The 64,377-nt window shown below is 47.2% G+C and overlaps 20 protein-coding genes and 1 non-coding gene across 21 annotated transcripts in view; 15 read left to right on the forward strand and 6 right to left on the reverse strand.

Moving 5' to 3' along the window:
- Window positions 1-1,640: 1,640 nt before the first annotated feature.
- On the forward strand, window positions 1,641-4,922 carry F4812DRAFT_462006 (uncharacterized protein; the record flags this gene model as incomplete). Its single annotated transcript, XM_047937961.1, has 3 exons — window positions 1,641-2,701; window positions 2,752-4,499; window positions 4,564-4,922. 3 exons carry the CDS (start codon window positions 1,641-1,643, stop codon window positions 4,920-4,922), a joined length of 3,168 nt encoding a protein of 1,055 aa, XP_047787476.1.
- A 1,544-nt stretch (window positions 4,923-6,466) lies between these two features.
- Window positions 6,467-9,129, forward strand: F4812DRAFT_439858 (uncharacterized protein). The gene is made up of 4 exons (XM_047935102.1): window positions 6,467-7,437; window positions 7,634-7,743; window positions 7,892-8,105; window positions 8,170-9,129. Exons 1-4 carry the CDS (start codon window positions 7,177-7,179, stop codon window positions 8,566-8,568), a joined length of 984 nt encoding a protein of 327 aa, XP_047787477.1. The 5' UTR covers window positions 6,467-7,176; the 3' UTR covers window positions 8,569-9,129.
- Window positions 9,130-9,335: 206 nt separating this feature from the next.
- On the forward strand, window positions 9,336-9,425 carry F4812DRAFT_t127. Its single transcript has one exon. It is a non-coding gene; the product is annotated as a tRNA-Phe (tRNA).
- F4812DRAFT_439865 (FAD-binding domain-containing protein) lies at window positions 9,403-11,910 on the reverse strand. Its single transcript, XM_047935103.1, has 3 exons — window positions 10,224-11,910; window positions 9,650-10,107; window positions 9,403-9,595 (listed from the first exon to the last, which is right to left on the reverse strand). The coding sequence occupies exons 1-2, from the start codon at window positions 11,499-11,501 to the stop codon at window positions 9,898-9,900; spliced, it is 1,488 nt and encodes a 495-aa protein (XP_047787478.1). The 5' UTR covers window positions 11,502-11,910; the 3' UTR covers window positions 9,403-9,595; window positions 9,650-9,897.
- Window positions 11,911-14,229: 2,319 nt separating this feature from the next.
- On the forward strand, window positions 14,230-16,098 carry F4812DRAFT_439870 (tryptophan permease). Its single transcript, XM_047935104.1, has 2 exons — window positions 14,230-14,605; window positions 14,713-16,098. The coding sequence occupies exons 1-2, from the start codon at window positions 14,323-14,325 to the stop codon at window positions 16,005-16,007; spliced, it is 1,578 nt and encodes a 525-aa protein (XP_047787479.1). The 5' UTR covers window positions 14,230-14,322; the 3' UTR covers window positions 16,008-16,098.
- Window positions 16,099-16,334: 236 nt separating this feature from the next.
- Window positions 16,335-17,979, forward strand: F4812DRAFT_462010 (uncharacterized protein; the record flags this gene model as incomplete). Its single annotated transcript, XM_047937962.1, has 6 exons — window positions 16,335-16,598; window positions 16,696-16,909; window positions 16,974-17,065; window positions 17,137-17,522; window positions 17,586-17,685; window positions 17,764-17,979. The coding sequence occupies 6 exons, from the start codon at window positions 16,335-16,337 to the stop codon at window positions 17,977-17,979; spliced, it is 1,272 nt and encodes a 423-aa protein (XP_047787480.1).
- A 415-nt stretch (window positions 17,980-18,394) lies between these two features.
- Window positions 18,395-21,050, forward strand: F4812DRAFT_135076 (glycoside hydrolase family 13 protein). The gene is made up of 4 exons (XM_047929571.1): window positions 18,395-18,882; window positions 19,015-19,052; window positions 19,124-19,652; window positions 19,705-21,050. The coding sequence occupies exons 1-4, from the start codon at window positions 18,831-18,833 to the stop codon at window positions 20,868-20,870; spliced, it is 1,785 nt and encodes a 594-aa protein (XP_047787481.1). The 5' UTR covers window positions 18,395-18,830; the 3' UTR covers window positions 20,871-21,050.
- Window positions 21,051-21,077: 27 nt separating this feature from the next.
- On the reverse strand, window positions 21,078-22,257 carry F4812DRAFT_462012 (putative aldehyde reductase; the record flags this gene model as incomplete). Its single annotated transcript, XM_047937963.1, has 4 exons — window positions 21,078-21,544; window positions 21,658-21,983; window positions 22,092-22,102; window positions 22,183-22,257. The coding sequence occupies 4 exons, from the start codon at window positions 22,255-22,257 to the stop codon at window positions 21,078-21,080; spliced, it is 879 nt and encodes a 292-aa protein (XP_047787482.1).
- Window positions 22,258-23,062: 805 nt separating this feature from the next.
- Window positions 23,063-24,943, forward strand: F4812DRAFT_439909 (uncharacterized protein). Its single transcript, XM_047935105.1, has 3 exons — window positions 23,063-23,226; window positions 23,302-23,515; window positions 23,565-24,943. The coding sequence occupies exons 2-3, from the start codon at window positions 23,426-23,428 to the stop codon at window positions 24,678-24,680; spliced, it is 1,206 nt and encodes a 401-aa protein (XP_047787483.1). The 5' UTR covers window positions 23,063-23,226; window positions 23,302-23,425; the 3' UTR covers window positions 24,681-24,943.
- A 251-nt stretch (window positions 24,944-25,194) lies between these two features.
- F4812DRAFT_439911 (WD40 repeat-like protein) lies at window positions 25,195-29,464 on the forward strand. Its single transcript, XM_047935106.1, has 4 exons — window positions 25,195-25,874; window positions 25,934-26,100; window positions 26,154-26,311; window positions 26,374-29,464. Exons 1-4 carry the CDS (start codon window positions 25,730-25,732, stop codon window positions 28,877-28,879), a joined length of 2,976 nt encoding a protein of 991 aa, XP_047787484.1. The 5' UTR covers window positions 25,195-25,729; the 3' UTR covers window positions 28,880-29,464.
- F4812DRAFT_439913 (WD40 repeat-like protein) lies at window positions 29,465-31,596 on the reverse strand. Its single transcript, XM_047935107.1, has one exon. It carries the CDS (start codon window positions 31,419-31,421, stop codon window positions 29,922-29,924), a length of 1,500 nt encoding a protein of 499 aa, XP_047787485.1. The 5' UTR covers window positions 31,422-31,596; the 3' UTR covers window positions 29,465-29,921.
- Window positions 31,597-31,781: 185 nt separating this feature from the next.
- On the reverse strand, window positions 31,782-34,928 carry F4812DRAFT_439918 (dihydroxy-acid dehydratase). Its single transcript, XM_047935108.1, has 5 exons — window positions 34,124-34,928; window positions 33,980-34,072; window positions 33,658-33,769; window positions 33,441-33,604; window positions 31,782-33,326 (listed from the first exon to the last, which is right to left on the reverse strand). The coding sequence occupies exons 1-5, from the start codon at window positions 34,280-34,282 to the stop codon at window positions 32,022-32,024; spliced, it is 1,833 nt and encodes a 610-aa protein (XP_047787486.1). The 5' UTR covers window positions 34,283-34,928; the 3' UTR covers window positions 31,782-32,021.
- Window positions 34,929-35,669: 741 nt separating this feature from the next.
- On the reverse strand, window positions 35,670-36,716 carry F4812DRAFT_462017 (uncharacterized protein; the record flags this gene model as incomplete). The annotated part of the gene is made up of 2 exons (XM_047937964.1): window positions 35,670-36,509; window positions 36,570-36,716. 2 exons carry the CDS (start codon window positions 36,714-36,716, stop codon window positions 35,670-35,672), a joined length of 987 nt encoding a protein of 328 aa, XP_047787487.1.
- Window positions 36,717-41,916: 5,200 nt separating this feature from the next.
- On the reverse strand, window positions 41,917-42,575 carry F4812DRAFT_439924 (uncharacterized protein). The gene is made up of 2 exons (XM_047935109.1): window positions 42,224-42,575; window positions 41,917-42,142 (listed from the first exon to the last, which is right to left on the reverse strand). The coding sequence occupies exons 1-2, from the start codon at window positions 42,433-42,435 to the stop codon at window positions 42,094-42,096; spliced, it is 261 nt and encodes an 86-aa protein (XP_047787488.1). The 5' UTR covers window positions 42,436-42,575; the 3' UTR covers window positions 41,917-42,093.
- Window positions 42,576-47,111: 4,536 nt separating this feature from the next.
- On the forward strand, window positions 47,112-48,604 carry F4812DRAFT_439935 (uncharacterized protein). The gene is made up of 4 exons (XM_047935110.1): window positions 47,112-47,470; window positions 47,526-47,573; window positions 47,631-47,747; window positions 47,817-48,604. Exons 1-4 carry the CDS (start codon window positions 47,294-47,296, stop codon window positions 47,877-47,879), a joined length of 405 nt encoding a protein of 134 aa, XP_047787489.1. The 5' UTR covers window positions 47,112-47,293; the 3' UTR covers window positions 47,880-48,604.
- A 1,040-nt stretch (window positions 48,605-49,644) lies between these two features.
- F4812DRAFT_135449 (uncharacterized protein) lies at window positions 49,645-51,041 on the forward strand. Its single transcript, XM_047929572.1, has one exon. The coding sequence runs from the start codon at window positions 49,794-49,796 to the stop codon at window positions 50,814-50,816; it is 1,023 nt and encodes a 340-aa protein (XP_047787490.1). The 5' UTR covers window positions 49,645-49,793; the 3' UTR covers window positions 50,817-51,041.
- Window positions 51,042-52,547: 1,506 nt separating this feature from the next.
- Window positions 52,548-54,669, forward strand: F4812DRAFT_135506 (carbohydrate-binding module family 18). The gene is made up of 3 exons (XM_047929574.1): window positions 52,548-52,954; window positions 53,019-53,456; window positions 53,521-54,669. The coding sequence occupies exons 1-3, from the start codon at window positions 52,831-52,833 to the stop codon at window positions 54,297-54,299; spliced, it is 1,341 nt and encodes a 446-aa protein (XP_047787491.1). The 5' UTR covers window positions 52,548-52,830; the 3' UTR covers window positions 54,300-54,669.
- Window positions 54,670-55,087: 418 nt separating this feature from the next.
- F4812DRAFT_135475 (NAD(P)-binding protein) lies at window positions 55,088-56,758 on the forward strand. The gene has a single exon (XM_047929573.1). It carries the CDS (start codon window positions 55,814-55,816, stop codon window positions 56,594-56,596), a length of 783 nt encoding a protein of 260 aa, XP_047787492.1. The 5' UTR covers window positions 55,088-55,813; the 3' UTR covers window positions 56,597-56,758.
- An 820-nt stretch (window positions 56,759-57,578) lies between these two features.
- Window positions 57,579-59,570, forward strand: F4812DRAFT_439941 (putative isomerase YbhE). The gene is made up of 2 exons (XM_047935111.1): window positions 57,579-57,708; window positions 57,786-59,570. Exon 2 carries the CDS (start codon window positions 58,185-58,187, stop codon window positions 59,358-59,360), a length of 1,176 nt encoding a protein of 391 aa, XP_047787493.1. The 5' UTR covers window positions 57,579-57,708; window positions 57,786-58,184; the 3' UTR covers window positions 59,361-59,570.
- Window positions 59,571-59,842: 272 nt separating this feature from the next.
- On the forward strand, window positions 59,843-60,664 carry F4812DRAFT_439944 (uncharacterized protein). The gene is made up of 2 exons (XM_047935112.1): window positions 59,843-60,066; window positions 60,137-60,664. The coding sequence occupies exons 1-2, from the start codon at window positions 60,026-60,028 to the stop codon at window positions 60,402-60,404; spliced, it is 309 nt and encodes a 102-aa protein (XP_047787494.1). The 5' UTR covers window positions 59,843-60,025; the 3' UTR covers window positions 60,405-60,664.
- A 734-nt stretch (window positions 60,665-61,398) lies between these two features.
- The window catches only part of F4812DRAFT_135521 (uncharacterized protein), a 3,238-nt gene continuing 259 nt past the window's right edge, over window positions 61,399-64,377 (forward strand). Inside the window, exons 1-5 of the mRNA XM_047929575.1 lie at window positions 61,399-61,941; window positions 62,017-62,344; window positions 62,403-62,848; window positions 62,904-63,071; window positions 63,122-64,377. The exon at window positions 63,122-64,377 is cut by the window's right edge and continues 259 nt beyond it. Of these exons, the coding sequence (XP_047787495.1) occupies window positions 61,831-61,941; window positions 62,017-62,344; window positions 62,403-62,848; window positions 62,904-63,071; window positions 63,122-64,377 (2,309 nt within the window). The 5' untranslated portion in view covers window positions 61,399-61,830. The remainder of the gene's footprint in view (window positions 61,942-62,016; window positions 62,345-62,402; window positions 62,849-62,903; window positions 63,072-63,121) is intronic.

Consider the following 64,377-nt stretch of genomic DNA (forward strand, 5'->3'; position numbering starts at 1 on the left):
GAAAGTCGGGCATAAGCGTTATTGGTCCTTCGACGACGACAACTAGCTACTTTACGTAGTTCGGGTAAGTAATATACACCAAATTGACTTGATAGGCGGGTACGTGTAGGCATTAATATAACCTCTTCACCGACTTACTGGTAAATTCGAATCTCGTCTGCGTTGCTCAGTCTCAGTACTGTGTACGTAGGTAGTCGTACGAGATTATTTTCACAATGCCTCACCTGCCTAAATAGCACTACGTAATGAAGCCCGTTAGATACACTGTTGGAACTTAGCACAAACTTTAGGTGTACAGGTATGCATGTACATGGGTAACTGCATCGTACTAGGTATGTACCTAGGCAGCTAGGGGAAAGATTAGGTACTAGTACATAGTACCTAACTAGAATGGAAGTGCTTCTAGGTACATTAGGTTAGGTACCTCTCACCTAGCAGCCTGGGGACACCCGATCTCTCTTGCTCTTGGCTTTTCCCTTGCCGACTTGCTATACTATGTAGACTAAACTAAACAGTACCTAACAGTACCAAGTTTAGCTAGTGTAGGGAGTGGCTTCTACTGGCCTAAATTGATATATCGTAATCGGTGAAAATTTATGGAAAGAGAGAGAGAGAAACAAGCACGAGGAGAAGGAAAAAAAAAAAAAAAAAAAGTTGTCCTATGCATACCTACCTCTATCTCAACTCTCTCAATTTCTCATTTCTCATCACAATCATACAATACAATACATACATACATACATACAAATCTCACCTTATCCCACCCCAATTTTTACACTTTCTAGTAAATCATTGGCAAACGTGCAATCCCGGATTCCGGCCACTTATCAATCGCTCCAATCGTAGCGCCAATAATACCATTACAATCCTCACAATCTCCAAAAATCTCCATCGTCTTTTTTATCTTTTTATTTAATTCCTTGTCCCGATTACAAACTAAAATAGGCCACCCACACAGCTGCGGCTTATCAAACGTCAAGTCCGAGATAGACAGAGACAAATCTAAGACGAGAGAGAACGGGAAGATCGAATCAAAGTCTCAATTCAAACCCCGAATTTAACTTTGCCATCTTTATGCCATCCCATATTTGTGGTTCCCCGTCTCTCGCCCCGTCGACTTTGTACCTTAGACAGACAAACAGACAGACAGCTTAGACGTATCGATTCTGAACCCTAGCTTAGGTACTTTACCAAACCTTTTACTAGCCTCTAGGCCATCTGGTCCTCGCGTAGGACTTTGTACGTACTGTATACTAAAGAAGTAGCATACTGTACGATCCTCAATCGGACCCTCAAGGACTCAAGCTGTTCTCGGCCTCCCAACCCCGCAAGTCCGAGGTAGACCATTTCACTCGTCTACCAATCTTTCCAAAGTAGGGATCAGAAATAATTATAGACTTCTCCCAATTAACAGAACTGGGTTCGTCCCACTTAGCTGGGAGTGTTTTCTTGCTTTCTGCCGCGCCCTTGTTATATAAATCCTCGAAATCCCGTCGTAAGCCGAGCAGCAGTCGGCGCACGCCGGGTCTCCCTGCGTCGTGTTTGATGCGTGAGCTGGCAGTCAGGGCTCAGAGTTGGCGCTGGAGCTTTACCTAGAGCCGAAACCGACCAGATCGATAGCACCACCACTGGATCAGACCATGTCTCAATATGAGAATGCCGCCGCACCCGCTGCTAATATGACATCTACCCTTCAGCAATCGCGCCAATCTGTCCCCGCAAACACGGCGCATCCTCACGCGCACGCGCACGCGCCCTCGCCCGTGCAGCTTCAGCATCAGCCTCAGCCCCAGCCTCAGCCCCAGCAGCAGTCTCAAACTCCCCAGCATAAACGCGTATACCAAGCCTGTATCCCTTGCCGGAGGAGAAAGGTGAGATGTGACTTGGGTAGTGTAGACGATCCCCACGATCCCCCCTGTGTCCGTTGCCGCCGCGAGAGCAAAGAATGTTTCTTTAGCGCTACGAGACGTAAGCGTAAGAACGAGGACGATGCGGACGAACAAGAAGACGACTATATTATTCGCAACGCACGGAAACGGGCCCATGCCGAAGGCACACCTCCATTCGTCGATAAGAAATCTTATAGTAACGTACCCTTAACTCCCGGCGGTTCAAACGGCCGAACGCAGCCCTTAAAGCGACCCAATGCAGATCACGAAGACGGGAAGAACGGCAGAGGAGGAAGTTATACGGACATCGGTGAGGATTCGAACGCTCAGTTGGAAAACCTCGAAGCGCAGAGCGTTATGAGAAAGGAAGTCTACGGGCCTCACGATGCCCTTGACCTGCTGTACAAGGCTGCTACCGACAGGTCCGTCTTTATATCACATCCGTCTAGCCTGCTCCCAAACGAGCGAGTCGCTGATTATTCCAAAAGTCCGCATGATATAAACAGGCGCCACGAAAGCATCGCCTCTGTCGTCCAGCCCTCGCCCGTATCTGTTCCTGGCCGTAAAACGCCGCGGGATCATAGTTCCGGTTATAATGGTCGTTCGGCTGGTCGCACGACTTCGAAATCTGCAGACTTGATTGATCCACTCCTGCAGTCATCAACTAAGAACGATGAGGCGGCTGATATGGAACGTCGGTTGAACGTTGAGAATGAAGCTGGATATCAAGAAGCGCTTGAGGCTTGGTCTAGGTTCAGATTTGTCAGAGCCGGATGGTTCACAAAAGAGGAGGCCATTAGGTATATCGTATAGTAAGTCAATAGCAGCGGCTGTCTTCGCACCTTGCTAACTTATTGTGAAGCTATTACGAGTACCTATCTCCCATGACGCCTATATCGCCGCCAACCTTCCGAAGCCCGGCTTCTCATAGCACCTTATTAACCGAGGAGCCCATACTTACTGTCACCCTACTAACTATCGCATCAAGATACTACCGTATAAGAGCCACAGGTGGGCATTGTAGATCTCACGCCATCCATGAGGAGCTATGGAGATATCTTCGAAGGATGATTGAAAGGTGTCTCTGGGGGCAGGAGGCCTTTGGTGGTGGCTTCTGCGGGTCTGGTGCCGACGAGTCTCAAACATCTAGCACTGCGCCGTGGCGAGGTCTTAGGAAAGGGAGTCTGCGTACGTTAGGAACAATCGAGTCGTTAATGATATTGACTGAGTGGCATCCTCGCGCGCTCCATTTCCCTCCCGACGAGGCAATTGACGAGCTGATGCTTCCCTCTCGCAGCGTATCTCAGCTCGATGATGAAGGGGATCAACGCCCCGGCGGTAACGTTGGGGGCCGTAGAATCGAGAGCTGGCTTGAGCCTGCATGGAGGAGTGACCGTATGTGCTGGATGCTTCTTAGCAATGCGCTAGGACTCGCTTACGAATTGGGAGTTTTCGATGACATCGATGAGCTTCTGGAGACCAATGCCATCACGCGGCCCGAGTACGAGGATGAAGCGTATCGTCTCCGCGCGACGCGGATTAAGCGACTGCTGCTAGTCTACTTAACACAGCTGGCTGGCCGTCTGGGCTGGACGAACATGGTTCCTGATAGCATCCGGAAAACTGACCCTGCCCTATCCGGAAGGCGCCCGATATCAAACGAGGGAAACACGCCGGGCACAACTCAATCGGTCATGTCTAGCAGCTTCAGTTATGTACCCAACGTCGAGCTAGATGATCAAATCATACACTGCTGGGTAGGTGTAAGCGATGCCATGCAACTGGGTAACGAAAGATTGTTTCGATCACGGAAACACACCACAGAGATCATCCAAAGCGGGAACTACACAAAGGCGCTCAAAGAATTCCAGCCGATTCTCAGGAACTGGTGGAGAGAATTCCAGCGTTTCGATATGCCCGAGAACATCCGTCATATACTAACAATCGAGTATGAATATGTACGGATATACGTCAACTCATTGGCATTGCAAGCAGTTGTTGAGCGTTGCACAACAAATGCTGGGGCCTCTAGCAATACCGGACACGGAAATAATACCGCCTCAGGGAATCCACAACTATCACCTCAAACGCAAAACTATCTAGGCAACCTCCCTCTTGGTCACCTAGGGGGCTTCGGCCATGAAGACCAAGAGTACGTAAAGGAAGTGGTGGATGGGTGTAGGAATCTTCTACGAACTGTTGTTGAAGGTTTGTTGAAAGAAGGATACCTCAAGCACGCCCCCGTGCGAACTTACTTCCGCATCATCAGTGGAGCTATGTTCTTGCTGAAGACCTTCGCCCTGGGTGCTCCCAAGTCCGATGTAGAAGTGAGCATCAGTCTCTTGGATCGCACGGTCGACGCGTTACGGAACTGTGTTGTGGATGATATACATTTAGGCACCAGGTTCGGTGATCTACTCGAGTCTCTAACAACGCGACTCCGAGATCGTTTCAAGTACGCACCGGCGACAGGTTCTGGCGAAGGCAAGAGCCCTCGTCAAAATGGCGAGGTGAGCAGAGTCATGGCTACGAACGGAAATCTGCAGGCTAACGGTGTCGAGAATGGCTACCTGAACCAGACTAAATTCAGAGAGGGCCTCAATGTTCCTGGTAAGTATATCACAGCCAATGTCATCTCAGATCCTTGGCATAGGACTAATAGCGAGTCTTGTAGAGCGCTCATCTACTCCTTCGGGCAATGTGTCGGCCACGCCTTTCGACCTCACTACGGGCAGTTTCCCTTACCCAGCCGGGTCAGCTTCGGTGTTCGGACCAGCCACACCGGCACATAGTGGTAACGTTCTAGAATCATCTCACATGGGTGATAATGTATTTGAACCAGGCGCCGACTGGGCTGCTGACGACCAGATGTGGTACCTCCCTCCGGGCCCCGGCCTGTTCCAGAACATGGGAGAGAATTCCAATGTGACGATGACGGATCAGGGAGTTAACGTAGGAGGTATTGACTTGCTTGAGTTCATGGCCATGGACCCACCTTCATTCAATGGTCCTATGGACGGCCACGGATACTAGATGTATCCTGTCTATCTGGATGACGTTGAAGGTCACCAGGTATTTATTCCAGATGATTGATGAAGGGCAAATTGAGCCCTTGACAACACAACTTCTGAAAGACTACGCAGCGCAGCATACGTTCAAGGTCCTAAGGCTCAGATTATGTTTCTATCTGGTCCTCTCTGTTCGCTTGTTATAGATGGAAACAACGTGCCCCCCCCCCCAAACAACAACAACAACAACAACAACAACAAGACATGAGGTAAAGTTTACATGTACGTGAAGATGCATTTCAGTCTCATGGCACCCCATTTTTCTTATTTGTTCCTCGTTCTGTGAAAGTACGTGGAGAGAGCCGCGACGGACTAGAAGCGGAAGTAAAGATACCCTGAAAGGCTTGGGCCGTATTTGATTTTACATATGACGTTCCTGTCAGATTGCTTTCCCCAGGTTTTCCGGAAGCGCTTCCTCTCGCTATGAAATATGCGGAGGAGTTGAAATACGTGTACGTTGAGCTATAGTTGCTTTAAGGGAAATATCCATGGGATAAAGGGACATTACGGATGGGCCAAAGCTTGCTAGGCCCTGAGCCTCGCGGCTTACACCTCCCTAGCGTGATATAACGAATCATGAGGAGAGATTTCTACATAGTACGAAAAATCGGGCTGATACCCCGGGTTTAAGTTGAGAATAAGTAGTAAAACCCGCAGGGTTAAACCGGGGTTCGTTTGTGCTTTGTGTTTTGACGCGACTCGGCCCACCCTATCGTGACGAGGTTCGGGTTCTACCTAGTTGTGTGTTTGAACGGTTCAAGTTGGAACGTGCTGCCCCAAAGAGAGAAAAATAGTATATGGAGCATCGAGTCCTATTTATGATAAAACCACAGGGGCCAAAAACTGGCGCTTTACAGACCAAATATTTGATGGTCTCTATCTCAAATATGGCTTGTGCTTAAAATTAACCGTAAAAAAAAAAGAATCAAGTACCTAGGTCTGAGCAGAAACAGCTGGTAGCGAGACTTGGCTCGAGTCAGCCCAAGGATTTGGCTCAATGCATCATCTTTCACTCAACTACCTAACTTAGGGTATCTATCCCGCCCCCCTAAGTGGGACGCATTAAGGCCACGAATGCTACGGGCGTCTGGTGACCGGCACGTTCCGCTGACGCCAGGAAGATGGTGTATTAGCTTATTTTTGTTGTTGTATTCTTCCAATGATTTAAAAAAGACATAAATGGCTCGCTCGTGATGGCCTCATCAAATTTGGGCACGTTCTAATTAGCAGTACCACATACAAAAAAAGAAAAAAAGAAAAGGGGGTCTACCTAACCTTAGGTAGGATCTGGTGTAGTTTGAAGGAGGGAGATGGGTGAAAGTTGTACGTATTGTACAATACCTTACCAGGTACCTACCTAATATATAAGATATGGTGATTTAATCGTCCATGACTTACTGAAAGGGGCTTAGCATAGGGCGAGACACATGTCAATGGAGCATGGTCTAGTTCAGGAACTATATGCGATATTACCAGTAGCCAAGTAGCCTATATACTGACCGTTACATAACGACGACCCTGTGAAGCTTACATAGTTCAAGCTTTCCAATACGAGCGCTGAAACGCGACAGGGGGAGTGAGTGGTTCAGTAGAACAAGGTAAAGTCTGCAAGAGCTGAACTTCTGTTGATGGAGTTCTCTCGTCCCGGAGTGGAACACCCCCCAGCGCACGATGTCACCCTGGCGTCGCCTCAGTCGGCCCAGCCCAGCCCTTTTGGATCCCTAACAGTACTAGCATGGTACAATACATAGATTTTGTCTGCTAACGTGAGGGATTCTCGTAAGGTAGGTACATTTACCTACTAAAAATGCTAGTAACCTGCTTTCTAATACATAGTAGCCGTTTAATACCTATTACGTGGAGAGTCTAAAATGGATCAGGCCCCGTCCCGATCCTTCAAAAAAGCCCCCAAGGGAACGAGAGATCACCCCGTTCGCTGCTGCTGCCCACCGAGCCCGAAGGGTTCTGCTTTGCTTTTGCTCTAGTTAAACTAACTATTCTCCTCTGCTCCGCTTCTACTTACTTTCCTTCTAGTTATAGTTTTTTCGGTTTGTTGTCTGTCTGTCTGTCTGTCTATCTGTCGTTTGACGACGACAAAGACGAGTTTTTCGACTTTTCTATAACCGAGTAGAGCGATAGTAGTAATTCGCCGGTGTAGTAATAGCCGTGGTAGTCTGTCGTCGCCGATTTTTACTTAACGCGCTGCTGCTGCTGCTACCATGGCCGTACAGACAACGACAACGGCGGCGAGCGCCTCGGAGGCGAACCCGAGCCCAACAGCAATGCCGTCCTTCTCGGTTCTCACCCTCACGCAAAAAGAGCTCACGACGACTTTCACCCCGCCGTCGTCGTGCGCGGAAATGCACCTCACCCAGCTGTCTTCCCCGGTGTATCAGTTATGGCTTAACGAGCCACAACCCGTACCAAGTTCAAAGTTTGGGGAATGCTATCCGTCTGGGTATATTAATGGATATACGAGTGGTTAGTACCTACTACGCGGATGCGAAGAGCGACTGTTCTCTAATCATGTTTCCGGGATTGAGCTAACGTACCTAATGTTATATAGTATGTGATAAACTGGACTCATTACCCATCCTGCTGTGGATGTGTGTGTCGACGACATGCTGAAAGAGGAATGTGTTGGGGATTGCAGAGGAAGTTACTAACATGCCGTAGATAGGAAATGCCTCGAGTTCTATCGCTCCCATGTTCTCGCCGCTGGTTTGTCCTGAAGGCTGGAACACGGCGAGGGCGTGGCCCAATGGATATATAGCTTGTTGCGCCGAGTAAGTAAAGATCCATTTATGGACCATGCGGTATAATTTGTGATGGAAGTAGATGACGCCTACATGCTGCGGAAATCAAACATGACATATCACCCACATACCACTACTCGATTACCAATCATATAACAGAATCTAATTATAGCGATAGTGGCTTTCAGCTTCATGCTCCCGACAAACCGGTAGACACCAACCGGCCCGCGTACGGAGGTACCTGTTATAGTACTTTTACAATTGGCCAGACCGTTAAGGTCACCGCGTATGACACGGAGAGTCTCACGGCGACAGCGGACTGGGTCGCCTCGGCTACGAATGACCAGGCCTATGCTCATCCCATCGACGGCTTCGCGCTCACCTCAGACGACGTGAGTGTTTAAGACAACTACTCTTTCTATTAAGTTATAGGTATGATACTAATATTAGATCTAGTCAGACTCTTCCGGCCTCTCAGGTGGCGCAATCGCGGGTATCGTGATAGGCGTCTTGGTATTTGTGGCCGCTATTCTCGTTGGTTTACTATTCTTCTTTAAACGATACCGCCAGAAGAGGACTCTTCAAACCACGCCGGACGGCTTACAGCAAGACCAGCAACAGCCAGCAGTTCCCCAAGAGCAATGGAGCAATAAGGAGCCGATAGCATCGTCCCCTGCTACGGCTTACACGCAATCGCCGTATACCGCCACTCCAGGAGGGTATGAAATCCCGACGCCGCCTTACCAGGCCACAGGACATTACGAACTCGACTCTTCGACGCCGAATGAGCTTGATTCGGGATGGGCAGGAGGCGAACTAGAGAGTCACGAAACACCGGCGCAAAAGCGGTATTAGGGCGGCATTGCACGGCAGATGGAAGGGGGGGGGAATATCGAAGCGGGACTAATAGGGAGGGGGGAGTTTGCACTGTTTATATACCATTACGACGCACGCGGCGGCATTTCTGATTTCTTACCCTACTTTCTCGGAGCGTTGGAATAGATGAGATTGGATTTTAGGTTGACGAAATGCTACTTACAATTAAAGTATAACGAAAGACCTATTGTCGAGATATATCCTTAGGTACGTCTCTCATACTACCACTACCGCGTACCACCATTATACCTATACACCTACCTCCTACTTAGGTCTGGATATATATACCTAATACATATAAGGTATATGTTAGGTACGAATACCCTTCTATGTAGGAGTAGCTCGACGAACGAATAACCTCCCATAGCAGCAAATCTTTTTATTAATTTTTTATTTTTTATTTTCCCTTAGACATAATACAGGCTATTGTACCAAATTTGTATATTATATTACAATTCCATTGCATATTATATTATCTTATCTTATCTTCCGCGTCGTTATTACTTGGTTATGTTTTTTCTTCGTAATAAGAAATAAATAATATCACGACGCTACTAAAAAAAAAAAAAAAAAGAAAAGAAAAAGGGGTCCCGCACTCGGCCCGCAACACTATCACGCACTATGTAGCCGTCATAAGCAGTAGCTAGCCCTAAACACCGAAAGCTGGATCCACGAAACCGAGAACCCATCACAAAATTTTGACCATTTACATATAGACAGCTAACCATTCGATCTATCAACCACAAGCGGGGATAGCTCAGCTGGGAGAGCGTCAGACTGAAGTCCAACTTCATTCTCAAATCTGAAGGTCGTGTGTTCGATCCACACTCACCGCATTACGATCCGATCTGAAATGGTCTGCATTGTCTTTTTAACCTTTTGCTCTTCTATCTCTACCATCTTCAATCATTTCTTCATTAGGATTGTTTGGTTATTATTTTTGTGGAGGTTAACTGATGATGTCCGGTTAGATACTTGTTGAGTGATGTCTACGTAGGTACATTAGGTAGGTAGGTATCGACACTGTTACTGACTGACTGACTGACTGAACTGTTACTAGATACATGAAGACTCGAGGCACCGTTACCGATCAATAGTTTTATTAAGTCATTATATTTTATGTGCCATTTCATTATAAGTTCATCGCACCTCACCCGCGTTGGGTACCTAAACTAATGCATGGATAAATGGAAAGGATGAAGCGAGACGCGAATGCTCGGGTTCAGTATACATTAGGTACCTAGGTAGGTACCCTATGTATGTATGCATGGGTATCAAAAATGAGCATTGGTATCTGATAAATCGCTCTTAAGGTTTCCAGCCTCCGGTTCTGTTTCGAAAGAATCCATTAGGATCTACGCTCTCCGATACTGCGTGTGCAAAAGCCCTGCTCTCCGGACGTAGGCGCGCGAAATAATCTTGCTGATGGAAGCCGTAGTTCATGAAGATGGGAAGGTAGATGTCGGGCAGGGTGCCGTCTTTCTGCCAGCCGACTACACGATCGCGGACTCCGCCGTACTATATATGGCGCAGCGCAGTATTGTTAGCAAGCTCCTCTTATAAGCCAAAAAACACGAAGCGGGGATCATAAGGGCTTGATTGAAAGCATATATATAAGGTATATATATACTTACAGTGTTCTGTAGCTTCTGGTCCATCTTCGCATAATCACCTTGAGGCAAGAAGCTATAGTTCAACTCGATAATAAGACGGTGCGCTTCGTCATCCGTGTCGATTAGATCCGCGCCCCTGGCCTTCGCAGCCCGGGAAATGGCCTTGGGGAAGGGTTGGTACGCGATGGAGGCAATGATACCCGGTTCGAGGAGAACCGTGTCCGTGATGCTGCGCCAGTGGGCGTGGATACCTTCCATCACTTTCACGCTGTTCTCGGCCGACGGCATGGGGATCGTCTCGGTGCCGATCTGCACGACGGACAGTGGGACGATGACCCAGTTGCTACCAGCCATCAGCTTCGCGTAGGTCTGGACCTTGGTGGTGTCGAGGAGAGGCCCGACATCCGTGAAGTTCTTGAATGTTCCCTCGGGAACTACCGGGCCGTCGTAGAATAGGAATAGAATCCAGGTATCGATGAGGTCGATGTTGCCGCGCTCCGCCGTGACGATGACTGCTGCTTTGTCGTCCTGGTTGTACTCGGTGAAGTCCCGCACCGCCTTCAGCAGCTTCTTGTCTTTCTCAGGGGTGCGAAGGAAAACCAGGTTGCCGCCGAAGACATCGCCTTGGCGGTATAGTTGAAGAACATAGGTTGTCACGATACCGAAGTTGTTGCCACCTCCCTTGAGGGCTTTGAATAGGTCCGCGTTCTTGGTGGCAGATGCGGTTGTGATTGTACCATTGGCGAGCACGATCTCATACTCCAGTACGGAAGAAGCAGCCCAGCCGTACTGGGCCGACATATACGATAGACCGCCACCGAGAACAAGGCCACCTACGCCCGTGTTGCCAATACGGCCACCGACAAATGTCCAGCCTGTTCCTTGAAGTTCAGCTGAAATGCTGTCTAATCGTTGGCCTGGCCCCACCCTGGCTATACCTGTCTCCTGATCCACGATAACCTGCTTGAGCTTCTGCGTTGAAATAAGAGGGCCGCCTTTGACACTCGCCCAGCCATTGTTTGGGTTGTGCCCTCCAGACTTTACAGCAAAGGGTTCGGTGTTGTTATTGAGGACCTTCACGATGGCAGATACCTCGTTAGCGTCCTTGGGGAAAAGGATACAAGAAGGCTTCAGGGCGGAACACGAGGTAGACCAATACTCGTTCTGCTCGTGGATGTAGGATAGGTCAAGACGGTGAGAAACGTCAATATTAGAAATGTCCTTTAGGGTGGAACAGGTGTCAGCAAGAGCTAGCCTTGATAGGGCGAGAGTCGAGGCGAGGACCCAGGTAGAGACCATCTTGACTTGTAGGAAAGCCTCCTAGTGGTGGTTATGGTCTTCTTTGGTGCCTCAGGACTAGCTACTCGGTGGACAGGTACTGGAGGAGCGGTTGTCTGTCCTAAACCCTCTCAGTTGACGGCCGGCCTCGCCCCTTCATATACAAGTTGTTGCTCATAGCCAAGCTACGAGTTTACTTGCTTCCTAAGCAACTACCAGGCACAGGCGAGGTCCGTCCATTATGGAGAACGAGGTTCAGAAATTTCAATGTCACATAGCTCCCATCCCCAGATCCGGTTCATTATGAGGACTCGTTGGCAAGGGTGAAAGCGTCAGCGCCAGCGCAAGGATCACAAGTTTAATTCACATAGAATCAATATTTTACCTTGCTCCATGGTAGTCACGTTAGCTTATCTCCTTTAGACACGTCTTTCCCCGCCTGCATAAGTTCTACATTATCAGGTAGGATCAAGTTCTGCGGGAACCACGAAGCATCCAATAATTGAATCTTCACGGCGGTCATCACCCGGCTAGCACGATGCAGCCCATCGTGCTCGAACCAATAACTACGCGAGCAGCGCCAGCCGTTGGATGCCGGGGATCCGGAAGCGAAAGCCGTCAGATGAGAAAATGTAACGCCTTCAGGTCCGGTTCCTGGGCGAAATGACTATGTATGTGCCGATTCTAAGGAACCGGGCGAGAGGAGTCTAGGAAGAAAAAAAGAAGATCGGTTGAGGTTTATGATATATAGTGTCATGCTTTCTAGCAGCGCTAGGGTTAACGAGGAATAATACGGCTTTGCGTGGAATGAAGCTTAATATCCGGCAGTGGCCTGTCCGACTTCAGGCAACCGATTTTGACGAAACACATCAGCTGCGCAGATGCGCCCTGCCAAGATAGAGGCTTACGGGGGAAGACATTTCAAACCATGCTGGCGGGACGAGAAGTCAGTTTCCGCCTAATGACCGGCACGGCTGCATATGCCAAGCCTGCAGTGCCATTATAGCGTTACGAGCTTGGGGGAGTATAGAGTTGCATTTCCCAAGCTATGGATAACGCGGCACTGGGTTTGATACCTCTATAGGATGTTATTTGCGTTGAGATCTTGATATGTCTCACACGCACGACTGTGGGGTTATAAGGGATATCACGTTACACCGTATCCTGTCTTTGGTTGCCATTGTTTTCGTGGTAAGATGACGATACCGTCTAGTGGGATAAGCGTGTAAGCAGAGCCGCTGGATCTTTGCTTTTGAAGGATTGCGGGATCAGAAAGGTGTCATGCCATGCATACTTTTTTTCTCTTGCATTCGGTTACGCCTACTTTTGTCGTTTAGATTAGAACTCTTTTACCAAGCCTGAGATATTTTTAATAAATCTCTCCGAATCTGTAGGTGGTACTTGGGTTTATTATAGTTCTTATGAATGAATAGTAGTATAGGGGGGGAAGAAGAATATATATAGCCCACGAGAAGCTGTAGTCTGTACGGATAGGTAGCCCCATAACTTTTCACCCGATGTTCACCTCTTTGCCGTATACTCGAAATGACCTTCTTCTTCCTCTTCTTCTCCTTTCACTCACTGCTGACGTACCCATTGGGGGCGTCTGATGTGCATCGTGCAATCTTAGACCTGCATAGAAATACGAAAAAAAATGGAGAGAGAGGTAGATGCATTGTAGTTATCTGTGCTTTAATCTCCATCTCGCAGGCTGCATCATATTTCTCCTAATCATGCCATCGGGAGTGAAGAGCCATGCAACTCACCATAGTTATGCAGCCACATCTGGTCTTACATGCATTCGCTAGCTAACTGCCTTTATTCCGACTCATGTCTCAGCAAAAGTTATCTCGAACCCGAAAGCTAGCCTTGACATGTGGTCCCGTCTAAGAGGGAAGTTACCTAAGCGTCTTTACATCATCTAGCGTCTCGCTTTCAGAGCTTCGCTTCTTATAGGCCTGCCCGCGGGGTATAAAATGATACCGTGGTATCGAAGATTGCTGTTTTCATTTGATTGCGCACCGTCCCGATGGCACGTTAGACCAGGAAACTGGTGCATATAGTTGTATTGCCGACTTTGTGGATTAGTGATAACTTAAGCGTCTTAAAAGCGTCGTCACAGGTCACGTATCAGTTATTGATAATTAGTATAAGAGGTACATGTTAAAGTTGCACTCATCTTGGCACATATTCATAATCACATCTCATTGCCAAATGTAGAAGTGGTTATTAGTTTTACATTACTGCATCTGTCTAGCAATTACTAATAAGAGGTAGACATAAGAGGTGCATTTTCAAGTGAAGGGCAACTGAGAATAATCAATAATAAAGGGTCTTCCTTCGATGCATATAAGAGCCTCATAGTAGAGGTGATTTATAGCTTCTTCCCTGGCTAGAAACACATTTATAGTTTTGGGTAGTTATGACTTGAAGTTACAATAAAGTTTTAATCCATTCCTTTCTTTTCTGATTGCATGACTCTTATCAAAGAACCTCATATCCTCGGTGAAGACTTTTGACGGCTTCGTTTGCCTTCCCGATTAGGCAAGTGGAGCGGGAGACGGTAAACTCTTCAGGTTTAGCGTTTAGCCCAGCAAAAGATTTTTACTCAAAACACCATACCCGTGTGAAATGGCGTGCTTCGATACATGCAAAGCCCATTTAAATAAAAGCCAATTTCCAGTATCCTGTAAGGCGACGGCTGAAAATCAATAATGCGAGCTACATCGTTAGCCGGTGGGGTTAATACTTTTTTTTTTTTTTTTTTTTTTATTCTTTCGGAGTTGAAGGTTTAATTCGAACTAATAGAATATAAAGAACGAAAACCCAAATTTTATATGATATGACGATGATGGATATCGACGCCGAAAAGAACGCCCAGGCGTCGGCGTCGGCCACGGCCTCCCACGAATATGTGAACGAAGATAGGCTAAGACGTTCGCTATCGTCGCGCCAGGTTCAGATGATAGCTATCGGAGGTACCATCGGAACTGGTCTATTTCTGGGTACGGGGAAAGCATTGGCGACCGGCGGTCCAGCTTCGTTATTACTCAGTTATGCTATCGTCGGAGGCATCGTGTTCGTGACGATGCTGTGTCTTGGTGAAATGGCTGCTTTCGTCCCTGGTAAGTTGAGCCGACGGTAACCGATCTTATATATGGATTTCTGAATAGTTACCACCTCCTATATATAACAATTTATACTAACCTAAACCCCCCCTTACCTTATAAAGTGGCCGGCTCGTTCTGTACCTTCTCGGCGCGTTATCTGGATGATGCTTGGGGTTTCGCCCTGACCTGGAACTACTGGTTTAATGATGCCGTATCTACGGCTGCCGATTTAGTTGCTCTACAACTTGTCCTCCAGTACTGGACCGACACATTCCCCTGGTATGCCTTGGGACTTATCATCTGGTTCTTACTCGTCCTAGCCAACATCATAAATGTACGCGCTTACGGCGAAGTAGAATACTGGCTATGTCTCCTAAAGGTCGTCACCATCGTTGTTTTCATCATCTTGAGTATCGCTGTCAATGTCGGCGGAAATACCTCGCATGAGTATATCGGTGCGCGAAACTGGTATATTGGCGACGCGCCTTTCGTCGGCGGTATCGGTGGATTTGCCAGCGTCTTCGTAACCGCATCTTTTGCCTACGGTGGCACGGAATCCATCGCCATTACCGCCGGTGAGACCAAGGACCCGGCTCGTCAGCTACCGCGTGTTGTGAAGAATGTCTTCTGGCGGATCTTATCCTTCTACATCCTCGGTTCCCTGATGATCGGCCTCAACGTGCCATATGACTACCCGAACCTCAACTCAAAAGATACTCGCACTTCCCCTTTTACAATCGCTTTTCAGCTGGCCGGGTCTAAAGTAGCGGGGTCTTTTGTCAACGCCGTCATTCTTACGAGTGTTATTTCGGCAGGAAACCACGCTCTTTTCGCTGGATCTCGTCTCCTATATACATTATCCGTTAACGGCCACGCGCCCAAGGTATTTGGACGCTTGACGCGGTTCCAGGTACCATGGGTAGCTGTTCTCTTTACCTCGGTAATTTCTGGCTTGCTATTCGGCGCCTCTTTTATCGGGGCTGGTCAGCTGTGGACGTGGCTGCAGAATATCGTGGGCGTCTCCAATCAGCTTTCCTGGATTAGCATCGGCATCACCTCGCTACGATTCCGTGCTGGCTTAAAAGCACAGGGCAAGGAGCATCTCCTGCCCTTTAAGAACTGGATGTATCCGGCTGGACCAATTGTTGCCGTAGTATTAAACAGCTTTCTTGTTCTTATTCAGGGATGGAGTTGTTTCAGCCCCAAGTTTAACGCTGTTGACTTCGTCAGTTACTACATCGAGCTGCCTGTTTTCGCACTGATGTTCGTCTCGTGGAAGTTAATTAAGAAAACGAAGTTTAAGAGGGCGAGTGAGATGGATCTGGTTACTGATGTATACACCAAGGACGATATTGAGCCGGAAGAGGATGGATGGGCCGGAAGGGCCAAGAGAGTTGGTGGTTGGTTCTGTTTTTAAATCTCGATATCCATTTTGGTTATTATTATGTACTTTATAAGTTTCAATATACCCGCCTATGTTTGCTTCTTGCATATTTCAAGAAAAAACACCGTTTACCATAAATGATAGATCTCTTACCATTGACATAAGACTTATCACAATTTATCTTAACTTCAACAAGGGTCTGGTTCATGCATGTGTCAGTTAAACTCCGAAAGCCAAAGCCAAAGCCTAAGCCGAGACCGGGGAAGCAAAATCGAATTGCCACTAATTCAAAGACTTTACTAAAATATCGAACACTTTTTTTTTTTTTCCTCTTTGAAATTTCCGTTGCAACTAAACACGATGTCGTACGGATCCATAAGTGCGTCGGAAGGGTCTACGAAGGGCTCCGACACCCTCGTTCAATCGTCGCAGGTTAGAGACCACCTTGAAAATGGAATCGTGACCCCCGCGCCTGTCGGTGACGGCGAGCAGGTGCAGACAGAAGAAAGTCTTGCAGAGCACGGAGATGCACAGCACCAGACGATATGGCAGAAATTCAAGAGATTTTATGAGAGGAATATAGGCCTATTTTTCGTGTTCCTTGCCCAAGTCTTCGCATCGCTGGTACGTCAATTTCTCTTCTTTTTTTTCTTTTCCTTTTTTTGTTTTCTACAAACGGTACAGCCGAATCTGAGGGACGGGGATATTAACACTTACACAGATGACCATGGCAACACGGTTGCTGGAGACGGGCTTCGAGACCAAATTCCACGCCTTACAGATTATCTTCGTACGCATGCTCGCCACGGCAGTACTGGGTTCTCTGTGTATGTGGTATAAGAAAGTGCCCGATTTTCCGCTCGGACGTCGCGATATTCGCGGCCTCCTGGTGTTGCGGGGACTGACTGGCTTCACAGGCCTCTTCTGTTCCTATTGTAAGTCTGGTCCTTTTATTCACGTACTTGGACGGAACGGCCGTTATTGATACATTTCTATCAGACTCGCTATCATATTTGAACATATCGGACGCCACGGTGATTTCTTTCTTGGTGCCAACTATGACCGCCTTGGTGTGTTTCATAGCTCTAGGGGTAAGTATATCGAGCAACCCCAAACTGTACTCTGGAAAGACATGTTCTTACCCGTCTTCTACCCGTTCTAGGAACCATTCACGATAAAAGAGGCCGTAGCAGGTCTGATTGCATTTAGTGGCGTGCTCTTCATCGCCCGACCTACGTTTCTCTTCCCGCAGCACAGGGTACAGGAACCAGAGCTCGATGGAACGAGGCTATTCATGGCGGACCAGCCCAAGGGCATAGTCCCTTCCGTACCGGCGACACCCGCTGAGCGTACGGTCGCCGTTCTCTTGGCTGTCATCGGTACCTTTGGTGCTGCGGCGGCGTACTCCACTATTAGAGTCATCGGAAAGCGCGCGCACTCGCTCGTGAGCGTCAACTACTTTGCTGTCCTTGCGACAGTCGGTTCATTCGTCATCATTCTTGTCCTTCCAGATTTGCACTTTAAGATTCCTCAGACTGTTGCGCAATGGTACGATACGCTTCTCATTTGCCCACCTTAGGTATTAGGTATCCAAAGTTGATATATCTATAGGCTCCTCCTGACAGCTATAGGCATTGCCGGTTTTCTGCTTCAGTTCCTATTGACAGAGGGCTTGCAGAGAGAGAAAGCGGGCAGAGCAACGAATTTCATAGTAAGTTAACTTCGCTGCGATGTTTAGGCGCATGCGATCGTGTGAGAAGCTAGCTAGCTAACCAGGGACTTTATTTAGTACACGCAAATGGTTTTTGCGCTCATACTTGAACGGGTGGTCTGGGGCACGACGCCTCCAGCTGAAAGTCTCTTCGGCAGCGCCTTAATTATCGGGTCGGCGATATGGGTTAGTTTGCAGAAGAGCGAGACAACTACTGAGCAGAAAGCTCGGGTCGTCGACGAAGAGCGGAGCTTGTTAGGAGCTGAAGCTCCTACAGAGAATCGCGGAGATTGATCTTACGCAACCTTATAACTACTATATACACTACCACGCCACCACAGCCATTCAAAATAAGAAAGTTCGTCCGTATGTAAGAAGTAAGTTTTGTTAGTGATGAAAATCGAAAAGGAAGAAAAAGAAGACGTTTATTGGGTGCATCTATTAGACAAGCGGATCTCCTAATTTGTTTACTAGGTATGTCCACTACCTCGCAAAATGTATCTGTCAAGGATGTTCAAGCATCCTGCTATGATATGTATGTATTGGTAGGCTGAAACATCGCGCTTGTGGAAGTGCTAGTATAGTTATGATACGAAGATGACCTCCGTGTGGTTATGGAAATGTAATAGAGAATATGGACGGATGCCATGTGCGTTAGCCCAACTTGATATATGTTTAGCTATCACATGTTGAGAAATGCTTAGGTTACCTATTAGGTTGGGGGGTCTTCATTATTTCGAAACCAGCCGCTAGAACGTGAGAAAGACCTCAGCAAAAAGTGGGCGTTAATATGTCCCAGCCAAGTCGTTTTCTGGACTGCGAATCCCTTTGTGGGATGTCTTTGAACCTCCACTAATGTCTATTCGAAGGAGGGGTTATCGTACATACATTACGCACTGCCACCGAAAAGCTGCAGCTAACATTCGACACTTACGAAATAAGTTCGCCTACAACTCACTCGGGGGCTGGGGAGTAACGTAGATCTCAGCAGCCTGATGCGGCTCGACGTCAGTTGCTGATCCCGAGGGGAAACGCATCGATGCCCAATATAGACAGATTCAAGTATATTGCTGTTACTCGGGAGAAACTATAGGGAGAGCCAAAAGTTATCATCCAAGTATTGAAGCTTATTGTCTTTAAACAAAATGTCTGCGACCGAGTCATCCTATTCGACGCCTAAGTGGTGGAAAGAAGCTGGTATGTTAAACAAACTCTCTGCTCCTTAGATATACTGTCAAAATTGAAATGCTCCAATCTAGCTACCCAAGTCAATATAATCCTGAAGGACTTATTATATTAGAAAGCCAAAGCTGACCTTTTGTCTTCTAGTCGTCTACCAAATCTACCCCGCAAGCTTCCAAGCTCAGGTAGGTTACCTACAAGACTCAAGGGTATCCTGCTAGAGTTGTGTTAATTATGTGCAATCCGACGCAAAAAGCCAGGAGTTACCTCAGTATGGGGCACTGTAAAGGGTATTACTTCGCGGCTAGATTACCTGAAGTCTTTGGGTGTTGATGTGGTCTGGTCATCACCCATCCTGAAATCGCCACAGGCGGATATGGGCTACGATATCGCCGACTATAAGCAGATTGATGAGCGATATGGAACCCTAGAAGACATTGATGAACTGATCACCGAGCTCAAGAAGCGCGACATGAAGCTCATGATGGACCTTGTGGTAAACCACACCAGCAATGAGCACCCGTGGTTTCTCGAGAGCCGCGCAAGTATCGATAGCCCCAAGCGGAGCTGGTACATCTGGAAGAAGCCGAAGAGCATCGGCCCCGATGGGATACCAGAACCACCGAATAACTGGGCGCAGATCTTAGGTGAAGCTAACTCTGCTTGGACCTATGACGAGAAGACCGGCGAGTTCTATCTGAGCCTCTTTACACCGGAGCAGCCAGACTTGAACTGGGAGAACCCTGACGTACGGACGGCTGTTTGGGACGTAATGCACTTTTGGAGTATGGTGACGCACTTATTTCTAATGTCTGTATGATACTGACCCAGTCGTAGTGGCCCGAGGCGCATCTGGTTTTCGAATGGACGTCATCAATCTAATATCCAAAGCACCTGGCTTCCCCGACGCCGATATAGTACTGGATCCTGGACACAGGTACCAACCTGGATCTAAATACTTCGTTAACGGGCCAAAGCTACACGAATACCTACAAGAGATGTACCGGGAAGTCCTGAGCAAGTATGACACAATTACGGTTGGCGAGATGCCTGGAGTCAGCGACGAGAAGGAAATCTTGCGTAGCGTTGGTGCCAACTCCGGGGAGTTGAGGATGATCTTCATATTCGACCTAGTCGATATCGACAAGCCAAATGTCAGGATGGCTCTTAAACCATGGGATGTGAAGGAGATGAAGTCTATCATCACAAGGTGGCAACGAGTAATGATTGAGAATGACGGCTGGAACTCGGTGTTTATTGAAAACCACGATAATCCGAGATCAGTCTCGCGGTATACGGATGATAGTGACGAGTGGCGCGAAAAGGGAGCCAAGCTCCTCGCTCTCATGCAGACTACTCTCGGAGGCACACTATTTGTATACCAGGGCGAAGAGATTGGCATTCGAAACGCTCCAACGACCTGGGATATCGCCGAGTTCAAAGATATCGAGACCATCAACTACTGGAAGAAATGTGAGAAGCTATATGTGGATGACAAGGAGAAGCTCGCATATGCCCGAAAGGTAATCGACATGAAAGCACGCGACCATGCTCGAACGCCCATGCAGTGGACCGCCGGGGAGAACGCCGGATTCTGTGACCCGGGGACTAAGCCGTGGATGAGAGTTATGGACGATTACCAGAAGGTAAATGTCGAGGCTCAGATCAAAGCGGACGACCCCGGCGAGTTTTCCGTCTGGCAGTTCTGGCAGTGGGCTCTCAAGCACAGGAAAGATCACGCAGACGCTTTCGTGTACGGGGACTTCCAGGAGCTGTCGCATGAAGATCCCGAGGTGTATGCATATGTTCGTACAAGCGTCAGGGGGGATCGCTGGCTTGTCCTTCTTAACTTTTCCAAGAAAGAACTTGAGTGGACGCTGCCCCCAAGTTTCAAAGTCGAGTCTTGGGTTGTCAGCAATTATGGGAGGGATGTTCCAGATAAACCGAAGCAGTCGGGTGTGCCCCTGAAACCTTGGGAAGGGGTATTGGGGAAGCTTAAATAGCCCTGATAAAAGTTGGGGGCTATAATCGCTCGTGATATGGGTAAAGTTAAGATCTAAATAAATTTCTCATCATTGACAATAACCGTAGGATATACTGGTGACCTGAGTGTTAAAACAGATTAAATTAGGTACCTACCCCCTATTATCTGGCGCGGTAATTTAATCTAGTTAAACTAAGCATAACCCCCCAAGGAGTTTTCATCGTGCTTAGTCGTTCAGGCTAGACTTAACAGGGTCCCAAGCAATAGGGGCATACACGTCTGTGTTCAACTTCTCAACATCCTCCTGAGATAACTCGAAGTCGTAGATTGCGGCGTTTTCGACGATTCTGGAAGGAGTAACGCTCTTGGGAAGCGGGAGATGACCTTTCTGCAAGCTCCATCGGATCAAGATCTGAGCCTGAGTCTTGCCGTATTTCTCCGCGAGGCTAACCAGCGTCGGGTCACCAAATCGCTCACCCCTGACAACAGGGCAGTAGGCTTCAACAGCGATATTGCGCTTCCTGGACCACTCAACGATATCCTCACGACGGCACCACGGGTGGATCTCCCACTGGCCAACTGAGATGACACCTCCTTTGCCCTTACCACCCCTTTCGGTCTCGAGCTCCGCAATGTGCTTTTCTAATTCGTCAAGATGGTGGACGCCATAATTGCTGACGCCAATAGATCGGACTGTAAAGCGTCAGCAGGGTTACATCCTCATCTCATCACGTCTTATCGGCGTATAATCTCAGGTAGGCGAATGAAGTAGGATGAAATGAGAAATGACATGAGAAAGAACATACCCTTGCCTTCTTCGACAGCTTCCACAAGTGCTTTCCACACAGCTTTCCGGGCCGCTGAGCCACCGTAAGGCGCATGAATGAGTACAAGGTCGATGTAATCCAGTCCCGATTCTTGCAGACTCTTATCAACTTGCGCCTTTGCGGCTTCGTATGACATTAGCTTAGGGGGAATCTTGGTCGTGAAAAAGATGTCGGATCGGGGCAGCCCGCTAGTCTTGATAGCTTTTCCACAATCTTTTTCATTCTTGTAGAAAGCGGCCGAGTCTACGTGGCGGTAGCCGGCTTTGAACGCTTCCAAAACAGCCTTCTCAGTTTCTTCTGGCGGGCTAGAGATTGATAATAACGTATATTAGACAAAATTTTCTTTTTTCTTTTTTCTTTTTTCTTTTTTTTTTTAAAAAAAAAACAGATAAGCTAGATTACATCGGACTCACGTCAAGTATACCTAAGAAGTGTCAGTGTCAGTGTCAACTTGAGCGCCTACACATGATCGTGATAAGAATCCATAGAATGTGAGGCACTTACACCGAAACCTAGCAGCGGAATTTCATAGCCGCTGTTCAGCTTGAAGGTGGAATTGATGGTGTAAGAGGTTGTCATAGTTCTACTAGGAGAGTCGTTGGTTAGCTTGGTGTGGAGGTATCCTAGTCGAGGCCGAAAGTTTGTCTTGAGCAGGATGGAACGAAGATTTATCCGGTACAAACTCATCGCCGAGGTAGAGTAGAGCGGAGAGGAGAGGAGGTATGTTAGGAAGAAAATACCTGTTACTCGCCTAACTTTATTTTGTCTAAGAAGAATACTATCAAGTTTATTTTAGTTATGAGATATATAAACCGAGAGATGGTGGTTGTAGGTTAAAGCTGATCGACGATAGACCTGGAGAAAGAGAGAGAGAGAGAAGGGGGGGAGGGGTATAAATAAGTTTAAAGCTCTTTTTGACCGGAGATTTAGTAATGGATATTTATTTATTTATTTATACCCATCTCATATTGTGTCAATAGTTACCTAGGGAAGTTACTAACTCACTGATTTGATTATCAAGCAACCTTGTCGGCCTTGTATATCACCATTTAAGACCGAAAAGTCACCATTGCCTTTCGGTTTTTGTTTTTATTAACTTGGTTATCTCCGTTTATCCTCGATCGAATAGGTAATCGTTACCTACCTGTACGTAGTAATACTACCCAAGGTACCTATATAAATATACTAATAAGTTGTATATATAATGAAGTAGCGTCGACGGATATAGTGGTTGCACTGAGGTCATACCTGTGAGAGGTAGGCACTATTATGTAACGGGATGGACTACCTAGGTACCTAACCTAATGGTGGGGTGAGGGGCATTGAAAGAAATGCCGTAGTGCCAAGTCGCAATGAAAGCTTCCCTTCATTATACAACCACTGTCAAGATACCTAACAGGTTTAGATAGATCATTGTCTACCTACCTACCTTAACCTTTGTTAGAATATGAATTTTATGCTATACGACAATCGGCAGCCAATCGCATTTCTTAGTAGCGCTAGAAGTTGCAACTTCTTTGAAATCTAAGCGTTGAACCTTAAACATAGGTAGACCATTTATTTAGTTTTATTTATCTCTTCTTGCAAACACATTGGTAAATATTTATTTATTTCCATCTTTAGTGCTCAATTTCCAGAATTTGTACCCTCGCTCCAACACTTCGCGCTCATATATTTTACAAGACTATTTATACTGCAACATAGAGGGGATCTCTATACCAGTACATAAATCCACACACCTTCAGCTATGCAGCTTGTTGGGTCAAAGGCGTCGCAACGCCTAGATGATATAGGTGAGGGAAGCGTCACTCTGCTTCCCGTGGACCCGGAAGACATGGTAAGCCTACATCTCCAATTGATTGGTACACAGAATCTAACCTGTCAAGTGGCACGCAAATAACCTAATAGGACCCGAAGACATCGTCAAAGCGCATGCGATCCGAAAAGTGACGACAGAAACAAAGACTGGCAGCACCATCTCAGAAAGGGTACATACCGACCTTACGATACGAGTCACTTCGACCTTCTTCGACCCGGGCGCGTCCCAATTACACGTCTCGGGCACAGTCATCGTCGAGAACAACTTTGCCAGTCTCGGACAGTACCACACACTCGACCTCGAGCTGAACCGGCCGTTTACATTATGGAAGAACTACGGTTGGGACTCGGTAGCAAAAGAAACCCTAGCAGACGCGCTCAAGCAGGATAAAGAGGGCGCCGTAGCGGCTGTAGTGATGCAGGAGGGTATCGCGAACATCTGTCTCATCACCGAATACCGTACTATACTCAAACAAAGGGTAGAGAGCACAATACCTAAGAAGAGGTCAAGCAGTTCAGAACAGGACTCGGGGATGAAGCGGTTCTTTGAAAAGACCTTGAGCACTTTAATGCGCAGCATAGACTTCTCGGTTCCTCGACCATTACTGCTTGCTAGTCCCGGATTCGTCGCGGGGGATTTCAAAAAGTACGTGTCGGACGAGGGTGCACGTAGGGGTGACAAAGCTATGATGGCTATGGCTAGAGGAGCGACAGTGGTGCATTCGAGTTCGGGGCATCTGCACAGCTTAAACGAAATACTGAAAAGTTCCGAAGTCATGGCAACTATGAAGGACATGAAGTTCTCCAAGGAGACTAGATTTATGGACGATTTCTTCGACAAGTTGCGAAAAGACGACGGTCGAGCCTGGTACGGCACGGGCCCGGTGGAGAAGGCCGTCCGAGAAGGTGCCGTTGGTAGAGGTGGAGGCGTCTTGCTGATCAACAATTCACTATTTCGAAGTATGGATATCGCGACAAGAAAGAGATACGTAGCTATGGTCGACAAGGTAAAAGAGGACGGGGGAGAGGCAAGAATTCTCAGCAGTGATCACGAGAGTGGGCAACGGTTAGATGCTCTAGGAGGCATAGCTGCTATACTTACATATCCCATGCTAGATCTGGACGAAGAGGATGAGACAGGTGCCGATGGGAATGCTGAGACGGAGGGGGGCATGATAATATGAATTTTTAATATATCCCCTGCTGTATTGGCGGTGTTACTATGCAAGTGGGTGGCAGTGCTATACGGAAATCAGATATTAGGCGCGTTTGGTTGGAGACAATGACATATGATGACGCACATAAGGGCTATGAAAAAGATGGTTCATAGGAGGTACCTATTAGAAGGGGACCTAATTGGAGTACAAAGAAAAGTGAGCTTTACGTCATTATGCGCCGTTTGTCCTCAGTTCTAAACGTTCTTCTCATTGCTGATACATGGGTAATAAGCCGTTTACAGTTTAACTAAGTACCTCTAAAGTAACCTCTCCTGAGTCCTAAGGTAGGACGGAGTATCTAATTACACTAACAGACTAGGTATATTATTACATTAACCCAGCTTGGCTGGCTGCCTAGCTGCATGTGATCCCCCGGGTACATGCAGGTGATAAGGCGGATCTATATGGAGTTTAGCTCAAAGCGAAATACGGAACTTGATTAACTTGAGATTTCCGTTTTGATGGGAAGCTCTGCAATGTGATGGAAATGCAATGCGCTCTTCCAACTCGCGCCACCCGCGGCATTCCATCTTTCTCTCGCCTGATGGGATATAGCCTTATTAATCACCCTACCACATATAAACTCATTGTATTATAATATCATAATCTCCTCGTTACTTTATAATTCATTAGTTTAGCTTAGCTGGGATGGCTACCAATTCTCATGTGTCCCGATGTATATTTTTTGACTCGTGTTTAGAATTGAGACATTTGATCACTGAATTTTATTAAGGCATTCCTCAATTGATAACGGATGTGACGGGAAGAAAAAAAAGAAAGAAAATAGACCAAACACACACCCCACGCGCTACAACGACATATTATAGCACTTGGAAGCCAGCCAACAATTTACTAATCGCGCCAAATATCACTCGAATTAACCGTCTTCTCTGCAATTATATTAGGTATTATACCAAGCCTACGTACGCGACGAGAGCCCACCATTGCGCCTAGGCAACAGACCAATTTGGTCCCTATTCTTAGGTGACCGCGGTCGTGACGATAGATAATGGAATATGTCGACCTCTTCACCGGCCACCGAGGTCGCGCGCTCTCACCAAGACGATCTCACCGCTACCCGTGTTAATACAAAATCGAACCACAATGGATTGGACTCGCTCCATGATCTGGGCCGATCGCCCACTACCTCTGATGATCCGAGTACGTTGACAGCTCCTATCTTAGAGCCTCTTTCGCTAACACTCCACCCTAAAAAAAAGGTACTAGCACATTGCTTAAAGGTTCCGGGAAGAGAGGTGTCAATAAACTTACCCGGAAGGAAACAGGGGGGAAGGATGTAAAAGATAAAAAGGACGCGGATGCCGGGGCCCGGGCCGGGCCGCAACCTATACCCTCACCCTCACCAGCACTCGATCCATTATCTCACGTATGTTTGATATCCCGGTTTCCCGACAATGGAAGCTAACTCGTCTACCCTAGCATATATTTGCAAGGACCAATACCGAACGCTCCATTGCCTCCAGGTTTCGCAACCCCGGGCGGCCTGATAGTCCCGCAAATGAAACGATGCCTCGTCTTTCGTCCGAGGTATCTACCAAACAAGTGACCCCTCAACTCGACCACGTTAAGGATAAAAGGTGTGTTTACATGGCCAGTCGGGTGAAAGGTTGACCATGGGCTAACGAGCTCTTTACAATAGGAAGGGGGGTTTCCTTAGCCGTCTTAGCATGATTGGTGGCAAGAAGAAAGGCGATAGTATCCACGATGATGAATCCGAAATTAGCGAACTAAGGACCGAAGGCGCGAATGCCATTGCTTTCTCTTCTGCCGTTGGCGCTGGTGGTTATATCCCTCACCACAAAGAGCCGCCGCGTTATATTAGGGTTAGAGTACAGAATAAGAAAGTCAAAGAATTTAACCGCATGTTTTTGGCGCAGGAGCTTGTAGGAACGCAAAAGCCAATGGAGGACAGTCAGACGGACACCGGCAACGAAGCCGCAGCAGTACAAGAGCCTATCAAGGACGAACCGGAACCAGGAGGGCCAATCTGGGCTGTCGAGTTTAGCAAGGATGGAAGATACCTAGCCACCGGAGGTCGAGACCGGGTTGTACGTATATGGGCGGTTATCGCAACACAAGAAGAAAGGAAAGTGAGCGAGGAGGAAGAAAACGCCACCAGCGAAAAAGAAGAGCGTCTTAGTGCCCCAGTCTTCCACGCGAAACCGATCCGGGAATTTGTTGGTCACGCGGGCGACATTCTCGATCTCAGCTGGAGCAAGAATAACTTTCTCCTATCTTCATCCATGGACAAGACTGTTCGTCTATGGCATATAAGTAGACAGGAATGCTTGTGCACATTCAAACACAAGGATTTCGTTACGTCTATAGCCTTCCATCCTCGTGACGACAGATTCTTCTTAGCGGGCTCTCTTGACTCTTACCTGCGGTTGTGGAGTATTCCAGATAAAGCCGTTGCGTATTCGAGTCAGCTCTCTGATTTCATTACAGCCGTTGCTTTTTCTCCCGATGGGATTACCGCGATAGCGGGATGTTCGAACGGGTTTTGCTTGTTTTATGAGACCGAAGGTTTAAAATACCATACACAGATCCATGTGCGGTCATCTCGAGGCAAAAATGCAAAAGGAAGCAAGATCACAGGTATTGAGACGATGGCATTTCCCCCGGATGCCCCAGATGGCGTAGTGAAAGTTCTTATCACATCAAACGATTCTCGGATCAGGATCTACAATATGAGAGACAAGCATCTCGATTTGAAACTTAAGGGTCATGAAAATGCATGTAACCAAATCAGGGCCACGTTTAGCGACGAGGGCAGTTACATCATATGCGGAAGTGAAGATAAGAGGGCGTTCATGTGGTCTACCAGCCTAAAGCTTGCCGAGAATAACGAGAAGAGACCTTGCGAATACTTCGAGGCTCATTCTGACATCGTTACTGGAGCCATTTTTGCTCCAACCGCAACGCGACAATTACTACAGTCCTCTGGTGATCCCATATTTACGCTATGTAATCCCCCTCCAGTAACACTTCTCAGTAAAGAGGAATCGGCTGTCACTCGGACGGCAGAATCCCAAGATACACAGTCCGAAAGCTCAGCCAAAATCAAAAAGCCCGAAGAGTCGCCAGTATATATTGCACGGTCCGCTCACTACGATGGTAATATTGTCATAACCACCGACCATGCAGGTTTAATCAAGGTATTTCGCCAGGATTGCGCATTTGTTAAGCGCCGCCACGATAATTGGGAGACTGGTTCGACCTTCTCTAGGAAACTTGGAAGAGACGGTTTACTAGGACGAAGTGGCAGTATAGCCACGCGAATCAGCGCTAGCAGCCGAGATCCTCATTCTCGTCGAAGCTCACTCACCCAGCCACTTCAGGGCATATTCCAGGCCAACTCTGATCGAATTAATACATGGAGACATGGTGTCGAAGGACATCCCGGCAGACCAATCTCGGTAACCATTTCAACTCCTGCGCGCAGCGAACGGTCTTTATCACCGAGTAAGACATCCCGTACCCCTATAAACCTTACACCAAATACAAGAAGACACCATTATGCCAGTATGTCGGTTCCTAGTGTACCAGCAAGCCCGTCCCCCGGTAAACCGATAAATGGGATCAATAATCGTTCAGGTCTACGAGATTCACTAATCCCACCAACACCGAGCTTCTCTCTTCGGCCACTGGATGGGGAAGAAGACCAGTTAGAATTGGACCCTTCCGGGGCAAGCCATTCGTTTTGGAACCTTAATAGATGGCGAAATAGTACCCAAGCGCGAGGCAATGGGAATCATGGCCTCGCCCCTGATTCGGCGCATAACCGTTCCGCAAGTACTGGCCTAGCTTCTGACATAGTAATAGGGAAGGATACTCGACGAAAGAGCACAGCAGTCGACGCCGAAGATGCTAATAAAAACGACTCCTCGGACAAAACTAATCGCCGCAAGAGCTTACCGGCCGAGGCGGTATTATCCCGGGCGCAGGAACGTGACAATCTCGAGCCTCTCAAGCCTACCACCAGTCGACCCGACTCTTATGTCAGCCAATTGAGCTCGGAGCTGACTAGCGAAGACGGCGAGGATATGCAATGTCGAGCGTGCGGCAGCCGAGAGTTTCGGATGAAGAAAATCGGAGGAAAGAAGAAGCTTCTATGTGGGAAATGTGGCCGGCGGTCTGATTAACCTGTCGTCTGCCATCTCAGTGATTTATGTTTCGTTTATTTTTTATTTTTATCTTTCCCCTTTATTCCTACTCTAGTCCTATTCTTACTACAGCGAGACGATGATTGTATAGATAGTTGTGTGTGTATGTGTGTGAGCGGAAGGATTATACGGCCTGTACGAAGAAAGGATTTTGAAATGATTGGTCAATTGGTTAGATATACGCATGGCGATGGATGTTGTTTCTGGGATATTTATTTTTTTAGGAGTTGTAAGAGAAATATGGCTTTGGGTATTGGTATTGATATAGATACCACGATCGGTTTTGATTGATACACTGACTGCTCTTTGATATGTATACCCATATCTTGAATCTTCAACTAAGAAATACCCTACGCTTTTAAGGATGATAATATATTTATTTCCAATTTTTTTTATGTTTTCATACCGTTACGAGCTTGAGTCTGATGTGTGATGGGTATGGTTGTTCCCGATCTCCTACGTCGGCAATCTGAGGCTGAGCTGAGATGATATATATATATATAAAAAGCGAGATAGTCATTCCAAGATTTTCTTCCCTTTTTCATATCACGGCCTTATTATATGGGTTTACCGTGAGCACGTAGAAATCGATCAACGGATAACTCAGAGAATAATCGTTCTATTAATTGCGGGCTTCCTTTTTTTATCCGAGCGAATACCCCAATACATACTGGTGGTATTGTATAGTTATTCTATTTTTAACGCGCAAAGATTGTATACCTAGGTAGGCAAGGTAAGGTAGATATCACCAGAATTTACCTAGATCCAGATACCTAACGAGTAGCTTCGTTGAGACAACTCGTATACCGAATATTGCCCTTTACGCAGGACATCAGGCGCGATGACAAACTAATACCCGTAGATAGTTCTCAACTCTCCCTATGATGCCTAAAGATCCTGACTCCGTGATGGAGAGAATTAAGGGGTTCTCACTTCCCCCGGTTTCATCCTTCTATCTGGTGAAGAAGATCTCGGTATTCCCCGGACAATCATTTATTTTCTCGACTTGTGCTCACAGGCTTTATTTCGCGTGAATACCGTAAACAACCGGTATAGGTCTGAAAACGCTAAACTCCTGGCCCGTCGCAATGAGGGTACCGGGGATCTGGGGGTGCCAGTGGAGTTCCTTGGCGTGTTCGGAGATGTGTTCGAAGAGCAGCTGGGGCGGCATGTCCTTGACGCCGGCCGTGTCCTTGCTCTCCTCGTCGTCCAGCTCGACGGACAGATCCCACAGGGTGACCTTGTGGTCGCCCGCGGCGACGGCCACCATGCTGTCGTCCGTGGGGTGCCATTCGACGCTGGTGATCTGCTCCTTGTGGTAGTTGAAGCTGGCGATGGGGCTCGGCTTCTGCGCGCCGCCCTTCCACTGCCGTAGATCCCACACGCCCCACACGCCGTCGTCGGCACCCGTCGCGAGGAGATGCGTCGTTAATCGCGACCACGACATCACGTTCACGTCCACCGAGCTGACCTGCACCGTGATGGCGGGTTTCCGGCTCTTGCTGCGCACGTCCCAGACGCGCACCGTGCCGTCGCTAGACGCGGACGCGAACACGGACGCTTCTTGCGGACTCCATTGGATATCCTCCACGCTGCTGGTGTGTCCCTGGAATGCGCGGGTGTCGGTAACCCAGCCCCCGCCATCCGTGCGCGTCGTCACATATATCAAACCATTGTTATCGCCGGTTAGAAGCTTACCGCCGGGCACAAGAGGTGACCAATCGAGGGCGTAACCTTCTGACTTGTGGGCTCGGATGGTGGAGAGCGGCTTGTTCTGCTGGGGGGTGATAACGGTGCCGGGGCTGTCGAAGGACGCCAGGTGGGGTGTAACGTCGTGTATGAAGATGTTAGTCGACTCTGTCATGGTCGCTGTGAGAGTGGTGGGCGGTTTCGAAGGATCCTGCGAGGGGATCTGGTGGCTTCGGATACGGTTCGTAGTCGAGGTTAATGGGATGGACTTGGACTCGAGGATAGGATCTGACTCTTCGTCGTCGGAATCCGAATCATCCTCAGATTCGGAGTCCTGGCCGTCCTTTTGCATACGGCTCAGGCCGCTAAACTTCATAATCATGAGCTGGTTCTCCTTTTCGCGTGTGCTCTCGGCCTGGGTACCGGCGACAGTGTACATGGTGGCAGGATAGACCTTTTCCCGGTTGTCGCCAAGACTGTCGCGCACGATGTCGAAAGAGAGACACGGCCAAGGGGTACTAAGGTTATGAAGCATTTCGTAAGTGCCCAGATCTGGGGCGAGATGTTGGCCAGCCTCAAGCTTGTTGCGCCCGACGATAAAAGTGCTATCGTCGACATCCATGTTGCCAGCTGCGTTTTCCTCAGCCTCGCGCTCTGCGTCGGGTCTACCGTCAACGCCAGCCTCGAAGATCTCGTCCTCGCTCTCAAACTCGTCCTCGAATTCGTCCGCGAACTCGCCCATGTCCTTGTCGTCTACGTCCATGGGCTCAGGACGAACACCTCCCTTCAGAGGAGCATGTTCGTCTCCAACGTCCGCCGTACGTTTAGACATGATGTCTAATAATTCGTAAACCACAAGAATTTGTTTATTTATAGGCTGTAGAAGGACGAAAATGGAGAGTCTGTTAGTTAGCGCTGTATAGAAAAAAAAATGCCAACGTTTAATCGCGATTATCTCGCGACGCAAACGTTGAATTGAAAATTATTTTTTTTATTTAATTTTTTTTCTTGTATGCCCCTCGGTAACCCCGCGATCAGTGGCTGCTGCTTCAGGGATCCTGGTATTTAAGAGTGGGGCTCTTACTAGGTAGGTATCTAATCTTATCGATAGATTATGCAAGCAGCATCTAGGTACCATCTCTTATGAAATCTTTCATAACTTTCAAAGGAATGGAATTTACCTTTAGCTTGACTAATAACTAATCCGTACCTAATCAAAATATCTTATAGAACTCGCTCTAGTTATCTTTACATAGGTACCTTTGTTACTTCTTACACGATATTTCTTTTCGGTTGGTTCTACCTAGTTGCAATATCTCAACACATAGCAGGACATTCGATAACACAAATATGACATACACTACTGAAGTACCTCTTCATATTTATCCAGAGTTCTACGAATGGCTGAATGTCTTCATCGGTGTGGTAATACTTAATCCTCTGGGTCCCATTGGTCTGTAACAGCACCGTGACTGGCATCACCGACCAGTCTCGCATACTTGGCCAACACACCCCTCCTAGCTCTCGGGGGAGGAGCCTTCCATGATTTCCTCCTCTCTTTCAGCTCTTCCTCGCTCACATTGGTTATGTCGATTCGATTCTTAACCGCATCAATAACGATCGTATCTCCATCTCGAACTAATGCGATAGGTCCGCCTCTTGCTGCTTCTGGAGTTACGTGGCCGACAATGAAACCATGGCTAGCGCCACTATATCTACCGTCCGTAACAAGAGCGATGTTCTTTAATCCCGCGCCCATAATAGCTGCGGATGCCTTCAGTTGCTCAGGCATACCGGGACCTCCACGCGGCCCTTCGTAACGAACTATGAGAACTAAATTCTCATCGCGCGGGATCTCGCCGCGCGTTAGGGCATCGTCGAGCTCATGCTCCTTGTTAAACACTCGAGCTTTACCAGTAAAGCTCAGACCCTCTTTACCAGTGATTTTAGCAACGGCACCTTCTGGTGCAAAATTCCCTCGCAGGATCCGAATATGGCCTGTCTCTTTGATAGGGTCCGAGAGAGGGCGAATGATCTTCTGGTCAGGCGGTAAGCTAGGCCAATCGGCGACGTTCTCCGCAAGTGTACGGCCCGTTACGGTTGGGATATTGCCGTTGATTAGACCGGCCGCTATTAGCATCTTCAACACGGACGGAGTGCCGCCAATCTTATACAAGTCTTCCATCAAGTACTTTCCACTCGGGGCTAGATCCGCGAGGAAGGGCGTCTTATTGCTGACCCTATCGATATCGTCCAGAGTGAGCGGTACTTCAGCTGTGTTCGCCATAGCTAAGAAGTGCAAAACTCCGTTAGTAGAACCTCCCAGTATCATAGTAAGGACCAGCGCGTTTTCGAACGATTCCTTAGTCAACAAGTCTCGCGGACGAATATCTTTCTCCATAGTGATTTTAATGACCTCGGCGGCGCGTTCGCACTCGCGAGCCTTTTCCGGGGATAGAGCAGGATAAGACGACGACCCGGGAAGAGTGAGACCCATGGCTTCTATAGCCGTTGCCATCGTATTGGCAGTGTACATTCCACCGCATGCACCTGCACCGGGGCACGAATGGCGTTCGATATCGGACAGCACGTCACTTGGAGTTCGGCCTACGGCACCAGGGTTCGTCTTGGCCTGAAGCCGGCCATACGCAAATGCCCCTGAAGCTTCATAGCAAGTGCTCACATTCACGTCACGTTCCAATAATTCCGAATAACCCTTTCGAATAGTTCCGCCATACTAGAAACTGCAAGTTAGCGACGCGTCTGATGCGGAAAGCCTGTGGGCTTAACTCGCAACTTTACTGCCAGGTAGACAGACAAGTAGCTGCTTTAGTGGCGACTAGGGACTTACAATCATGATGAAAGGGCGATTATGGCGTGCTGCCGCCATGATAACACCCGGCATGTTCTTATCACAACCGGGAATTGCGATATTGGCATCATGGTGCTGCGCACAGGTAACGGTTTCTATGCTATCGGCAATGAGGTCGCGTGTTTGAAGCGAAAATCTCATTCCTATTTTATAATATTTAGCGACTCCGGTGCGGAAAGAAGCAGCACAAACCAACCTTCGCCCCCCATGGTAATAGCATCTGATACACCTATAGTGTTATACTGCCATGCTAACATATTCTGCTTCTCTACCGCTCTCTTCACGATTTTCCCGAAATCGAGGACTATCTTTGTTAGCTTTCTCCGTATTGAAGTATATTTCGCGATTTCCACCTTCACTCACGATGTGTACTGCGGACAGCAACCATTAGCTACGGGCACCAGGTCGTGAACATGTGATTATTATAGTCATAATACAAGCCAGTATCACTTACTTGCACTGCGAGTTAGGAGTCAGCAATGCTACGAGAAATCGAGCTATGTTTTTGAATAACATACAGGGTTTCCTTCCCACCAGACCGTTGCAATTCCAACTTGAGGAGCATTCTTCATGATCTCTTCATTCGGCACACCGGCGCCGTATAGCATAGCCTATACCAATATGTGAGTCTAGAGTTCCTTGCATATAGATTGGCCACATACTTGGGCACCAGGGAAGTCATGTTCCCTTGTGATCGCATTAGACCATCGATTTAAGGGACCGCCCGCTGGTAAGCACTTGAACTGAATATATTGAGGATCGGCTTTGGGGTCCTGAAGTTTGGGGCTGAGACCCGTCTCAGCTACGGGTGCGTCGCTCATGTTAAATATGTCCAGTTTTGGCTAGTTCAAATACCTATGATGATAGGTAGCAACTATATACCGACGGTTTATGCTTTAACAAAAGGATCTGACGGTTTATATAGGAGTTATATTTATAAATCTTCAGCTTGGTACTGGCTCTGCGGGGTAAAGAATTTGCCGGGTAGGTTCAGATCTTATAACGATTCTAAGATTCGGAGGTTTTGACGTAACGAAGATTTAGAAACGGGGAAAAGCCCGGATCCCGGCGCGGAGATGATTCGGAAGCAAGAGCTGCATTCATACTTATCTAGGTATACACTTGAAGCTAGTAATTTGAAATCCTTGAGAGACGACTGGCTAGAGCCTAGTAGACGAGCTGTACCAAGTCTATAAAGATACCCACATGGCCCACGACCTAAAAAAGCAACTTTTCTAGGATATACCCATTACATTATAGTTCGAATACTTTGGTGTTGTCGGCCCCGGCTATGGGAGGGGAAAGCGGAGTAGCATGCAAGTAACACCCGAAACCAGAAAGAGATACAATATTGCGCTTATACAAGGTAAGTGATTAGTTCGTTATATTTGCTGTGGCTTTCTGATTCGAGGGATTACCTAGGCCAAACATGAGGAGAGGAGACGGCGCTAAGTGTTACGTGCAGCTCCCCCCAGTGACAAGTTTTATCTTATGCGATGCTAGCATGCACAATAAACATGATTGACTGACTGTGTAGATGTTTTGGGTGCTATCATTTTGTTAGTTCAAGATAGGGGATCCCCCTTTATTTCCTCCCTGCTCTAGACAGAACATAGACCGCTCGTTACGAGTTTTTTTTAGTTTTTTTTTTTTTTATTGGAAATTAATGTACAGAATTCCTCGGCCGTAAAATTTGGGCATTGGTTTTGCATCATAAATCGTGCTGGCCAAAAATATTAAAAAGAAATATCCATCCAATTATACGTACACATAAAACTAAATCATAGCTAGCGGCCGTTCAGGACATCTCGCCATTTTCTTCTTACCACCTCCTCCACAGACTATGTACCTCCGGGCCAACTGTGTCGAGCAGCCTCCCTCGCTGGCCTCCATGCCAATGCTCTCAAATATCGAGGACAAGCCCAAAATACGAACAGTGAAAGGTGTAGCTTTTATTCAACGGTGGCCGCAATAGCCGCCACCGCATGCCCCAGGATAGAATCGATGCGTAAATTTTTGACCGATAAGTGTTGAATTAGGAAATCTAGAGGCATTACAAGGGCAAAAATAGTTGATTCAGGAATCGCTGCCCAGCCAGGACGGGCAACAACCCACTCCGGTACTGAAGTAACACCAATGCGAAGCGCCGTAGTGACTAGAATGCATTGATGTAGTGCTAGTCTTCAATGCGAATGACACTCCAGGACCCTAGGCACCAGCAGTTACACCAACACTTCGTTCCTCTTCTAATCGCCGAACCATCTCCCTCTCCTTCGGACTTCGTGGATTGGCATCGATTCCGAGGATAGCGCTAATACGGGTCTTGTCATGCCTTTCATAAACAATCTCCCGGTCGTTGGGACTGGTAACCGGTGTAATCGGAGTTTGGCCGCCCATAGAAAATATGCTTGTCTTCCACGCCTGCTCTAGGACGATTGGGCTAATACCCGACCCATATTCAGATGCGATCGCACTCCAGAATGATGACCGATGCGCAGCATATATTGACTGCAGTCGAGGGATATCCACGTGAGCTGAAGGCGGCGGGAGGGAACAGTCAAGTCGAAGAACAGGTACCTGGCTAATTGATGCGGACTGAGGAAACGGGGATGGCGCTAGCGACCGAGCCGAGTCGGGACCCGAAGCAGGATAGTTATACGAAGCCGGGGGCGCAGTATTTGGGAGAGCAATTGTCGACGGCTTTGGCAATATCGCGGGAAGATGAGGCGATGTGCCAGCATTCGTTACAATACTAGGGAGTTGCACCGTGGTCGCATAGCTGGGTGAGTCGGGCTCCTGACCAGTGGCACTCACGGGAGAGGAATTACCACGAGGAGTCTCCTGGATGGGAGATGGGATAGTAGCCGGCAAGATGGGAGAATGACCTGTTGAGGACACAGATGATACCGACATAGTCCGCTTCCGACGATTGCTTCCATGGCTCAGCTGGTGATAATGAAGACGGCAAGCTAACTCGGTTTTTTTCAAGTGAGCAGCAATATGCTTATAAGGCATCTTTTGAAGGCGGGTTTGAAGAAGATACACCTCCTATTCCAAGATATTAGTTTACAATCGAAAGAATATAAGCATGGCTTCTACTCTACTCACCTCCTCTTCGCTCCAGGCTCTCCCCCCACCAGTCGATGCTGTTAATTTTCTATTCTTATTGACAGCATATTCATGTCGTTCGAGAACATCGCTGGTTGGCGCGTATGACATAACGGTGGATGTGGTTAGTTGCAGTGGTGGAGACATTGTGTACTCGTGATCTACCACAGCTGGATGGTCGTAAGAATAGCGAAGACGGCGCTGCCTCAACGAAGTTAAAAAGGGATATGTGTAAAATAGGCAGGCCAAGCTGCTAGAAGAATCGAAGTTGCTGAAGGTCGTCGTGTTAATAAGACCAGGTATCTGGAGGTTTTATTGCGGTTGTGCCAGATTATTGATGTTCCCAGTGAGCTGCCTCTCGGGCCCTTCCTTGTCACGCCAGAGATTAAGCGTATATACCAGATACAAAAACGAATCTAACGGAGAGTTGTAAACTGATCCAAATTTCACCGACGACCAAAGCGATTATTCAAAAGAGCGTAAGCAGCCAAGCCAGTTGGACAACGAAAGAAAGTGGTCGCTAGCTGCGAAAGAAAAGAAAGGAGGCTCGCAACAACGTTGTCAATGATACAGTAGTTGAACCTATGGGGAGGGTAAAGAGGGGAAAAAATCAGTAAGAGTAAGTGAGACGAAAGGCAGATAATAACGATAATGCATCTTCTACATCTTGATGCTCAGCCGATACGTTCTAGATTGACTAGGGTTAACGCTGACGGGGGTGGGCACTACCACACCTCCCGTCTTGAACTTTTTTCAATTATAACCCTGTAACAAGAGGTTTAAGCTGGAGCGGAGGGGACGAGAACGGAGGAGACAGGAACGGAGGCGTTAGTCTTGGCTTGATGCGCTGGGCTGAAATCCATGTGCATCGATCTAAAACGGACAAGCCTAGATAGGACAAGCGCTAGAGGTGGGATTTCATTCATTCCGTGATCCGAAACCATGAGAGCAAACTTACTATGCGTAGTAAGACGAACAAACTTAAGAAACTCTTCGAACAAATACGCCATAAACCTTGAGGATATTGCTGACTTCCCGTGGTCGAAAATGCAGCCACAAGGAAGAAAGGTGGCTTCAGTAGAACTCTACGTGCCAGAGTTCTCGTTCTCGTTCTTCCTGTTCTTGTTCTTCATGTTCCTCTTAGCAGAGCTCTCTTTTCTCTAGGAAACTAGGATTTCTATGCTTCATGTATTCGGAAACCACGGCTACAACGCAAATGACGCTAGATGCGACATAAACCGGCCGCCGCCTGCGGCCAACGGGCGTTGATGAAATGATAACCAGATCTAGATGGGATGCACTTTTGTTTTCCAGTTCCGTTCCATCGCACCCATGTCCGTTTCGATGGGAGGTTAGAAAGAAAAGCGGTCTTTCGTCCAGGGTTACAGAGAAGAGGGGCTGCCTTCCACTCGAGGACCCTATCTTGTCCGACCTTGACTGGCAGTGGAGGTTATATTTGACCTGGTCGGCCAGCCCATTCCCGGTGTTGGTGTATTATATCGGAGATTTAAGTAGCAGAGCATGTTTAGTTAGCATTCTCGGATGTTACGATACGAGTTGTAAGCTTAAGTGAGTGAGTGTTTGGTGCAGCTGGAGGCACAACAGACACAATTAGTTAACAGTTGGGTCGAGACAACTCAACGTAGGGTCATACACGTAGAAGCATTGTGGTAGGTAATAATAATAATAATAATAATAATGGTGATGATGATAATGATAGTGATGATAGTGATGATGATAATGATAATAATGATGTAGGTTTCGAGGTGGAAGAAGGGAAAAAAAGGGTCTGTGTCGGAAGTTTGGTTTTACATCTGTTAGGTTTTGTGTATGGACGTTGCTTCACTGTGTTACAGGGACGCGCTTATTCATTTTACAGGGTTTCTAATTGGTTTATCGTACCCCATAACGAACCCCACACACGACATAGCGTTTCTTTAACCCCTGACTAGCATGGAACCTTGGAACCTTAATACCCCTTCTTTTTCCCCTTTTGTTCAGCCTCCCGCGGCTCTCTGTAATAACCAAAGTACAAGTACTATTTTTTTTTTTAATTCGTTTTCGTTCCCGTCTAATATAATGTCTTGAGTAGGTTAAGAGGTATATTTACTTTCATACCTATGGAATATGCCGAACTCACGCGGCCCCAAACATAATACCATAACTTATACCCCGTATAATCTCTCTTTCGTTTTGTTCCGTGCTCCCATTGCGTTTCTTGTTCAATGAAACTAGGTAGCTCGTGCTTAATGTGCGATAAATGTTTTCGTCGTCGCAAAAAAAAAAAAAAAAAAAAAAAAAAAAAAAAAAAAAAAAAAAAAAAAAGTCAGCCGATCCAATCGATAGCATGAAGTTCGCTTGATGATTACCAAATCCTATAAACCCCAGAGTTGCATGATAGCAAAGATGAGTTTGAGTCGCCGTTTTGTTTCGCCTCGTATAATAGCACAGACCTTGTAATACTCGTGTGTTTTATCAACTAAATACCTACCTAATCTAAGGTAGGTAACTAATTCATTAATTTGTCTCTTGATAGTTACCTTGTAAATACACTAGGTAAGGAAGACCGAAAAAGTTCAAGGGATCCTCCTATTCCATTACTCAAGCTTCTAAAGCAAGGCTATCAGTGGGACAATTCATACCATACCCTATATCGCAGTCGAAGCCGTCTTCATCTACCTTAGTTAACTGATCATTCTAGCTTACCTATAGAGACTATGGAGACTATGGAGAAAAACAACTACCTAGGTAGTTATATTTCGACTAATATTTCGTATATCTAAATGAGAGCCGTGGCCCAATAAGCCGGACCCCTTGTCGCGTGGTCAGTAAAGCGGCAGGGCGGGAACACATCCTTGTCGCGGGTCGCCGTAGGCTTACCTGAAGTTGAAACCTGCCAAGTGGTGAGCCTAGAACGGATCCTCGTTGGCGCCGGAACATCGCGAATCTAGCGTATCGACCCAATTATCGAGTTCCATCCAACACACTATCGCGCTGAATATTATCATACATCTTTAAACCCAGGCTAGGTTGATTCAAGCCTCAACGCCTGCAAATATTTTACCCGCGAGAAGCGGGCGGGGTACTTGTATCCTCAATGCTCCGAAGAGCATGTCGAAACATGTCGATAGTGACCAGATCAAAGATGTGGATAACTTATCACCGATATTGGCAGTGCCAGGATGTCAGCGACATACGAAACGATTACTTCACGGCGTCTATCTACATTTGGTCTCTCCCCGCGGAGCGCTACAACATTCAGTAAACAGACCTCAAAACTCCAACTAACTAAGCCGCTGGCTGGCTGGAAGAGATACATACTGACAGCTAATATCGTCACCGAAAGAGCCACCCTCTTACGCTAGGTTTTGTGTATATTAGTGAAATCAAAATCGAGAAGTCGTTCGGGAAATTACGTGTTCCTCATTACCAGAGTGCTTTCTTATCAATATTGCCCCTATTTTATAATAGTTATATCTTACATACCTGGTACAGACAAAACAGAAACCCCGTGACCACCCGTCTATCAAACACATAAGACGCAATACAAATATCAGGAACTAACCCTATTATTAAAGAACAATAATAAGTTCGTGATGTTCTCGCGTGAAGGACTATCGGTTTGGTAAGTAGAAGACGGGCGTTTCCTAATACCGCGTCGATCATACTGTTCTTGCAGCTGGCATTTTCATCATCCTAAACTATAGAGTGTTTATGGTAGCAATTTACATTTCAAGGTTGTTTCTTGAACTAGCGTCAACCCTACATGTGTAAAGAATCAATGTCTCAGGAAGCGAAAACAAGGGGTACATGAGCAATACCTACGGAGTTGTACTTCGTGCATGCAGCTGCTGGGTAGCTCTTAAGTACGTACCTCAGAAGGAGAGTCAATTACATATGATGTATATAGGATTCAATCCCCTTACCCATGAAGTATTCGACCCTCGCCACCACACCTTTTACTCAAGTATTGTACACTGCATGTACCTAAGCAACTAAGCTAACGATCTGTCGTGGTCAGAGTCGCATTTTCAGACTGTGTTCCAACGGTCTGTTACCTTCATAGTTTCAATCGTTCCAGCTTCTTGGGAACACACTTACACATCACGTCAGAAGTGGGCTATTATGGCTTAGCTCGGCCGTCGATCAAGTGCTGGGAGAGACCAGATGACAGACTTTGCATTGAAAGCGCCTTTTGACAACCTTGCCAACGATGGTGGGATAAAAAACAAGCTAGAATTTGATAAACGATGTTTCTTGGTCTTAAACACAGGCGGATCCGCGGCCCGTCGAAAGTTCTCCGGTCATTGCCTTTGCGTCTCTCTATCGACTTCTAGCTTTATTAACTTTGCTAAGCCTTCGATTGTATATGAACTACGTATTATCTTACAGGTTATCATGTATACTTACCAGTTATACACTGTTATAACATTTACCAATCGAGTTAGCCGATGTTCGAGCCAAGTTCTAAGGATACCACCTCCAATCGCCTCCAACCCAGTAATGGTTTTCTTGCATTTTTGCGTTCATCGAAGACACGTATCTAAGCATGTGGGGAGCACAGTTGTTTTCGTGGTTACAGAGCCGCATTTGTTAAATACTTCGGGCAAGCTACGTTATAATGTTTGCTACAGTCCCGACTGCAGATACAAGTTGGCTTTCGATACAGAGCTAGAAGCCCGGTAGGATATACGCCCTATTGAACTAGTGGAACATCAAGATGGTACATGGTTCTGCTCGCTGCTAAAGTTGAATACTTGACACAGGTGTGTACATATCTTTCACTTTTTTTGAAGTCAATTGAGGTATCTATAAACTTCATAGAAGCCGTAGCTACCTACTCGTAATGTAGTACCCCGTAATATGAGAGGTTATACCCCTTACTAAAGCTTTGCAGGATCCCTTTCCTCAAAAGCTATCTTACATATCAGATATGACGCCGTTGACCATCACTACGGTACTCGTGTACTTGGTAGTTCAGCGTTGGTTCGTCTCAATTTCGTTATGCGATGGTCAATATTGCCCAGATATTCGCCCCATAAAGTACCTAGACCTGGTGTTTCTATCAGGGGAAAGATGAAAGTGCACTAGATACAATACCTAGGTTCATATACTCTTATCTCTCTAACATGTACATAGCCGCTCAGTAATGATAGGGTGTCACCTATATATCCCAATAAGCTACGCTTTCCTCAAGCTATATACCAGGAGAGGTGGTACACCGCTGAATTTCCACAAGGAAACTGACATGTTTCTGGGAACAGTTATGGAGAACGGTATGACTACATGTGTACTACTGTTTCATAGACGACTTAGGTAGGTGGACAGGCAAGAAAAGCAAGCACTTCATATATTTGTATAGGTAAGATCCCCTCGTAATGATAAAGATTATACCGAAAAAGGCCATTGTCATTGAAGTTAGAGAGGGAGGTATGTACTATGAATACGGTAGAATTGTACTGCCTACATTTACATTCTCAGCACTTGCTCCTCGCGAATCCAAACAGGTCGTTGGCGTCCCAGCTTAGTAGCCATAGTCACTTGCTCTCGGACTCCTATAAGGAGTAAGTTGACTAGTGTATAGGGGGTGACCGGTCAGCTGCGTCCGATAATGAATCTAGAGGTATGAATATAGAATGTTGTAATACGAGTACCTAAATGGGTCAAGCATAGGCAAGTAGATAGATAGTATTTGAGAGTGACCGCGAGGCTGCATTGCATACGCTGCTTGTATACGCTGCTTGTATACCTCGACCTTATATAGGTACTTGCGATCAAGTATCGTGAGGATGCGTGTACTCCATACTGCGGGGAGAAGTATCAATACTTGGCCGAAGTCATGACCTTGCGGACACTTGCGTTGCATGTGCTTGGCATCGCGACTTTAGCTCCATAACCAAACTCTCTCCTGGTCTAAACTAGCTTACCAAAAGTTATTATGTGATTCCCGTTCTTGGAATTGAAGCGGAATTTGGTTAAATATAAATTATATATTAGGTATGAAACGCCGTCGCTATTGAACTACCTACCTCATGTAAATAACATGAGTTTTAGTATTGGTGCCTTATTCTGCGTAAGTACAGATACAAGCAGGTTAAATTGACAATGTACAATACATAATCTGGACTAGGTATTACCTATACTTCGTACACGCCAAGAATATCTAGGTTAGGTGCAGACAAGGTTTATAGTATATACCTACTGCCTTATACCTATACATACAATACCTACTATGTACATGATGACTACACGACTACACTGAATGTATAGATACCAGCCACATCATCGATGTACATTATCCACTTGAATACCTGGCCACATCAAAGCTACCTAAATAACAGGATTTGCTTAAGGCATTAATATATGAAATAAATATATTGAACCGTCTACCCAGGTAGGAGGGCTAATATATGCTAGAGATGATGATTCGGTGCGGATAGCAGCATATCAGGTATGTATGTAATTGATCCCCGAGCCTAATAATTATCAGCTATTTCACATCCGATTCCGATATACGATAGCAAAGAGCGAAGTGTAGCTTTATTGGCTGCAGCCGACTCTGCTACTTTCATTATGTAGTCATCAATCTTTACGTCGCAAAATACTTCTTCAGAGACGGTTTTGTTTAATATATTAAAAATCTATCTTGTACGAAGTAGAGACCAGTTAAACCATAGACAAATCAAGCACACGAAAAATTGAAATATCAAAAAAAGTCTAGCGACTTCAATACCTTAGATCTTGAACATGCAGACTTGTGATGTACTTGGAGGTTACATGATCAGAAAAGGGCATTTGCAGGTACATACGGAAAATGTAGCAACATGAGCATGAATGGAATACATGCGATACTATGTACATTCAATACATTCAATACATGCTGCAATAGTTGAATCTTGTAGCAGCTAATATCACGTGCGGCTTATTTCAAAAGCACGGTGGAAGGCCAGAAGGCACGAGTGTACGAGAGTGTACGAAGTACGGAATACCTAGGTACAGTCCTTTTCTCTCGTGGGGCATCAAGAAATGCTTCGAATTATTGGTAATCACTCACTAGCTCACAGTCTTGACCCATGATTAACCGAGTTCAGGGTTAGACCGGAACATGGCCGCCAAGAGATTTTATATACCCACAAGGGGAAAAGTCAGCAAATTAGAAAAGGCGAATGCGCCTTAGAGCCACCATAGCCCGAACACTAAAGGTACTTCCCACCTTCGATGGCTGCGTACCGCCAAATCTTAACCTTTCCACACTTCTTTTTTCGTGAGGTGCCAGTCGTTCGAACCCACACCCCCAGGTCGCGCACGAAAAATAAAAATAAAAAAAGATTAGACACCAATCCAAAACATCGACCAGCCTAAGCCTAAGATACTTTGCTCAAAAGTACTCCCCGAGGAACCCAAGGAACAAAGTCGACAGCTGTCCGAGTCCTGGTTAGTCGAGTTAGGTATCCTGCATTAATCAGGTATCAACAAGTATCAGAATTCTGATCATCGCAAAGTCACTTTTGTGTTCATTGCAGAGGTAAGTACTTCAATCGCGCGCTACTTCTTTTTAAGATCCTTGCATAAGGAGTTATCAACTGCAGATTTGCAAATTGACACATGCGATTAGGAACTTGGAGGAAAACCGTTGCTGGTTTTTTGGACCAAACTGAAGGAGAAGAGGAATTTTTAAATTCCCTAGAGGAAAAAAAAAAAGGTATCGTGACCTCTCATTTTTTTATTCTCTCATATCGATGCGAGTCTTACGGCAGCACAGCGCCACATGCCTGTACCCAATGAATTATCATACCCTCTCAGTTACAGCCAGTCAATATTTCTCAGTTTCGCGTTCGCGTTCGCGTTCAAGTTCGCCATTTCGAATCAATATACCCTCATTTTTTTTTTCTTTCTTTTCCTTTCTTTTCAATTTGATACTAGGATAGTAGTCCACTAGCAGTGCGCGTACATTGCGATGTACATTAATTCAATACTAAGAAGGCCTTGGCCAAATTTGCCGCCGAGCTAAAAGCTTAGACCACAAATCACTTTGTGCCTTAGGCGTGCTAGCATAAAGGAATTTCATAAAAGACACCAACCAATATCAGGGTTATGCTATAGTCCGTGCGCGGCAGGCAGAAAGCGCAAATTTTGCAGGTGGCTAAAGGCTACCTCACCAAAACCTGCCAACGTTCCTTCTACTTTATACCTTACACCTTACATACCTCTTACATACTACTCTCAGATACTTTCCCACGGTTCCCTCAACCTGCACCCCTCCCCAATCCGCACAGTTTGTTCCCTCTACTTTTCCCTTTCTCACACCAAGGTACTCCGTACTTCTGCTGAACCACGATACATTTGGGTCTCATTCCCTGTCATTGCAACAACAACATTCAAACACCCCAACCTCACCTCGAATCTTTTGTTCACCGGCGTCGGTGCCTGCTGCTGCGCGCGCGCCCACTTTCAATTGACTAAACCCTTCTTGTCACATTTTCTTTCCCACGGGTTTGTCTAACAGTTTATCCTAGCTTAGCAGCAAAGTCGCAAGTCTACCTGTGCAGTACCGGGTGACAGACGCGTCAGTTGTATCTCGGATCAAGTCGCCTCGAGGTTTGAGAACACAACACCTGGGCAATCCCGCTATCCACTGTACGGAGTACGCAGTACGCGTGCAGACTTTGAGTTACTGATTGCCCGTCCTCGCCGTTTCGCAGCAGGAGGCAACAAAGTTTCAACGTCGCTGCAGACTTTTTATGCACTGCGGATTGACCATCGCATACTACAACTACTAATACTAATTGCCCGTAAGTTTGAGTACCCTCTACTTTTTTTTCTCCATTCAGTCTGTTGTATTCCGGTATTTCCTTTGCGAATCCCCACCATTGCCATCATTACCCGTCGCCTGCATCGACAGAAAAAGAAAAAAAAAATTATATATTCAGCTGCGCGACTATCCAAAAGAAACGCGTGTTTGGGGTCAACACTCCTGCCAACCCATCAAGATGCTGTCGGCTGTAGCTTACGCTCTGGCGTAAGCTACGAGCAGCATCATGATCATAAAAAAAACACGTTGTCAAGTAAAAACACCCTTCGCTTCTTCACCTTCCTCACCCATGCAGGCATCATTGCCTGCTCTTATTACAATTTCGTGGTAACATTTTATCATTGCCATCACTACCTTCACTACTACCCATTCTCACCTCACCACCGTTACGACTTAACGACTACTTCTCATACTTTTTTTTTCTTTGTTTCTGTTTTCATTCGTTCTTGCTGTTTTTTTTCCTTCTTTTTTTGGATTGTTGCCTGGCCCCCCCTTCTACCGCCGCTGTTACTTACCCTTACTCTGCGCATCTCGCCTATTTACTTCGCCTCCCTTGTTTTGTTTTTGCGCGGAATAATTCTCTTATTTTCTCACCTGTACCTTTCCCCCCCTTTCCCCCTTCTACTTTGAAACCTTTCCAGAATTTGTTCTTCTATTTTTTTCTAGGCTGCTCAGTCGCGTTTTATTTATCCCCCCCTCCATTTCAAGCTTTAGCTTTATTCTGTACACTTTTTTTTCAGTTGTATCAGGAACAAAGAAAACCTTAAGGTATTGTAGCTGACGCTAGTTTGCCCTTTTCAGATCATGCAGCAGTGGCAGGTCGGCCCCATGCCGACGGAGTACCCGGTCTACACCAACTCCACTCAACACGCGAACGATGGCATGCAGTAAGTACATCTCCTTTCCTCTCTACATCGAGTCTCCCAAGTACTGTACTTGTTCAATTTGTTTCCCCGACTATATACATGTTCCCCATTTCATCCCCCCCTCGGTTACCCCCCCTCTACCCCAGATGGCTCGTACACATATACTGCCGTCCTCGTTGTATAGAGGACATGGTCATATATGTACCAAATGTATACCTGTCGTCTCAGTCATGGATTTGCCTCGCAAACATCCAACCCAGGTTTACAAGTCTCTGCTCCACTGCGAGTGCAGGACCCCTGGCGATAGCCTCATCTACTCCTACTCAAACCTAGCAATATCCACTGCCTTGCAGCCCAGACTACTTCGCGATATCCCTGCTCTTTTCTCCAGCTGAACAGCACCTACCTCTTCCGCCTTACTTTACCAACTGTTGTCGATTCGGAATGTCCAATGCTGTGCAGCCATGATTGCATCGCGTCTTGCTGTCGCCGCTCTCAGCAATACCAAGTCGTATGGTTATGCTAACCTCCATCTGTGATACAGTCCTAACCATCCTTACCAAGCCGACATGTCACGTCGGACTGAGTTTACTGGTTATACGCCGCAGCCTCCCAATCCTGGTGCCCAACTGCACCCATCGCATGGTCAGCAGCACCATCAGCAGCTGCCTCAGCACCAGCAGCATCAGAACCAAAACCACCAACAGTCTCATGGTCCCCACGGGCAGCATCCCCATCACCAAACCCACCAACCTTCCCATCAGACACAGCAGCATCATGCTGCTACGCCGGTTCCAGCTCCGATGACCAATCTTCCCGCAGTTGCGCCGTCTCAACAGACAACCCCGACGCCAGCTTCCGCTCCGGCTCCACGCGGCCGTAAGCGCGCTGCGCCCGGACACCAACAGCAGGCCCATCAGCAGCCGCACGCGTCAACTGTGAACCCGGCGACACCAGCCCCGACTACTACAACCGGGCCCGCTAGTTCAACCACACCCGCACCCGCCCCCACTCCCACCCCAGTCTCCGCGGCACCGGCACCCCCGATGCAGCAAGTCACTCCCGTTGTCCCCCCGGCGATTCCTGCCAAGGAAGAAGCCACAACTCCGGTTGTGCCACCCCCGGCTAAGAAGAGTCGAACGAATACGCCCTGGACCCCGGCCGAGGAACTGCGACTAAAGCAGATGAGGGATGCGGGCAATAGCTGGGCCGAAATTGCTAAGGTCAGTTCCACTTGCAGCATGTTCTTAGAAGCGCAACTAACTCGAGCAATAATAGACTTTCCCGACGCGAACTGAAGGTAGCGTTAAGAAGCATTGGTATAAAGTATGTATTTGTGTACTCTGCTCCATCCCCCGTTCCTTGTTGCCAATAACCGTCTAGGATATGCATTACGCTGAGTTCGCCGAAGACGAGAGCCAAGCGCTCCTCAGCGCCATCAAGGATTACGAGAACAACAAGTGGAAGACCATTGGTCAAAAAGTTGGAAAGCCAGCGAAGGTCAGTCGTTATTTTCTGCTTAACTTATTTCACGATATTCTAGACTTTTACTAACGGACTTGAGTACAGGCTTGTGAGCAATATGCCAAGGAGCATTTTCCAGAACTGTTCTCTACGCAAAAGGCACGTTAAGAAAGCCCAGGCTCTAAGCCCTCCATTTCGTTCTGAGTCCCATCTTTTGGCGTTGACACACCCTATATGCTTCGATCTGCTCATTCTTATCAGGTTTTGTAAGAGAACAGGCTCTATGAGGTCTTTCTTCGGCAAGCCCACTAGTACGTGGAGACCGCGCTTTCACAACTTTATGACCTCTAGTTGCATCGCAATACGGGATGAAGGGAGATCAACGACACGACGGCGTATCGCCAAACTCCCATTTTCGTCTGTAGTTCTGTTTCGGTATATTATTTTCGGCAAGGATACGGTTTTCATTTCTTTTCACAGCACGATTCCCCCACGGGAGAATGGATGGATTGTCAAATTACGGAATTCGGGAAGAATCAGACTTGTATTCTTTGGTCTCGAATGATTTATGTCTCGAGGCATTCTGGTAGGGGGGCTGAAGGACTATAACAAGAAAAAAAAGAAGTTACCATAAAACCATGGCGATGTTGATGCGTGACTGAGTCAGTCAGACGTGCGCTTGGGAGGTTTTAATGAAAGGTCGATAGGAGGTGAAACATTTGATTTACTATGCGGTTGGCAGTCAATAGACGAGTCCTTTTTAATATTCGCCATTTGCAAGCCCTGGTACCAGTGTTTTTGCAACGGTGCCCTCTTCCTATAATATACCCGAAAAGGTAACGGGTACAGAGGTAGCTTGTAGAATACGACTGTTATCCTTTACTGTCATTCAAGTTGAATGTATTAAGGTTGCTTCTGTGCCCATGGCGTAGAACAAGGTTTTCATGTTCGAAAAAATGATGGCGAGTATTACGCTCACGACTTGTTGTTTCTAACCGATGGTTTCTCATTTGAGCCCTTGGGGCGCTCTACTTTCTTTTCTTTCCTTTTCTTTTTATTTCCACTACGCTATAACACTTTGCTTGCATATTGCCGAGTTAAATAAGTGATACTTACTGTACCCTTTCACTATTGAGAACACCAATATTGGTGTAAAACTATTTTGTTAATGACAGATGGATGGACTACGAAGGGTCGTTAGTGTATGTCGCGTGCTTGAGGTGGGTGAAGTTCATCGGCACCCATCAGAATGCCGATGCAAACCCGACACCTTAGATTACGTCTTAAACTCGGAGAAAGAAAACTTTGCCAGCCGCAGGATCAATAGTATCAACCTTTATCTGCCTTTGGAAAGCTAACTTTGAGGACATCTCGGGATAAACAGGCACAACAAACTCCGAATAAACTCGAGATATGCCTTCGCTGGCCTTATAAGACCCTTGCGCCCTGTCTAACCCGACTAATCGAAAAGGCTATCTTGCCAGCAATAATGCCTCTAGTCACACATATATAAGGAGCAATGTATCTTCTTGGGCGGAAGTGGGATGAGGGGAAAAGAAAAAAGGAAAGGAAAGAAAAAGAAAGATCTAACATAGTCCCATATCTGCATACTTTTGCCCTTCGCGTGTTTTCCCCCGTTCTCTGCTATTGTATCATCTATAGATGATGAGATAAGAGGTGGGCGGGGGAGAACAAGACTGTGTTGAGTACCTGAGCCGATCGTGCGTGTGCGTATCGCCGAAGGAGAAACAGAAACAAAAACAAAACGGACGGACGGACGCATACCTACAATTTCAAACGTGGACCGATTCGCATGTGCGTTCCCGTCGAAAGCACCTACCCAACCTAGATACTTGGAGGGAGGGAGAGGGGGGTGGTTAAGGAAAAGGAAAGGAAATTAGGGACTATTGTGTGCCTAACTCTCGGGGATTCCCCCCCCTTTTTTTTTCTCTTACTCTCTGTCTCTAAAACTACATCCTAGATATCCCGTGCCGTGTGAGAGAGAGAGGGATGTGGAGATAAGGCTGAAGGCTTTATCTTATAGTGTAGAGTAACGCTGATTGGTTAGAAGAGCGGTGCCCGATGGCGACTTGTTCATTTAGGAAGACGACGCTGTCGCACGCGCAGAAGACGGTGCTCGCCATGTCCCGCGCCCAGTACCTCGAGGACATACGGGCCACGCGGCCCGCGGACAAGCTCTTCGTCGGCGTGTGCATCTTCCGCATGGACGCGCACAGCTCGCGGCCCTCCGTCTTGCTGCTCCGCCGGTCCTCTTCGTCCTCGTCTCCCCCGTCCGCCCTGTCCTCGTCTTCCGCCACCACCCCCGAGTCGACGGCTATTTTTTCTTCTCCTTTTTCTTCTCCTTCGTTTCCTAGTACGCCGCCTACTTCACCCTATTCTTCTTCTTATTCCCCCTTTTCTCCTCCTTCTTCTATTCGCTGGGGACGGAGTCGATACGATGAAGAGCAGCAAGATTATACTAGTAGCGGCTATGGGAACAGGCATGGGAATAGTTGTGACTATGGTGATGGCAATGGATACCGAAATGGGGAAGGCATGTGGGAGCTCCCCGGGGGCAAGGTGCTCGACGAGGACTTCTGCATCTCAGCGGCGGTGGCGCGGCAGGTGGCGGAGCAGACGGGGCTGCAGGTGGTGCGGGTGCTCGGGGCGCTGCAGGACGTGAGGCGCGTGGTCGAGGTGCGGATACTGGACTGGGACGACGACGGGGTCGGGATATTCACGGCCGGAGGGAGTAGTAGTGGGGACTTGTCCGTGCTAGATGGGGCCACGCTGACTTCGGCTACGGGGTCGCTTGGTAGTGGCAGAGGCAGTGGCAGAGGTGTTGGTGGGATTAGGGGGAGTACCGGGTCGACGCAGTCGCGAAGGTCGCCGATACATAACCCGCAGCTGGTGCTGCGCAAGGAGTGCCTACAGCTGAACTACGCGGTGCTGGTGAAGAACCACGAGGACCTCGCCGTGAAGTCGCCGGAGCACGAAGAGCTGGTATGGGCGAGCTTCAGCCGGGCCGAGGCGCTGCCTATGCCGGAGGAGATTAGGACCGTGGTTCACCAGGGGTTGGCGTTTGCGGGGGAGTTTTTATTTTGAATAACTACTAGGTTTGAATGGATAGATCTACGCATTATACTTGGGGGTATCTTATTGGCTTTGTGTTTTTGCTACGGCTTATTATAAATGTCAAACGTTGGTTGCTATGGTGTTAAGGGGGGGTTCTGGGCATAGATTATTTACTTACCTCCTACTTCAGGTACTCAGGTATGTATATATATGGAACTAAGGTCGAGGAGTGTTGTATATATATTTTAGTTAACTACCACATCATCTATAACTATAGAGTCTTCCAAGATGTAACTGTATTATGAGAGTTGCTTTTTAGGCTTTGTGGATTGGAAGTCATCCTTTGATACAAGGCGACCTCAACGAGGTCATACGTTAGGTACCTACCTGCATTAGGTATTAACCCGCTTCCATGCCATCGCAAAGCCTAGCCATTTCAATTTATCTAAACTTCAGCCGACAATGTGATACCGGATCCTTTACCGTGGAAAATAAAAGTCCGGGGTGCATGAGATGCCGTCTGGTATAAGGTATGCGGCCGTACGGAATACATGGTAAAATAATAGGTGGATTCTAACTGCATTTAAGGAAAAAAAAAGAAAAAAAAAAGTCCATGGAGGAATCATGCTGTGACACGATACACCCGCGATCCAAGTGATTGGATCAATCTTCTCTTTACATTTTCCGCGTATTCCGCTTCGCTGAGTTATGCTGATGAGAGATCACCGGTGGGAAATACGAGATTTTGCATCTGAGCATCTGAGAGAGCACAGTACAAAAATACTCCGAGGAGCTAACAGTCTACACTGTAGGTATTGTATTACCTATCAAAATCGTCCAATGAGATCGTTATAATAGTATTTGCCCCACCTTCCTAACGGGCTGTCAATCAGAACTTTGTGAGACAATCGAGGCTGTCATGCAAGCCGGGCAAAAGCCAGTGTCAATCTGGTACCTTTCCGGTACCTTTCTTAGCGGCTTTTTTGCTATACTTTGCTCCTTCTACAAACAAACGAGCCCAGACTTAATTCGCTTCGACCCACAAGAAATGAGCCGACTATTCCTAAGCGAGTATCCCTACCGTATCTTACATAGTACTTACACTTACAGTAGCATTTTCCTCACTCATTTTCCTGCATCTCTCCTATTCTTTTCCTATCAGAGCCTATCCCATGAAAATCCCATAGGCAAGAGATTATAGCCCGTTATGCCAGCTGGGATGACAGGCACAGGGACAGCGCCTCTCGAACATTCGGGATTCACGCCATTTTTCTTTTCCCAAGTCTGCCAGTCTGTTCACGCGCTCTCTTTCCCCCATAGGTACTATCACACTAGTATCGTATTCCCTACCGGCCCCATGAGGTAGTTTTTTTTTTCCTTCTCTTTTTTGTTGCCATCTTTCTGGTAAATTCCTTTCGCTTGGCCGTTTGTATGCATTTCTAGCCGGGCGGTGGCTGTGAGTCTTTTTTGTGCTCATCGAACAAATTCAACCCTCGTTGACTCAGCCTTTGTCTATATTTTTCTATACCTATAATTCAGTCGTTATTCGAACCCTCGATTAAAAGAGGTTTCGCCTCGATCGTTTCCGTGGATTACTCTCGCTTGAAACACCCGATAAAGCACGGCCTGCTTTAGTTGTAAATACTTGCAAAGTGGCCTGTGCATAAGGAGATCACGATTCGTCGTTGCTCGTATATATAAGTTGAACAACTTGTTGAGCCTCTTATTATTCCCCCTTTCCCCTTGCCGGGAATCATACGCACGCCTTTCCTCGCTTCTGGTGATTGCTTATCAAGTAATACCACCTGTCGAGGAAGTGTCAGTTGCTGTGGGCTGAGTCCAGTATCCACCAATTGACAAATATATACATACACTCATATACTTTCCCGGGCTTCATTCGTTTAATACGCCCTCAAATATATCGTGCTGTATATGAATACAGAGACGCACGCGACTCGACCGCTCTCCGTTACGGTACATATCTTACCGGTAGATAAAAAAAAAATAATACCTTAATAATATTAGCCATAACAACGTCGACAAGATGCTTCCGTCCATACCAGCCGTGGCTGTAGCCTTGCTGGGTGCGACCACTGTGCTTGCTCAGAATTCGGCGCCTCAATGCTCTCTCGACAAGAAATGTCCAAAGGAAACTCCCTGCTGCTCCCGTAAGAGTCAACCCTTCTCCCTGGTGCGTTAATGCGTATTTCTCTAACCAGGCCGAATTCTTAGAATACGGCCAATGTGGTGTAGGCGCGTACTGCCTTGGGGGATGTGACCCGCGAATGTCTTTCTCTCTCGACTCGTGTGTTCCCGAACCTGTCTGCGAATCCAGGACGATGAAGATGGACAGCACCGATCGCATTGTTGATGCCTCGAAATACCTTGGTGACCCTTCCAAGGCTGACTGGGTCGCTCAGGGTACCCCTCTCTCCCACGCTGGCAATGTCCTCTTGACCATGCCGGCCCACTCGGCTGGAACTGTCCTTGCCTCGACAGTCTACATGTGGTATGGAAATGTGAAGGCCAGAATAAAGACATCGAAGGATGCCGGTGTCGTTACAGCTTTCATTCTGCTCAGCGATGTGAAGGACGAGATAGATTTTGAGTGGGTTGGTAACGAATTGGACATTGTCCAGACGAATTACTACTTCCAGGGCATTCCCAACTGTAAGATTCCAGTGCACTTAATCAATGGCTTGCATGAACCGCCATTTGCTAACTCGTTCTTCAGATACTCATTCGGGCAATATCACCGACTCGACCATCAAAAACACGAATACCGAATGGCACACGTATGAGATCAGGTGGACTCCGGAGAAGATCGAGTGGCTCGTGGACGATAAAGTTGGTCGAACGTGGGAGAAGTCTAAGACCTGGAATGCTACTACCAACCAATGGGAGTTCCCACAGACCCCTGCCCGGGTCCAGCTTTCTATCTGGCCTGGTGGTGACGAGAAGAATGCTAAGGGCACAGTTGATTGGGCCGGTGGATATATCGACTGGGACAGCGAGGCTATCAAGAAGGACAAGTACTACTACGCCACCGTCGGCGAGGTCACTATTGACTGCTACAAGACGGATAAGGCTCCTGGTACCAACTCGGGCAAGAGCTATACCTATAATAACGTGAAGGGTACCAACGATACCGTTGTGGACGGCGATGGTAACACGGTTCTGAAGTCGCTTTTAGGTACCGGCCTTGATATGGATAAAGACTACCCTAAGGACTCTAGCGCAACGTCGGGCACGCAAGATGTCATTCCTGGCTTGAGCGGTGGCGGTCCCGGTACCAATGGTCAGGCAGCCGGCGGTGCTAGCAGCGGCTCGGGTAGCGGTTCGGGCAGCGGCGCTACCCCCACTGGTAGCAGCCCTAACGCCGCCTGCACGGATGGCTTCCAACAAGTCTGTGGTGTTTCTGGTGACGAAAACAATGGTGCGCGGTTAGACCGCATGGCGGGGCCGAGCGCATTCGCTGCTCTCATTGCCGTTGGCGCCATGCTCTTTCTCTAGGTAAAAAAAAGGAAAAAACGAAAAAAAACCAAAGTTTAAATTTCTTCTTCATACTTCTTTGCGTATATATATATCTTGCAGAATGAGCAGGAGTGGGGTTTCTTAGGCGGGGGTCGACGCGCGTCTGTGAGATCCCCTGGGGTGGTTTTATTGTGTAATGGACTACGATACCAATCTGCGGAGGTAATGGCGCGACGCCGTCCGCTCCTTTTATGGATATGACTAGGCTTTTTGCATATCGACGTTGGTATACGGCCGCCGAACGAACTGCTGGGAGGGGTTGTTATGCCCTATGTCGATAAGGGCTTAAGACAACTAACTATAAGCAGAAGAAATTTGTATATAATAACAAGGGAATTTGGGCGTATGGATGTTCGATTGAGCTTGGTGGAATAATGTGTAAGTCTATCTGGTTCCTATGGAATGTTGTATCTTGAGGTATCACAACATTTTCGTAAATTTTATGCTTTTTAACATTGCTGCGAGTTTGACGATAGGCAATATCAATTTGAATCGAAGAAACTCAATCGTTGATTTAAGACTTAGTATCGGATTTTTCTATGAATTTTCACTAGTAACTGTAGACTAGCACTTTTGGATCCAAGTGGTTGATTTGTTTTGCTACAAATAGTATAAGATAGTTTTGTATGGGATGATATCGGCTTCTTTAGAGACTTCAACAACAATCGCTTTCTTCGTTTTGGCCTTATGTCTATTTGAGTTCGCTTCTCATTTTCTCAACTAGCATAAGGCAACATTTTAACTAATTAGATATTTTCAGTACAATACGTGAAGATTGGTCAAAAGAGAATGATCAATTTGGGCGTAAATAGATTAGTCAATCATATGTACTCTCTAATAGAAAAAACAACGATAACAAAACGGAGGAGGTCTAACCACACTATTGCAACGGTCACTCACGTGGCTATTCAACGAATGAACCAACAGATCAAGCAATAAAGCGGTCCCATCAACGTGGCTATGTATATCCCCATAGTCTTCGCCTCGTGGAATAGGAACCCAAGCCCCGGCCCGGGATACGTATCCTTTCGGACTCTATACGAAAAACGCCAGTGTGTCACCATAAAGAAAATAAAAAATAAAAATAAAGACCGGACGGTTTTTTGACGCCGTCTCTTGCAGAGGGGCTCGGATCTCCGAGTTACCTAGAACGGAAACCGGTCGCTGTAACGAGTTAAGTCTCTGTACCATGAGGCAGCGGTATGACTAACTTTCCGTTGACATCTTTCTGCACGACGGTGAGATTCGGACGGGTTGGATTCATCCGCTGGATATGAGGAATGTGTAAGAGTTTAATGGCTAGTTTATGGATGTAGAATATTGAGTAATAACATAAATGACTGCTCTTCCGCTGAGGTGAACTAACCAGTATATATCGACATTAAGTCATCTTTATTACATAACTTGCTTCAGATTATCTGCGATAGTACCTTAAATCCCTTCTTCCTCTCCAGAAATATCAATAACAGGTACTATGTCCAGAGCATAGCAAGATGGCCTCATCAAGCACCACAAAAACTATCGCATTCATGGGTGCCTCCGGGGGCATCGGCCTCGGCGCATTAACCCGAGCCCTCGGCGCCGGCCACAAATGCATCGCGCTCTGCCGAACGCCGTCCAAGCTCGCGGACAAGTTCCCCTCAGACAAGTACCCGAACCTCCGAGTCGTGCAAGGTAACGCGCACGACTCCGCGGCCGTAGCCCAGTGCCTGGTCGACGGTACCACGCCCGTCGACGGTACCACGCCCGTCGACGTCGTCGTATCGACGATCGGCGGCGTCCTGAAGCTCTCGTGCATGACGCTCGACGACCCGCACGTATGCGAGAAGGGCATGGCAGCTCTCCTGGAAGCCGTCTCCCTAGCGCGACGGCAGCACCCGCTCACAGCTCGACAGTGGCGCCCGCGCATCAACGTGGTGAGCACGTGCGGGATCTCGCCGGCGGCGCGCGACGTGCCGATCCTGTTCGTGCCCATGTACAAGCTCATGCTGCGGGTGCCGCACGCGGACAAGATCGCGATGGAATCGCTGCTTACGAACGGGGCCGGGGACCGGAACCGCGGCTACACGTACTCCATCGTGCGCCCGAGCTTCCTGGTCGACGAGCCGCAGCCGCAACGCGAGATCCGCGTCGGGCTAGGCGACGCGCCGGCCGTGGGGTACGTTATTTCGAGGGATGATGCGGGGAGGTGGATTTATGAGAATCTGCTGGATGGGGGGAAGGCTGGGGAGGAGGGGAGGAGGTATGAGAATATGATTGCTACGATTACTTGGTGATGGTGATGGTGATAATGAGGAGGATGGAAGGGGAGTAGAAGGGCCGGAAGGGATGGGAGCAGGTAACTCTGGGATTACTTATCTCTTACACGGTTACAGATGTATGAACTACAATGTATGTTGTTTGGTCCGGCGCCAGTCAAACGGTGTTGTTTTCGTCTGGAGGACCAGGTCTAGGGCATAGGCAGTAGTTAAGGGTGGTTTGCTGGCGTCATTTAAAGGTCATTTAGAAGTTATTGGGAAGTTGTTTCTACCTTCATGCTCCCTCTAATCAATATACACAAATAGATAAATAGGAGCGTTTCAAAAACATTTCGTTCCCGTCTAGTTAGTCGGAATCCTGCGAAACGTTTGTATGCTTTTTTGACCTACGTCTGGCGAGGAGGTGGCGCAAGTCGGATGATTGGCTAAGGGAGTTTCGTGCACTTTACAAGAGACGCCGGGTTGATTTGCGCCTATCAATCCTAAACAGACTTGGATTCCCACCGACTCAGGATGATCTTTTCCGTCTGCGACCTGTGATAGCGGCCTACTGCAGGGGAGCTGGGGGAGAAAGGCGTTTGTCATGTTGATGTTAGGTTCTTTTTTTTTCTTTCAGGGTCTCGAGCATAACGATGTTTCCTTATTTACCTAGCATTTACCCACTTAAGAACTATCGCGCTTACCACCAAGTAGCACCTGCCAGCCAGCCAGCCAAGCGGCACAGAATAAACACTTCCAAGGTTGTTAGTCAGATGAACTAGGTAACCTGGAATGACATACTATGTACATCTCACGTACATACGATTTATACAGCCCCTACCCAATGAATCTGTGACACAGCCCTATGGAGTTATGCCATGTATGGTACTTGAGTTTGTTCTAAAATTCTAAAATAGGGAGGTATTATTCCCGAGCCAAGAAAGAAGGGAGCGCTAAACATTCTATGGAATACACGAACGTGAATAATAAAATTGGACTGACGTCTTCCTTCAGCCTGACCTTTTTTTTTTTCTCCTTATTTATGATCGTTGTCTTCGTTCGTAATCTAGCCTTTTACTTTTCTGATGATATTTTCTCGCATCTGTCTGCCAAGTATTAGTAAAACCTATAGCTTTGCGTAGAGGTCGAAGGTAAGTAAGAGGAATGAGCGAAAGCCGCATTCTATTGTTTGAATTGTTATAGACTCTGACAAGCTAACAATCCATAGATACTACATTCATTTCTTATTTCGCGAAATATTTGTCCCTTGTCCAAAGAAATTAGGTCACATTGGGAACAACTACAACTACCTTGTCATTCATTACCCATTATACCATCAACTACCATTACTCTTCTTTCAAGTCGGTCTTTTAGTGTTGTTGATTCACTTGACAAGTCACCGCTAGATTCCTTGTTGACCTCCGCTTATAAGACCATCTTCAGCCATTTGCTTTGCTATAAACGTCACAGCAAAATTGCCTTTTTTCTCCTCTTTTCTTTTTCTTCCCTTCCCTAGGTACCTAAGGTATCTTTAGCCACTTGTTAAGCAAGCGTAGCCTAAACCTAAACTCTTTTTGACATTTTGACTTTTATCTTACCAACTTTCTACCCCTCCAAATTTACAAACATGAAGGGAATTATTGCAGCACTTCTTCTCGGCACTGCCTCAGCAATGCCGTCCCTTACACCTCGCGAAGACGCTCCGGCAGCTGCTCCGCGCAAGCTCGTTCTCAGCACCCCCTTTCAGATCCTAACTGCCGATTTCGATGGATCCAAGTTCTCCATCACTGGAAACCACACCGCTGCTGGAACGGGACCAAGCTGGCTACTCTTTAAGGAACCGAACCTCCTCTATGCCGTGAACGAGAACGCCAACGACACCAGCCTCTTCACACTCGACTCGGGCAAGCCGACTCTTGCTTCCGCCGCGAATGGCACTTCCGGTGTCGTCTTCCTCGAGTTCAACAGCGATAAGACCCGCATGGTCGGCGCTGGTTACGGCAGCGGCGCAGTCGATGTATGGGATGTATCGGCTGCTGATGGTAGCTTGAAGCACATTAAGACAGTTCTTGTTCCGGGTGAGCCTAACCCTGCTCAGGGAGCTCACCACCCTCACCAAGCTCTCCTTGACCCGACTGGCCGATACTTTGTTATTCCTAACTTGGGCGGTGACACGGTGTTGGTCCTTGACAGCAAGGATGACCGATACGAGTTTACTGGCAATGCCACCCTACCTACCGGTACTGGACCCCGCCACGGCGGCTTCATCTCGGATGGAGATGACCACTACTACGCACTAGCATCCGAGTTGTCTAGTGAGCTCTTCCTCTTCAAGCTCACATACACCGAGGACTCCATCAGCTTCAAGCAACTCCAGAAGCAGAGCACCTACGGTGCCGTTCCCCCGGCCAACGCTACTTCTGCCGCCGCAGGTGAGCTGGTTGTTGCCGCGAACCAGAGGGACGTGTATGTGTCGAACCGAATCAGTGGTAACGAGACGGATAGCATCGCGCACTTCCAATTCAAGAAGGGCACCGGCAAGTGCGGCGCCGCCCACCTCGACTTCGCCGACACCGTTTCCTCCGGCGGTCTGCGCCCTCGCATGTTCAGTCTGAGCAAGGATGAGACCCTGGCCTTCGTCACGAACCAGGGCGGCGACAACGGCCTCCTCGCTTTCAAGCGCAACAAGGATTCCGGTTCCCTCGACCCGACCCCCGTCGCTACCTACGCTTACAAGTCACTTGTGGCTCCTGAGCTCGCGGCGACTGATCTGATGGGCCCGCAGTTCATACAGGAAATCTAAATACCTCCTAGACTCATCTGGATGATTGGGGATATCATGAGAAAAAAAAATGCATTTAGAAGCGAACGGGTTGCATTGATATCGGCGTCTGGGATTTCGTGATTTATCGCTGACCAGGCTGGTTTTTCACCTGCGTCGCTTTTCTATTCGTTGATTTCGGCCCACGGAGGCATTACCTTGTACATAGCAAATATTTATTTTATTCTCCCACTGTCTGGTTTTCCGTCAAATCGTGAATCGTGAATCATGAGGCAGTTGTTCGCAATTTACCCTTTTTTCGACGTTATATCTGCCCGCGAGGTTTTTGACAGCCAGGCCCTGTTTATGGAATGGCGTAAACACGTTTTTTTTTCGCAGTGGGGTTAGTCTTAGTGGATAGTAGCTTAGGTATATCTAAGTTTAGACATACTTTCCTCTTAGGGACGTCGAAGTGCTTGACGAAGTTAAGTGGAGGATGAAGGTAGGTAAAGTCACATGTACGAAAAAGGAACTAGAATTCTAGCAAAATACCTAAGGGGGCTGTTTCCCATTTTACCATTATATTAATCAATCGAATCCATACAATATGTACGATATTGTGATAATAAAGTAGCTTGATAAGAAAAATAAGAATTAATTACCCCGGCGTAGATCGATCGGGAACGGACAACAAAGATGTTGTCATTATGGCAGAAGTTTGTCGTCGTGAGGCAATCTGCAATGTAACCTGGTGGAGGCAATGGTCCGGGGAATTAATATAATTCGATCCAGGATATTAAGACAAGATATTGGCTAACCTACTTAAACCTATCATTGTCCTTGTTCTGGCAGGTTGGATGTCTGGTAGTTGGAAACTGCAGTATCGTATCTAGGTACCCATATGTAATTCGTCCAAGACGTTCAATCGAGATCCGGGCGAACGCCAAGTATAGTAAGTATCAACCCCAGAGTGTTTCATTGAGGTATAGCTTGTCTACCGATAACTTGTTTAGTTCGTTCCACATGACTAAATTAATGAAGCCTTTTTTCTTCTTCTTCTTCTTCGTAGGGCTCTTTAGCGTGTAGTGTATAGCTTGATAGCTTGATACACAAGCTTGAGGAGGGCTGATATTTTACTCTTGGAGGTATTGTCTTCTCTGCTTTTTCTTACGTCATAGACAACCGGATGCGGAAATTGAACATTTTCGAAAATCAATTTACGGACAAGTCTTCCCCCCACCAAGGCCGTGATACACGTGTATCGAGGACCCGCGTGGCGTCTGTTGGTAACCCAAGACGGCGATAGCGACGCCTTATTACAGAGGGTCGGGCTGGTCAGGTTGTAGTGTATTACTTACTGATACGTCCCGCATTGAATCATCTCGGGGATTCGTGGCGCATTATATTCACATTCCCAATGCCATTTTTTTATCGTTTAGAGGATACTTGTTGCGGCGCATGTGAAAACAGCATGTTGGCTATTCTTCATATTAGTTACCTCATACCAAAAAGTCAATTTATCCCGGTATTTCCGTCACCTCATAACTCGGTAGTGATAAGTCTCGATCATAACTGGATTTCATTAGGTACCTAGGTAGAGGTAATCTTCAAATTTAATGACAGAATAGTTGTTTGACTCTTTTTCCAGTTTTCCAGTTTGAGGATAACGAATCCAAGGTTTTGTTGGTATTGGTATTGGTGCTACACAACAACTTCAGCTTTCCAAAAATTGATTTTCTTCTTACCAAGCTCCAAAATAGTTTACAGGGAGCTTGGGCCAGTACGGGGGGAATGCGTTCCACTATTATTAGGTACCGCTAATGCACGTTACCTATGACGTACTACATGTAGATTAACCACTCCAAGTTTCACGTCATCAACACCTAATAATCCAAGTACAACAGATCTTAGACTTGAGAAAGCACAGCCGAGATGGGCAATTGCATCAGAGAGATACTTTACATACTTTACAATTAGACGGAACGAACAGCATTCCATCATGTATCTATACCTTCCTTGATTCGGAATTAATCATTCATACCTTAGGTACCTAGCTCTCACTCTCACTTTTCACTTCTCACTTCTCACTCTGTCTCTCCCTCTCCCTCTCGGCCAGCTGCATGCGCTTACCCCTCGACATCACTATTTTTTTTTATTAAATCATAGCTACATAGGTATTATACATGTATATACCGTACATAAAATTAAGGTTATATCGTATACGTATTTGTACCTTACGTCTACTTACATTTGGAATACGTCAACGTATAATAAACACCTCTTGTCCTCCCCCAACCCTCAAATTCATGATCTCCTTCTCTCTCTCTTCTCTTCACCTAACGAAGATCCTTACATTGTGAACTCACAATCTAATAACACTTTTATTATACCCCCTTACCCTAATATACCATAACCTGTGATACCCAAAAACGTTTCTCTACTTTGCGCCATTGTCGTATACAGAATCGTGAACTGATCTTGAGATACCCTATTTACATATCACGACACAATCATGGCAAGCGTAAATAAACCAACTGACATCAAGGAGAAGGAAGCCGACGTCAACCGGAAGCTTCAGATATACGGAATTGTCAAAGCATTCCAGATTGGGAAGTTGCCATCTGTAAGTGACTCTCATTATTATCTATAGATTCCCCCATTCAACATCACAAAACAAAGCTGACAACGGACATAACAGAATGACCAAATAGATGTCGCCCTAAACAGTCTGCTTCAGTCGAGAGCATTGACAAACCCCTCGGAGCGACTTTCACCAGAAGGACGGGAGCTTGTCAAGGACTTCAGAGAAGTCGTAACTCAAGCTAAGAAGTTGCTGCTATCCAAGAATGAAGGAAACCTCTTACAGGATTTCATATGGCAGACTCAGCAGTTTGACCCCAACGCTGTGAGTGTGCCTAACGCTCCTATCGACAAGGATACGGTGAAACAGCATGGAGACAAAGTTCTCGAGGGGTTCCGGACGCTGGGAACATTGATTATCACCAATGGCCAGTTCCGCAAGCTTCGTAAGTTGACCTGTGACTTAGTTCATATTGGTGAACATAATAGCTGACTACTTCTTAGTGAATGACGCTACTATACTACTTCGCGACATTGCTGGCGATGCCGCTTCCAATGCCGCGAACAAGGTCCGGCCTGACGGCGAGGCCCTCGCTCAAATCGACCGACCTGCTGAGGACAATGTCTGGCATGATACTCCCGATTTATCCAAGAAGAATTTGAAGTCGCAGCTTCAGAACGTTTACAAGAGCGACCCGGCTCAGGATGCCAAGGGCGTGGTAAACGCTGGAGCCGGAGCTATCCGACAACCGGACGGATCGGCAGGAGATCGCATTAACGCTGCACAGGACGCGACAAGCAGGGCCGCAGAGCAGGTCAAGTCCAGCATCGACCCGGAGACTCGCGAATCTACGAAGGAGTCAACCCAAGAGTATCGCGCTCGCATTAAGCAGTATCTGTCGAAGAAGATGCCCGAGGAGCGTCGTAGCCAGACTATCTGGCGTCTAAAGGTAAACATTATTCTTACTAGCTAGGCGTAACAACTTATACTAACAAGCGAACCAGAAAATGATTGTCGAATGCCAGCAACACCCTGACTACCAGCAAGCCATTTCTACCTTGTTAGACTTGGCTGAAGAGTACGGTTCTCATGGCAGGAGCATTGCTACCGGTGGTACCGGCACAGTCAAGCAGACGCGAACCCACCTAGCTGCTGCTGAAGCTGATCTAAAGGTATGTGGTGACTTGATTAACATAACGCCATGAAGCTAACCCTATTCTAGACTCTAATCGAGAGGTTCGCCAATGGAACATCTACTGATGATCTATGGTCTTCCATCAACACTATCTATGAGGATGCTGATAGGGACCCCGAACTCAAAGATTGGTTTAAGTCGATGAACTCCTATGTCCGAAGGTGTCTCAAGCAGCAAGGCTACATTATGGAAGATGCTTCCACCGAGGAGTGGAACCGTCTCTATGATCACGGCAACTACCTCCTTCGTGAGAAGTACAAGACTCACACTGATCGCATCGTTAATGAGATCAAGTTCCTTGCCGATCAGTTCGACCAGGATGCTCAGAATAAGGCTTTCGCTGCCTCAGTACAGAAGTTGTTCACCGACCTTGGCAATGACGAGAACGGCAAGGCGACGTTTAAGCCTCATCTCGTCAAAGACCTAACTGATGTAATCATCCCGGCTGCCTTTGAGAGGATTGCATATATCCCTATCCCCCGCATTGAGTACTCCGACACCGAGATCGATGCTGTCGTTGAGAATTTAGTATTGGAGAGCGATAACTTCATGCCTAATGTGCTTGAAGTTGCTAGCGACAACTATTTCCGCTGGGGCCGCAAGAAGATTGCAAGCGCAAACAAGAATTCGATCGACGTCAAGGTCACTGGCATCCAGATGGATCTTCGTGATGTCAGCTTTTACGTCAAGCGCAAACAAGGCTTCCCCTCAATTACCGATACTGGTGTTGCTAACATCAAAATGGGTGGCGATGGATTTTGTTTCCGTTTGAAGTTGTCAACCACAGATGACAAGGACAAGCAGCACTTCTTTAAGCTGGACAAGGTCGATGTCGACGTCAAGAACCTCCAAATCAAGCTTGTCAAGTCTAACCATAAGATCCTCTTCAGTCTTTTCAAGCCCATCATGCTCAAGATTCTTCGACCAGTAGTCCAGAAGACCGCTGAGAAGCAGCTTAAGGATCAATTTAACAAGTTTGACCAGCTTCTTTTCCAGGTTAAGAAGGAAGCTGACCGCGCTCTCGACGAAGCCCGTTCCAGCCCCGAGGACGTTCCAAACATTTACAGCCGCTACGTCACTGCTGCTCAGAAGCAACTCCTCCAGGGCAAGAAGAAGGTAGAGGCCGTGGCAGCCGACAAAAAGGTCAACATGGCGGTCACTAAGGAGGATAGCATCTTCCCTGACATTCACCTACCTGGTGGTATCAGCTCTAAGGCTACCGAATACAAAGAACTAGCCCGAAAGGGAGAGAAGTGGGAGAGCCCCGTCTTCTCCATTGGCAG

This window comes from Daldinia caldariorum (assembly GCF_022478825.1).
Source record: "Daldinia caldariorum strain CBS 122874 unplaced genomic scaffold F4812scaffold_16, whole genome shotgun sequence".
Taxonomy (NCBI): Eukaryota; Fungi; Ascomycota; class Sordariomycetes; order Xylariales; family Hypoxylaceae; genus Daldinia; species Daldinia caldariorum.

Excerpts from the sequence above, each read along its gene's own strand:
- F4812DRAFT_439909 (XM_047935105.1), top strand. The coding sequence starts at position 23,426 with ATGCAGCTTGTTGGGTCAAAGGCGTCGCAACGCCTAGATGATATAGGT. Across the intron at positions 23,516-23,564 it reads CCGTGGACCCGGAAGACATG|TGGCACGCAAATAACCTAAT; the intron begins GTAAGCCTACAT and ends TAACCTGTCAAG.
- F4812DRAFT_135449 (XM_047929572.1), top strand. The coding sequence starts at position 49,794 with ATGGCGACTTGTTCATTTAGGAAGACGACGCTGTCGCACGCGCAGAAG.
- F4812DRAFT_439913 (XM_047935107.1), bottom strand. The coding sequence starts at position 31,421 with ATGTCTAAACGTACGGCGGACGTTGGAGACGAACATGCTCCTCTGAAG.
- F4812DRAFT_135475 (XM_047929573.1), top strand. The coding sequence starts at position 55,814 with ATGGCCTCATCAAGCACCACAAAAACTATCGCATTCATGGGTGCCTCC.
- F4812DRAFT_135506 (XM_047929574.1), top strand. The coding sequence starts at position 52,831 with ATGCTTCCGTCCATACCAGCCGTGGCTGTAGCCTTGCTGGGTGCGACC. Across the intron at positions 52,955-53,018 it reads GGAAACTCCCTGCTGCTCCC|AATACGGCCAATGTGGTGTA; the intron begins GTAAGAGTCAAC and ends CCGAATTCTTAG. Across the intron at positions 53,457-53,520 it reads CTTCCAGGGCATTCCCAACT|ATACTCATTCGGGCAATATC; the intron begins GTAAGATTCCAG and ends CTCGTTCTTCAG.
- F4812DRAFT_439941 (XM_047935111.1), top strand. The coding sequence starts at position 58,185 with ATGAAGGGAATTATTGCAGCACTTCTTCTCGGCACTGCCTCAGCAATG.
- F4812DRAFT_439865 (XM_047935103.1), bottom strand. The coding sequence starts at position 11,501 with ATGGTCTCTACCTGGGTCCTCGCCTCGACTCTCGCCCTATCAAGGCTA. Across the intron at positions 10,108-10,223 it reads ACCAGAAGCTACAGAACACT|TACGGCGGAGTCCGCGATCG; the intron begins GTAAGTATATAT and ends CGCCATATATAG.
- F4812DRAFT_439944 (XM_047935112.1), top strand. The coding sequence starts at position 60,026 with ATGGCAGAAGTTTGTCGTCGTGAGGCAATCTGCAATGTAAC. Across the intron at positions 60,067-60,136 it reads GAGGCAATCTGCAATGTAAC|CTACTTAAACCTATCATTGT; the intron begins CTGGTGGAGGCA and ends ATATTGGCTAAC.
- F4812DRAFT_439870 (XM_047935104.1), top strand. The coding sequence starts at position 14,323 with ATGACGATGATGGATATCGACGCCGAAAAGAACGCCCAGGCGTCGGCG. Across the intron at positions 14,606-14,712 it reads AATGGCTGCTTTCGTCCCTG|TGGCCGGCTCGTTCTGTACC; the intron begins GTAAGTTGAGCC and ends TACCTTATAAAG.
- F4812DRAFT_439918 (XM_047935108.1), bottom strand. The coding sequence starts at position 34,282 with ATGAGCGACGCACCCGTAGCTGAGACGGGTCTCAGCCCCAAACTTCAG. Across the intron at positions 33,770-33,979 it reads TCTGGTGGGAAGGAAACCCT|ATAGTCCTCGATTTCGGGAA; the intron begins GTATGTTATTCA and ends AAGCTAACAAAG. Across the intron at positions 33,605-33,657 it reads TATTACCATGGGGGGCGAAG|GAATGAGATTTTCGCTTCAA; the intron begins GTTGGTTTGTGC and ends ATTATAAAATAG.
- F4812DRAFT_439858 (XM_047935102.1), top strand. The coding sequence starts at position 7,177 with ATGGCCGTACAGACAACGACAACGGCGGCGAGCGCCTCGGAGGCGAAC. Across the intron at positions 7,438-7,633 it reads ATATTAATGGATATACGAGT|ATAGGAAATGCCTCGAGTTC; the intron begins GGTTAGTACCTA and ends AACATGCCGTAG. Across the intron at positions 8,106-8,169 it reads TCGCGCTCACCTCAGACGAC|TCAGACTCTTCCGGCCTCTC; the intron begins GTGAGTGTTTAA and ends TATTAGATCTAG.
- F4812DRAFT_439924 (XM_047935109.1), bottom strand. The coding sequence starts at position 42,435 with ATGCAACGCAAGTGTCCGCAAGGTCATGACTTCGGCCAAGTATTGATA. Across the intron at positions 42,143-42,223 it reads CCTATGCTTGACCCATTTAG|TCAACTTACTCCTTATAGGA; the intron begins GTACTCGTATTA and ends CCTATACACTAG.
- F4812DRAFT_439935 (XM_047935110.1), top strand. The coding sequence starts at position 47,294 with ATGCAGCAAGTCACTCCCGTTGTCCCCCCGGCGATTCCTGCCAAGGAA. Across the intron at positions 47,471-47,525 it reads GCTGGGCCGAAATTGCTAAG|ACTTTCCCGACGCGAACTGA; the intron begins GTCAGTTCCACT and ends GAGCAATAATAG. Across the intron at positions 47,748-47,816 it reads AAGTTGGAAAGCCAGCGAAG|GCTTGTGAGCAATATGCCAA; the intron begins GTCAGTCGTTAT and ends ACTTGAGTACAG.
- F4812DRAFT_439911 (XM_047935106.1), top strand. The coding sequence starts at position 25,730 with ATGTCGACCTCTTCACCGGCCACCGAGGTCGCGCGCTCTCACCAAGAC. Across the intron at positions 26,101-26,153 it reads CACTCGATCCATTATCTCAC|CATATATTTGCAAGGACCAA; the intron begins GTATGTTTGATA and ends CGTCTACCCTAG. Across the intron at positions 26,312-26,373 it reads GACCACGTTAAGGATAAAAG|GAAGGGGGGTTTCCTTAGCC; the intron begins GTGTGTTTACAT and ends TCTTTACAATAG.
- F4812DRAFT_135076 (XM_047929571.1), top strand. The coding sequence starts at position 18,831 with ATGTCTGCGACCGAGTCATCCTATTCGACGCCTAAGTGGTGGAAAGAA. Across the intron at positions 18,883-19,014 it reads TAAGTGGTGGAAAGAAGCTG|TCGTCTACCAAATCTACCCC; the intron begins GTATGTTAAACA and ends TTTGTCTTCTAG. Across the intron at positions 19,053-19,123 it reads CCGCAAGCTTCCAAGCTCAG|CCAGGAGTTACCTCAGTATG; the intron begins GTAGGTTACCTA and ends CGACGCAAAAAG.